We start from the raw sequence: 71,824 nt of genomic DNA, 5'->3' as shown, positions 1-71,824 counted from the left end.
AAAGTGTTCATACCCCTTTAATGTTTTCATACTTTGTTAAACACAAACTTCCTCTCTTTCTTTGGGTTTTGCAAATTAGTTCATAACAATGAACTACCATGCATGGTACCAAGCACCATACAAAGTAGTTCATAAGAGAGAAAATGCCTTTTTTTAAACTTTTTTTTAACATAAAGTGTTGCATATAATTTGTTATCGACTGTCACGTTCAGGAACTGATGGACGCAGGGACTGAACAGTAAATACAAAAACTGGTGTTTAATAGGAAGCACTGTTTCTTGGTCAGGCAGGCCAGGGTCAGAACCAGGGAATCCAAATCAGGGTCGGGCAATTCCAGATCTCGGAGTCAGACAGACAGGGGGTCAGAGCCAGCGGGTCCAAATCCAGGTCAAAACAGGTTCCAGATCTCAGGGTCAGACAGACAGGGGGTCGAAACCAGAAGGTCCAAAGCCAGTGGTGGGGGTCAGGATCGGGGACAGGAGAGGCAACGCTGAGGGTTTCACAATAATCTGACGCCGTGCAGGGGGAAGATCCGTCCTTATATAGCAGCAGCAGCTGGGGATCAGGGTGATGATCATCAGGTGTGAGTGGTCACAGCTAGCAGCAGCTGTGACATCGACCCATCTATGTGAATACTTAACATAATAAACCAAAGTTCATAGCTTCAGTTTGGGTATGTCTCTATCAGCTTTGCATTTTTGCCAGTTCATTATATATGAATAATAGCTTCATATATAATCAGTTTATAAGTCTTGCCACATATTTTCCTACTGAAAATATGTGGCAAGACACATATGGCCAAGTCAGGGCTTTGACTTGGCTATTCTAACACATGAATATATAATTTAAACTATCCTCACATCATGCCATTGCCACTACCATGTAATAATGGTGTGTTGACAGTGTTGTGTAGTGTTGATTTTCTGCCACAGAGCGTATTTTGCACTCTTAGCAAAAAGTACAGTTTTGGTCTTGGTTGAGTTGTATGTGTATTACTTACATAGTTGTGAGGCATTCCCTCATTTGTTTCCAGTGGCCAGGGAAAAGAAGAAACAAGAGGCGCGCCAACATACCTCAGTCTACACCTCATTGGACCGCTGAGGGAGAGAGAAGTGTCAGGATGGCCTCACCTCTGTCGTACATTCCCAGATCCCAGTCCCTGTCTCCGCTGAGAGATGGGTACATCCCCAGTTTGGCCCGACTCAGTATGGGCTCTGCGCCTTGCAACCCCACTGACTGGGAGTCCACCAGCTCTCAGCCTGTAAGCACACATAACAGCTATAGCTGACTGTTGAGAAAAGCAAAATCATGAATTAACCATCATTTTCAGGCAGAAGGGGGCAGAGAAGAGCTGTGTAGGGCATCTCCATGCAGCATATCATTCTCCTTCACTCACAAGCATTTTTCTCTTGTTGCCTGTTCAGTCTAGATATACTATGGACATTCTTCTTTCGATAGGCACTTCCTGAGCCTATCGAAGGCACAGATAGTAGAATACTTTCTGGATTTGTCCCATCACAACAGATTAACATTATACTAATCTGTTTCAGACATTGGAATGAAAGGCAAAGCATACATTAGAAAGCGGTTTAAATAAAAAAAATCCTCAACACACTTAACGAAGATTGTTAGTGATGTATAATACCAGCAGTTTTCTTACTGATCCAATGCTGAGTAAAACTTAAGCTGGTGTTGGCAATATTGATCTGACACAATACTTTGTTCAAAAACACCTAATGTGCCTGGTAGATTTAAAAATAGTGGTGTAATTACAATCTTGGCTTCATTAAGAACACAAAATATCACTTGTGTCATCACTTGTATTCAGTTTTAACTCAAGTACATTGAGGTAGCAGCCTCACTTGCTATAGCCAGGTCATTCTAACAGCAGTCATACAAAATATGTTAAAATGGTGTTGAAAACTAAGAAAAATGTTTGTAAAGTAATAACTACAGAAATAAATCCTTGTTTAATTATTATGAATTACTATAAAATTAAAGCTGAAATAGCTCCATGTGTGACTTTTACAATTTGCCATTTTGTATATCTGAGTGAGTGATTCATAGACATGATAATATATGTATTGACAATATAATCTGTAATAATATATTATGTTATGCTGCATTTAGGTGTTATGTCCCTACTCATTACACACTTACCAGATGGAAGAAACAGTAGTTCCTATCAACCCTGTCTCATTTAGGCAAAATCTTAATAATTTAGCTTTCTAATGTGACATAATCTCAAATGACTGAAGTATGAAAACATCCATGTTAGGAGTCAGTGTGTCTGTGGTTGTTTTACTCTGTGTTACCTGCTGATCTGTCCAAAGTGTACTGCACATTATCCCAAAATGTCCACGTTGATATTTTGGGTGGATTCTTTGCTGGTCTTGTTTGAAAGTCTTCACCACTCTTTGCTTTCAGATGCACTCACAACCACCACTAGGAACATTAGACAATGTTCCTAGATTTATACTAGTGGCTCACTCCTCAGGACAAGTCTGTCCCGTCCTTGGCGGACAATTCTTTCAGCAACAATATTTTTAGCATTACCTTCCTGCACTTACCTTTTTTCTGCAAAGAAATAATAGATGCTCATGGTTTTTCCACTACAAAAATACAATATCTTCCCAAGTATTTTTGTCTAGTTTCTAATGCAAATATCTTAGTACACTTGAAATAGGACAAAACTAACTTAAGGTAAACTTTTCAGCAAGAAATATCAACCTGTTTCAAGTCAACAATTTTATTGATGAAAAAGAACAAGTTATACTGGTAGTTTGTTTCACTTATAACATGGGGAAATGTTTTGTTTTAAGTGAAAAAAATCTGCCAGTGTAATTCATACTTTTTAAAAATCCATTATGTACCTAAAACAAGATCCTATTTCTTGTTGAAGAGTCACTTATAAGCTAGTTTTGTCTTATTTCAAGTTTACTATTTCCACTAGAAACTAGACCAAAAGTACTTGGGAAGATTTTGTTTTTGCAGTGTCCAGTGTTCATTGCAAATTAAACAACCTTTGCTGCATACATCATATGCTTTTGTTCATAGTAAGTAAGTAAATATATATTTAACATCAAATGTCAAACCTCTTCATCCATTCTTTGTGTTTTGTTGTGGCACTTGTTTCTTAAGAGACTGGTCGATTTATGAAACATTAGTGCGGGCAATTGATAAGCATCTGAATGCATCAGCTGTTTATGTGGATTACACGTTGTCATTGACTGAGTGTCCTGTCTGTCCCAGATGATGTCCTCTTGGCTAGGGGCTAGTGTGCCTGCCTCACCCAAATGCCCTACAATGTTTACCAGCCGCTCTTCTTCACCTTTGACCAGGTCTTTGTCCACAGGTAGAAACTCTTGTGTAAACCTGTTGTTGCTGATGTTAATCACTTTTTACAACTAGATAACTAACCTCTCCACCTCCAGTTATAGTTATTCTATAACTGAGTTTGGTCAGTTTCTTTTGATAACTGACCTAACTCAGTTATCAAAAAGCCTCTCCTTGTTTGATGCAATCAGTGTTCTGTAACCCAGTTCTCCAGCTAAAGATTATTTTCTGTTTTTTATTTGACTTTTGCAGTGAGCCATTCCTCTGCTTCCAGAAGATTTATGTCCAGGAGCTTGGTGAGAACTAACATTTTCTCTTGTCAGTGCTGGTGAACATGAATTATGGGAGTGTTGTATAATAAAAACTTACAATGTGACTCTGATGAGGGATCAGCACACAGTCATGAGAACATTACGCTTCTATTTCTTGCACTCTTGCCCTTCCAGTTTATGGTGTGTTTTATAGTTTTTTTTATGACTGGACCTGTTCATCTCGTTTTTGTTTTGTTCATCCTCTATATGGGAGATATCGTCCAGATGGAACCATGACTTATTCAAATGAACCAAGATGTTAAAATATGTTTAACTGACGAGTTAAACTAATGTGCCAATACTGCAGCACATTATTATTATCTTTTTTATAACGTGCAACCTTTCGGATTTAGGTAATGTAGTCAAAAAAATTTATTCCTATATCCATGCATGAACTTACTTGGACAACCCCCCCAAACAAAAACAAAATAAAATGCACATCATACCAAACTAATGCTATGTAGTTCCTGTGTTTCTGTAACTAGCTCCAACAGAACTTTGACCATAGATCCACTGTTTCTTGCTTTTTTATTGCCACCCATTCTTCAGAGAGATTTGGTGCTTGCAGGGCTATGGAATCATGGTCATTATGCTCCAAAAGTTGAAATATGTCTTGCTGGAGCTGCTTATGTTTCTTCACACTTAGCAGCTCTGTGAGTGCAGCTCTGTGATGTTCGCTGGTCCACTGGAGTAGATGATTGTCATAATCTTGGGTTGTTTAGTTAGGTTTTGGTTTTGTTTCTGTGTTTCTTAGGTTATCTTTTATTTAGACCAAGCTATGTTTTTGTTTTACTTTGGTTCAGTTCTTCCTTAGTTATTTTAGTTTCATCATTGTTCTGTGTTATTTGTTATTTTCGATTAGATTAGTCTTGTTTCGGTTCAGCCCTTCTTGGTGTTTCTAGTTATGTTTTTTCTAGTTACTCTCGTTTAATTATTCCTTGTGTCTATTATTCCTAAATGTTAGATTTATTTTCTAGTCTCCTGTGTACCTTCCCTCGCTTCTTGTGTCTCACTCTCTTTCTCTCTGTCTCTCCTCAGTCATTTCTTCTCTCACCCTACTGCAATCAGTTTGCCAGTCTGCTTGGTCCTTTGTTTCAGCATTCAGCCTCCGAGTACTTAAGCTCCTTGCTGGGTCCTTCCATTGTTACCCCGTTCTGCTCCCCCTTGTGTCTCATTGTGGTTTCCGGTTTGTGTTCCATTAGATTGCATTTTGCATTGGACTCTGACTTTCTGTGGGATTTTTGCAAGTTGTTGTTCATCATATTTTCATTAAATACTTTTTCTTTATCAATTCCACTTCTCTGCCATTCTGTATTTGGGTCCTGAACCAGCCACCACCAGTCATGACAGAGATGCTGTTTGAGGATTGTCCAAGGCCTTTGTTCATACAGTGATGTAAATCTATCTGCAATTTCTTGTAAAACGGGGAGGAACCGCACAGAATCTGCAAATGGAAACAAATCTGGCTGGGGTCAACCAGGGAAGAACCCATTAAAGCCACGCCTGCAGAATTAGGGGCTGTAGTAGTGCTGGCCTCTTAGTAGCAGCTTAAATTATCTTTTTAAGTAATTGTGGAACTCGGAAGATCTGGAAAGAAGTTGCTATTTAGTTTTTTAGGTGGTGGAAAATTAGACTGAGCTTTTGCTTAATACATCTCCAGCAGAACAGACACCTGTTCTGTAATTACATGAGGGAGAAAGGAAAAGATGCTGCCTAAACAGCTGATGACCTCATGACAGTATCCACACTTCAGTGCCTTTGTGAGCCATCTTTCTTGCTGACAAAATATCCTGAATCTGCTGGGAAAGCAGAGGTTTTATTGATTTCCACTGCCATGGAATTAAACTTGGACTTGTTGCAGACTGGTTAAGTGTCCTCATTTTGACAGCTATCTTTATTGATACTTTATTTTTCAGTTAAAATGATTTTTTTTCATGCTGTAATTTTTTGTTCTTGCTTCAGCAGGTCAGAGGAACATCTGAGTTTGATTCCAGGTATTTAGGAGCACATGAGTCCTTTGACCCTGTGCCCTTACCACTGCATCTGTCCTACAGAGAACTGCCCCACCACAGCAGGTTTGTCTTTCAGTTACAATTACAGCTCAAAAATTTGAATATTGGGAAAAAGCTTAGTATTTTTTGTCACTTGTTTTAAAAAGTAAAACTTGTATTATGTAGACTCATACAGTGTAATATTTCAAGCCTTGTGTTTGCCATTTTTATAGCTTAAAAATGATAACCCAAAATTCATTGTCACACAAAACTAGAATATTACATGAAATCAACAAATAAATGAACATGTACATGAGATTGATTGACAGTGCTAAGACACTCCTCCTGGCTCTGATTGGTTGGAAGAGGAGAATCTCTGCAGATGACAATAGAACCACTGGATCCTGGGGAGCAGCATTTTTTATTTTTCACAATTTGTCTCATATTATGCTGCCAGGACATAGCGGCAGTTTTAACAAATATTTAAAAGAAATTCTAACAGTTACAGCAGCATCAATGGACAATTGGAAGATTAGTGATTAGTATAGAGTTTCAGTTTTGCTTTTCAAAATATTCGGATTTTCTGAGCTGTGTGTATAGTCTGGTTCTTAAAGTGTAACGAACTCCCTGTGAAATCACCCCAAGCAAATTTTGAAAAATGTCAGCAAAGTGAGCAGAGCCAAGTGGCAAGTTGCAAATCTAGTGACTTTTTTCTGTGTTGTGAAAGACTTTTGTAGTGACATCTCTCTGCTGTTTCCCAACGAGCAGTGAGAGCCGTGGTGAGCACCTCTTGCTTCATAAGCACTGCAGTGAGCGTGATAATCGTCCATCTGCAGTATGCCATCGCCAATAGTCAGAGAAGAGGAGATCAATTTCACTTTGTCAGGGACGCAATTACATATTATGCAGGTGGATGCGAAAACATAAATCGGCGTCCCCCCCCCCGTGAAAGGTAAAACTCGCTACATTTACATTTTACATGTGCACGAGGTGAAGGAGCGTAAGGGCGCGGTGAAGTGGAGGCATCATCGGGGCGCCGCCCTCTCCAGACCGGGTTTTGACGCCCCCTCTGGTGCAGCGCCCCTATGCGCTGCATGCGCTTCATACCCACTTTTTGCGCCACTGCACTTTGTGTCCACAATGCAAATAAATCACACATTTATAAAGCTGAATATTGTCAATGCTTGTAGCAGACACATCTGGGTTGCTATTTCAACTCCTGACTCACCTCCATGTGGGGCTGAGTGACGAAAAGCTGTACAATTTAAAAAAAAAAAAAGAACTTACACAAAAATGTCAAATTTACACATAAAAATACAAATTGAACCCTAAATACCTATGCAAAAAAAGTTTTGGGAGTTACTTACACTTTAAACTATGTGGGATTATATAACCACCGTTGAATTTATTGCCTGTCTGCATTCAGTTCTCACAGCTCATGGGAAGAACTCCATGAGCGCGTTCAAGGTCTTCTAACAACACCAAAAGCTGTACAGCGACTTGCCTATGTAAGTAGTGATATATGATCTCAGTTGTTATTTGAAGTCAAGAAGCAGTCAGTTCAGTCTTAAAGATCTGCTTGTGTTCTGTTGGCTTCTTCTTTTGTATTATATCTAAAAATCAAATCTTTTATATTAAAGGATTGGAATAGCTGTAGGAACCCATTCAGTATCACAGAGGGATGATATGAGAGATTAAGAAAAATGTTTCTCATTTGCCAGGGGGCCACAGTGTCTGAGGCAGATGAAGTTTTAGCGCGGAGGTTCGTTTCTGCAGGTCCACAGACCTGAGTCTGAGTCTGGAGAGCTCAGATGATGCTGATCTATCACTGTGAGTTTTGTTACCTATGCTTCAAAATAAATATCAGAACATTAATGACGTGGTTCTAGTTAGGCAATGTTTGTATAATAAAACAAATTGTAATCACAAATTGTCTTTAAAAATATGGGCGTTAGGACTAGATTTTATTCTCTCTCAACATTATTTTGCCCTGGTAAGGTGGCCTTCAACAGCACAGAATAAAGAAAATACAAATAGGCAAGGTCTTTTTTGGTCTGATACTGATGAAGCACATGCAAGTCTTGCACATGAGCTTCTGCTGACAATTCATCTTGAGCTTTTTGCAGGCATCAAAGGTGGTTGGCAGGATTGTCTCCATATGTCTTGTTTTTTCAGATTCAGTTAAACACAAAGTTGGAGTGACGTTTTTATTACCCACTCTCTTTGCGGTTGACGTCATCTGGATGGAGATCCTCTAACAGTTCTGGAACTCATCTGCAGTGGCTCAGGTGGATCCATCTGGCTCTTTCAAGGATTCAAAGATTTACTGCCATACCAACTTTGCTTGTTTGTGGTACAAAATTTGGACTCAGGTCCTAGATTAAGAAATCTAATAAATAAAGTGATATATTTTATATATATATATATATATATATATATATATATATATATGTGTGTGTGTGTGTGTGTGTGTGTGTGTGTGTGTGTGTGTGTGTGTGTGTGTGTGTGTGTGTGTGTGTGTGTGTGTGTGTGTGCAAATAATTTAAAACATGAGGCGAAGCTGAATTAATTGCAGATTCCTCCTCCTACATCATGGAGGAGGAAGCTGGGTGGTGGGAAGGCTGCTCCCCACAGTCCTTTGTGCAAGCCTTTTAACCACCTTCTGCAGAACCATCCTCTTGGCAGCAGTGCAGATGCTGTGCCATGTGGTGGTGCAGGTGCAGAGAAAGGTCTCCACCACACAGCGATAGAAGCTCCTCAGGACTGAGATTCCAAGTTCAGCTTTCTGCAGCTTCCTTAGGAAGTACAGACACTGGTGGGCCTTCCTAACAAGACATGAGATGTTGGAACTCCAGATGAGACTACTGGATATATGCACACCCTTATGTGGAGCTCCTGTAGCTGGAGACCACCTGAACAGACGCTCCCCTAATGTACAGGGGCTGCAGAGGATCTTCTTCCCATTGATACAGAAGTTATTTTCTTGCATCACGAAGAGTTGAACATAGGATGTAGAGATGTGAATCTACAGTTTGTCCATTTTCACTTCTTTCGCTGAGAATTTTTTTTTTGACATCTCAGCTTCAGCTCTCATGAAACAAAAATTTAGACCAGTTTCCAGATTCAAACAGCCAGATCTCCTACTTCTCAGTATTTTGGAGCTGTCCAACATCTAATAAGGCTGAAAATTGAATGCAAAGCTGCGAATTCACAGGCTGTCATTTTTTTTTTTCTGTGTGGCCTCTCACATGCTGCTCTAATGAAACATAAGATTTAGAACTGGTTCCAGTTAAAAACAACCAGATCTGCTGCTTCACAACATTTTGGAGCTATCCAACATCTAATATGACTGAAAATTGAATGTAGAGCTGCGAATTCACAGATAGTCCATTTTTGACTTCTTTCGCTGAGATAAAGCGTTTTTGGTTGCTGGCTTGCTGATCACTTGAAACTTAAGCATGTCTGTTATTACGCAATAGTCAGCCCCGCCCTTATCTCAGCTCTTACTGACTACTGACCAGTTCTCTGTCTAACAGGTCCGGAAAATCCCTGAAACCCGGGTCTTACCCTAGAATAGGTTTATAGGAGATATTCTATTCAAACTGGCGGCGGAAAAGTCTCGTCTAGCTCTAACTACCTACAAATCCAGAAGTTATGACCCTTTTCAGTTGAAACAGTCAGCTGAGTAGCCCTCACAGCTGCATAGCTTCAACAACCACTCCTGTTAACGGTAGCACTTTTCCTAAGAATAACGGCACTTGTTAACAGCTAGATTAGATTTACTGACTTAGATTAAAGTCCCAGGGTCATTATTTTTACACTCACCAAAGGAAAGTAGAAAGCCACCACATCTCTAGAATCATGTATGCTAATTTTACTATAATCAGGAGAAACTACAATGATCAAACGACTCAATTAATCTCAATGTCCACAAGTTCTATTGGTATTTTTAGTATGTAATTTATTAAGCAAGCTTTAGCAGGGGTAAATGACAAGCAGATTTACTTTCAGAGATTACAAACTTGTAATAATACAATAAATTCAAATTGAAATCAAATCATGACCTATTTTCATTTCTATCCCTATCCTGTGTCACTAGTTTAACTAAGCGAGGCTTCTGGGGGGGGGGGGGGGGCAGTTCAACTCACACCCGGTGGCAATTGATCTCGGCAACTGAATCCTTCGGATGTCCTTGGTCAGAGTCTCTGTCCTGGCGGAGCAAAGTCCTCTTTTCAGAATAGAAGCAAAGCAGAACTGTCCGTTGTCCTTCAAACGCACAGAATCTTCATCAATCGGTGACCTTTGTCTTTTCCCCCAAGTCTGCTGCAGTAGAATAGGGATCGTTGGGTTGAGGCAGAGGAGTTGGTCGAATCAGGAACCAGGGCTGGGGGCAGATAGATCTTGTCCCTTCTTGGCGGCGTGAAGTCTCAACATCCCCTTGGTCCCAGGGTGTGGTCCTCTACTGATCTTCCGTCTGCATCCTCTTGTTGTCTCTTCTTCAGCGCCGCGGACAAAGAACAGTTTCCTCCCTTGTCTGCTGGTTTTTAAACCTTCTCAGCCCATGGTTGTGTATGGGAGAGGTCTACGTGACTTCTGACTCGTCCGCATGAGTGTGTGGAAAGTCCCAACCTTTCCCAAACCATCTCCTCCCTGACTCATTGCAGCAACTCTCTTCGGTACTTCCCTTTTCTACTGGCCATCTGGCCATTTCTTGTAACTTTCTTGAGTTGTTGCAGCACCCCCGCCTAGCCCAGTGTACTGATTGCGACACAGTCTGCTTTCTTTCTCACGAACTCAAATCTTTAGTCATTTCATTCATGTAATTTATCAAAAAACATAATCAACCTGTCATTTTATCAACTTATACTCTCAGTTTGATTCTTCATCACTTATCTAGTCTGTAACTCAAGCCGTTACCATTTCTAATCATCAATAATCAACATACAACAATCAAGTTGTTATTGTTACTACAAATCAAGAATACAAAACATTCTTATAAATTACAGACATTACAAATCAAAAATACAGAAAATATATTTCAATCATTCCAACTGTATGTATTTTGTATTTCTCTTCTTTAATCATCATTAAATCAACATGCAAGATTGTTATTTCCCAGGCTTTTACTCCATTTTCTGCGTGTACCTGGACAGATCTCACCACCTCATGCCAGTTTTCACGACAAGCATTAGACCTTATTCCAGGTTAATACAGCCAGATCTACTGCTGCTCAGCATTTCGGAGCTGTCCAACAACTAAGAAGGCTGAAAATTGAATGTAATGCTGCAAATTCACAAATAGTCCATTATTGACTTCTTTCGCTGAGATAAAGCGTTTTTGGCTTCTGGCTTGCTGATCAAGCCAGAAGCTTGATCAGCTTCTGGAAACTGGAATTAGACCTAATTCCAGTTTAATACAGCCAGATCTACTGCTGCTCAGCATTTCGGAGCTGTCCAACAACTAAGAAGGCTGAAAATTGAATGTAGTGCTGCAAATTCACAAATAGTCCATTTTTGACTTCTTTCGCTGAGATAAAGCGTTTTTGGCTTCTGGCTTGCTGATCACTTGGAACTTAAGCATTAGACCTAATTCCAGTTTAATACAGCCAGATCTACTGCTGCTCAGCATTTCGGAGCTGTCCAACAACTAAGAAGGCTGAAAATTGAATGTAGTGCTGCAAATTCACAAATAGTCCATTTTTGACTTCTTTCGCTGAGATAAAGCGTTTTTGGCTTCTGGCTTGCTGATCACTTGGAACTTAAGCATTAGACCTAATTCCAGTTTAATACAGCCAGATCTACTGCTGCTCAGCATTTCGGAGCTGTCCAACAACTAAGAAGGCTGAAAATTGAATGTAGTGCTGCAAATTCACAAATAGTCCATTTTTGACTTCTTTCGCTGAGATAAAGCGTTTTTGGCTTCTGGCTTGCTGATCACTTGGAACTTAAGCATTAGACCTAATTCCAGTTTAATACAGCCAGATCTACTGCTGCTCAGCATTTCGGAGCTGTCCAACAACTAAGAAGGCTGAAAATTGAATGTAGTGCTGCAAATTCACAAATAGTCCATTTTTGACTTCTTTCGCTGAGATAAAGCGTTTTTGGCTTCTGGCTTGCTGATCACTTGGAACTTAAGCATTAGACCTAATTCCAGTTTAATACAGCCAGATCTACTGCTGCTCAGCATTTCGGAGCTGTCCAACAACTAAGAAGGCTGAAAATTGAATGTAGTGCTGCAAATTCACAAATAGTCCATTTTTGACTTCTTTCGCTGAGATAAAGCGTTTTTGGCTTCTGGCTTGCTGATCACTTGGAACTTAAGCATTAGACCTAATTCCAGTTTAATACAGCCAGATCTACTGCTGCTCAGCATTTCGGAGCTGTCCAACAACTAAGAAGGCTGAAAATTGAATGTAGTGCTGCAAATTCACAAATAGTCCATTTTTGACTTCTTTCGCTGAGATAAAGCGTTTTTGGCTTCTGGCTTGCTGATCAAGCCAGAAGCTTGATCAGCTTCTGGAAACTGGAATTAGAGCTAATTCCAGTTTAGCCAGATCTACTGCTGCTCAGCATTTCGGAGCTGTCCAACAACTAAGAAGGCTGAAAATTGAATGTAGTGCTGCAAATTCACAAATAGTCCATTTTTGACTTCTTTCGCTGAGATAAAGCGTTTTTGGCTTCTGGCTTGCTGATCACTTGGAACTTAAGCATTAGACCTAATTCCAGTTTAATACAGCCAGATCTACTGCTGCTCAGCATTTCGGAGCTGTCCAACAACTAAGAAGGCTGAAAATTGAATGTAGTGCTGCAAATTCACAAATAGTCCATTTTTGACTTCTTTCGCTGAGATAAAGCGTTTTTGGCTTCTGGCTTGCTGATCAAGCCAGAAGCTTGATCAGCTTCTGGAAACTGGAATTAGACCTAATTCCAGTTTAGCCAGATCTACTGCTGCTCAGCATTTTGGAGCTGTCCAACAACTAAGAAGGCTGAAAATTGAATGTAGTTCTGCAAATTCACAAATAGTCCATTTTTGACTTCTTTCGCTGAGATAAAGCGTTTTTGGCTTCTGGCTTGCTGATCACTTGGAACTTAAGCATTAGACCTAATTCCAGTTTAATACAGCCAGATCTACTGCTGCTCAGCATTTCGGAGCTGTCCAACAACTAAGAAGGCTGAAAATTGAATGTAGTGCTGCAAATTCACAAATAGTCCATATTTGACTTCTTTCGCTGAGATAAAGCGTTTTTGGCTTCTGGCTTGCTGATCACTTGGAACTTAAGCATTAGACCTAATTCCAGTTTAATACAGCCAGATCTACTGCTGCTCAGCATTTCGGAGCTGTCCAACAACTAAGAAGGCTGAAAATTGAATGTAGTGCTGCAAATTCACAAATAGTCCATTTTTGACTTCTTTCGCTGAGATAAAGCGTTTTTGGCTTCTGGCTTGCTGATCAAGCCAGAAGCTTGATCAGCTTCTGGAAACTGGAATTAGAGCTAATTCCAGTTTAGCCAGATCTACTGCTGCTCAGCATTTCGGAGCTGTCCAACAACTAAGAAGGCTGAAAATTGAATGTAGTGCTGCAAATTCACAAATAGTCCATTTTTGACTTCTTTCGCTGAGATAAAGCGTTTTTGGCTTCTGGCTTGCTGATCACTTGGAACTTAAGCATTAGACCTAATTCCAGTTTAATACAGCCAGATCTACTGCTGCTCAGCATTTCGGAGCTGTCCAACAACTAAGAAGGCTGAAAATTGAATGTAGTGCTGCAAATTCACAAATAGTCCATATTTGACTTCTTTCGCTGAGATAAAGCGTTTTTGGCTTCTGGCTTGCTGATCACTTGGAACTTAAGCATTAGACCTAATTCCAGTTTAATACAGCCAGATCTACTGCTGCTCAGCATTTCGGAGCTGTCCAACAACTAAGAAGGCTGAAAATTGAATGTAGTGCTGCAAATTCACAAATAGTCCATTTTTGACTTCTTTCGCTGAGATAAAGCGTTTTTGGCTTCTGGCTTGCTGATCACTTGGAACTTAAGCATTAGACCTAATTCCAGTTTAATACAGCCAGATCTACTGCTGCTCAGCATTTCGGAGCTGTCCAACAACTAAGAAGGCTGAAAATTGAATGTAGTGCTGCAAATTCACAAATAGTCCATTTTTGACTTCTTTCGCTGAGATAAAGCGTTTTTGGCTTCTGGCTTGCTGATCACTTGGAACTTAAGCATTAGACCTAATTCCAGTTTAATACAGCCAGATCTACTGCTGCTCAGCATTTCGGAGCTGTCCAACAACTAAGAAGGCTGAAAATTGAATGTAGTGCTGCTAATTCACAAATAGTCCATTTTTGACTTCTTTCGCTGAGATAAAGCGTGTTTGGCTTCTGGCTTGCTGATCACTTGGAACTTAAGCATTAGACCTAATTCCAGTTTAATACAGCCAGATCTACTGCTGCTCAGCATTTCGGAGCTGTCCAACAACTAAGAAGGCTGAAAATTGAATGTAGTGCTGCAAATTCACAAATAGTCCATTTTTGACTTCTTTCGCTGAGATAAAGCGTTTTTGGCTTCTGGCTTGCTGATCAAGCCATAAGCTTGATCAGCTTCTGGAAACTGGAATTAGAGCTAATTCCAGTTTAGCCAGATCTACTGCTGCTCAGCATTTCGGAGCTGTCCAACAACTAAGAAGGCTGAAAATTGAATGTAGTGCTGCAAATTCACAAATAGTCCATTTTTGACTTCTTTCGCTGAGATAAAGCGTTTTTGGCTTCTGGCTTGCTGATCACTTGGAACTTAAGCATTAGACCTAATTCCAGTTTAATACAGCCAGATCTACTGCTGCTCAGCATTTCGGAGCTGTCCAACAACTAAGAAGGCTGAAAATTGAATGTAGTGCTGCAAATTCACAAATAGTCCATTTTTGACTTCTTTCGCTGAGATAAAGCGTTTTTGGCTTCTGGCTTGCTGATCACTTGGAACTTAAGCATTAGACCTAATTCCAGTTTAATACAGCCAGATCTACTGCTGCTCAGCATTTCGGAGCTGTCCAACAACTAAGAAGGCTGAAAATTGAATGTAGTGCTGCTAATTCACAAATAGTCCATTTTTGACTTCTTTCGCTGAGATAAAGCGTTTTTGGCTTCTGGCTTGCTGATCACTTGGAACTTAAGCATTAGACCTAATTCCAGTTTAATACAGCCAGATCTACTGCTGCTCAGCATTTCGGAGCTGTCCAACAACTAAGAAGGCTGAAAATTGAATGTAGTGCTGCTAATTCACAAATAGTCCATTTTTGACTTCTTTCGCTGAGATAAAGCGTTTTTGGCTTCTGGCTTGCTGATCACTTGGAACTTAAGCATTAGACCTAATTCCAGTTTAATACAGCCAGATCTACTGCTGCTCAGCATTTCGGAGCTGTCCAACAACTAAGAAGGCTGAAAATTGAATGTAGTGCTGCAAATTCACAAATAGTCCATTTTTGACTTCTTTCGCTGAGATAAAGCGTTTTTGGCTTCTTAGTCCATGGGCCAGACCATTTTTTTGTCCATTTCAGGGTGGCAAAGTCTATCAATACTTTTTGAAAAGATACATGTCTCTAGTTAATATTTTGGTATGATAGCCCTTCCAAAATGGTAGCTGAGTCATCGTTATCATCTCATGAAGTAAATAAACCCTTTGGAAAAATTCTGTTTTTTGAGACTGCTGTATCTCTGGTTTAGGGTCATGGTATGGGCATTTGTCAAAGGTCTATAATGCAATATTTGGTATCATCTTAAAGGGGACACTCTTGGCTTTCATTTAAGCCATGTTTTGAGTTTCTCTGACCAACACAGAGGTCATTAGAGGTCGTTAAACCAAAATTATTACACATTTTTCCACATCTTTTGACCAAACTAGATACACTTCTTTCATCCCAGCGGTATCCAGGGACATCAGGGACACAAGAGTTAATGACTAAAATACTCAACAGACTCTAAGGAATCAGAAAATGTATGATATGCCTACACTGTCTGTCTATGGGAGGCGAATATGAGCTGTAATTTGAAGTTACAGATTTGGGCTATAACCTTAACTGGTGTATATGTTGAGGGTTTAGTGGGGGTTTGTTTAGCGTGTCACTCATGTCTAGTTTGTTAGTTATAAAAAAGTTAATCAATAATAATAGAAATGTACACTTACATAGACTTTAGGATGCTGTATTGGCCTATTTATCAGATTTTGTGAGTTTTTCCATCCTGGGCTACACAATAGTAGCCCAGGATGGCCACATAGAGACATAGTAGAATGAGAGAGGATACCACCCTCATTAAATGACAAATTCTGAGGTAAAATAAAAAAAATGATTATTTTTAGATGCTTAGGCTACTATTGACAGCATTATTCAGATTATTGTATTACATTTCTGCCAACAGATGATAACCTTAGGCCAGTGGTTCTTAACATTTTTTGAGGTACCAAACCCATCAGATTCATATGCGCATTCACCGAACCCTTCTTTTGTGACAAATAAAATGATTTTTTCCAAATTCACTCCAAGATCACCAAGTCTTCTTGAAAGGTAGAGTCTCTGACAACAGTTCTTCAAAATATAGTCAGTGTTTTCACCAAAGTTGAGCCGACTGTCCAGGAACGACCCAAGGAATTTAAAATGTGCCACAGTTTCAACAGGTTGGCCATCGAGAGAAACTGGAACCACTTTAAGGTCTCGTTTAGATCATTTAATTAGCTCTACATTCTTAAGAGAATGAAAAATTAATAATAAATAAAGACTTTGCGGTATTCTGATTTAGTAATGTAATTATATTAGTTGTGTTACCACCCCCACACCACTAGAGGCAGTACCAACCCCAAAAAGATGTACTAAGGAGCAGATTTGGAAGTACACCGAAAGCTAAGAAAGCTTCAGGTGACCAGCAGCATTGAACAGCCTTTGTTTGTCTGCTATTCATTTACTACCACATTTCTTTTAACCCAGCTGTACCTGAGAGGAAGTTAACAACTGTAATACTCAACAGACTAAGGCAGTGGTCTCAAACTGCATTCCTCAAGGGCCAGAGTCCTGCAACTTTTAGATGTGTCCCTTGTTATACACACCTAAATTCATTGGCTGAACTACCTTACCAGCATGCAGTCTTATATTTCAAAGCAGTCTTGGTGCAACATTAGAGCTTGCACATTTCTGAGCTCTTCAGCCTGTTTGCACATCAGGTAGCTTGCATGCTACCCAACTGTTCCTGATGCTGGGGGTCCTCACATACATAGCAAGATAGTAGGCTATTAGACTATTAGATGTGAGGACATAAACCTGTACCAACTAGATGGCTAAATAGATAGGCAGACCATAGTCAGACAGAAAGACAAAGAACTTTATTGTCATCATATGCTGACATTAAAATTGATTGCCTTGAGTAATAGAATTGCCAATAAAAAAGTGAAAAATTGCTCAAAGTATAAAAGTTTATAGTCAAATAAAAATAAATATTTAAAAGGAAAAATATGTAAATGTATAACTTTAAGTCAATTAATTTGTATGTCCAGTCAGTTCAGTTTTTAATATATAAAAACTCCCTTAGGATCTTCAGCATGACTGTCTCCTGCTCTCTACATAAAGCTGCAGTATGTAACGTTTATTAAAAAAAAATATATTTTTTACTTAACTGAAATTATCACTATGTCCTGAGAATATAAGATGGATAATCTGTGTAAAGAATTAGCTCCTCTGCCTTCTCCCTCTGGACCTGCTGTCATCTGAACAAATATTCTGCTCTGTCAGACACAACCAATCAGAGCGGGAAGAGGGTCTTAGCGCTGTCAGTCATCCTCATATAGGTGCTGCTCTACCCTGGTTTTCCTGGAACATTAAATTGCTTCTCCACCATTAGCATATTTAGAAGCATAAACATGAGGTTGATTGACAGTGCTAAGACCCTCCTCCTGACTGGGTGTTTTTGACTGGTTGTTCTTATAGCGCTGTCAATCAACCTAATGCTCATGCTTCTAAATATGCAAATGGTGGAGAAGCAACTTAATGTCCCAGGAAAACTGGAGTAGAGCGGTGCCTTTGTCTGCTGCTGTACAGTTGGAATACCTTCACTGTACAGCAGTAAGTCAGTGACAGAATCTGGTCATCAGCTTCTTGGACAGACGACACCGCCTGAGGGTTCTCAGAAAAAATGAAGCTCTTCTGGGCTTTTTTTAAAGAGGTATTTGGTTTTAAAGGTCCAGTTGAAATCCTTTGAGATGTAGACTCCCAGAAATTTGAAACTACTGACCCTTTCTACTTGCTCACCATCTATGCTCAGCCCTGGATGGATTGTCCTCTTTGTCCTGAAGTTGAGGATTATTTCCTTTGTCTTCTTGGTATTCAAGGTAAGGGAATTCTCGCTTCACCATTGGTTTACCATGTTATTAGCCTTTGAACATCTTCTGTATGTCATCCGCATTTTTGAACAAGACGATATTATTCTGGGTGGCATTGCAGTCGTGGGTAAATTGGAAGTAAAGGATGGGGCTGAGGACACAGCCTTGGGGCATACCTGTGCTGAGTGTGACCGCGGAGAAGGTAAGGGAGTTGATTTGGACATGCTGGGGTCTGTTGGTTTAAAAATCCCTGATCCACCAGAACAGTCCTGCTCCTAGTATCAGGGACTCTAGCCTCTCCACCAACTTGTCAGGAGTTGGAGTTAAAAGCTGAGCTGTAATCCACATCCAGCATCCTTACGTAGGTATAAAGTAATATCAGTATGCTTATTATAATAAGTCTTGCCATCACCTTTTAGTTTTTGAACAACTTTCATTCCACCAATGATCCATCAAGACTATTATTCAACATCAACTGATTCTTCCAACTCTCTTGCAAGAGGAAACTTGCTAGAGTTATTATGAACATGAGAAAAGGCCATTGATCTAGCGGATGACCAAAGACTTTTTAAATCTGAAGGTCTCTTCTTTGTTAAACTATTATGATACACTCAAAAATATTTCAATCTGTTTTCTTTCCTTTTGTTAGATAGCAAAAACAGTGGTGTAAAAGAGTGAGCCCAGTATTTTTGAAGCTTAGGAATATTTTTATTGTGTCAACGAATGTGGTTTTTGGTAAGTATTTTTCTAAATGACCTGTTCTGAACTTTATATAAGCTTCCTCTCCAGCATGATGAGCTTACAGCAAATCACTGACTATGTTTAGTGATACAATGAATCTGGTGAAAAGACTGACTGTGTCTGACTGAGGCTGACTTAGAGCGTTTACCCAGCTTTTCTCTATAAGTTCTACAAAGGAATATCTGTCCATCTCTATCCCAGGCTTCTGTAGGCCATAATGTCTCTCACTTTCTGTGGGCTCGTTGTCTGTCATGTTCCTAAAGGTGCTGTTCTACCAGCCTGCCTCTAACTGGTTTGGCCTCAGTCCACCTCGGCCAGATTCATTTTCCTTTAGCAGATCCAGCGCGGCTCTGGCTGGCTGTTCTCAGATTTCCATATCTACTTCAAGTGTAGTACTAGCCTGACCAATCAGGGTAGGGACCAAAGCGATTTCATATATCACAAAATAATCAGCTGATCGAAGCCTTTATCATTATCTTTGGGCCAGCAATGAATTTCTATAAAACAAAATGAAATATCTTTGAGTCCATCTGAACCATAATCTTGAGGTTCTCCATGGCTGAGTGTCACTTCAAACCTCTGCGGAGAATTGACCAATTGCTGCGCTAAAGGCCCTCCCACAATAGTGAGGAATAGAGAGGGTAATGGAAAAACTCACTACCAGGGGTAAAACCGAACTACGCACTAACTGGTTAGTGCGTGGCTTGCCAGTAGAAAAGCACTTTAAGTTACCTTAGATACTGAAGTCTGTTTTCTGAGGTGAGATAGTATCTGGTAGCGGCTCTGGCTTTTAAAATGAAACCTTTGGTTCCTGCAGGTGTCTTAGTATCCTTATTCACACACACACACTGGATTATTTCCAAATGGATTGAAGATACTCAGATGGTGAACATTCTAATTTACTGTTAATAGCTATGTGTCATCTGAAAAAATAAATACAAAAAGTCAATAATATTTCCAGGTCTGTAACTGTAAACCAGCACTAAACTTTGCTCCAGATAAGTAGAAATTGAAAGTACAGAGTAAGACTATTCAGCTAAATTGTGTAGCTATCAGAGGGTAGGAACAGCATCTAAAGGCAGTTCAATGCTGCAGTATGTACATTTTAGGGGAAAAAATACGTATGTTATATATTTGTTGAAACTGTCACCATATTGTCACAGTATGCTGAGACAAATAATCTGTGAAGAAAAATCAAGCCTGTCTGCCTTCTCGCAGTGCTAAATTGAAACAACCAAGCAGAGCCAGGAGGAGGGTCTCAGGACAACATAGTAATAGTTTTAATAAATACATAGATTTTTAAATAAAAGTTACATGCTGAATCTAAATGGTTACATCTTACTGATTTTATTTTTTAACAAACTCATTTGTGGGCCTGATTGAAATCAACATCCTCAGCAAGCATAATGTAGATGGTACCGATATGCCTAAGGTTATCATCTGTTGGCAGAAATGTAATATAATAATCTGAATTATGCTGTCAATAGTTGGCTAATCATCTAAAAATAATCATTTTTTTTATTTTACCTCAGAATTTGTCATTTAATGAGGGTGGTCTCCTCTCTCATTCTGCTATGTCTCTATGTGGCCATCCTGGGCTACTATTGTGTAGCCCAGGATGGAAAAACTCACAAAATCTGATAAATAGGCCAATACAGCATCCTAAAGTCTATGTAAGTGCACATTTCTACTATTATTAACTTTTTTATAACTAACAAACTAGACATGAGTGACACGCTAAACAACCCCCATTAAACCCCCAACATATACACCAGTTAAGGTTATAGCCCAAATCTGTAACTTCAAATTACAGCTCATATTCGCCTCCCATAGACAGACAGTGTAGGCATATCATACATTTTCTAATTCCTTAGAGTCTGTTGAGTATTTTAGTCATTAACTCTTGTGTCCCTGATGTCCCTGGAAACCGCTGGGATGAAAGAAGTGTATCTAGTTTGGTCAAAAGATGTGGAAAAATGTGTAATAATTTTGGTTTAACGACCTCTAATGACCTCTGTGTTGGTCAGAGAAACTCAAAACATGGCTTAAATGAAAGCCAAGAGTGTCCCCTTTAAGATGATACCAAATATTGCATTATAGACCTTTGACAAATGCCCATACCATGACCCTAAACCAGAGATACAGCAGTCTCAAAAAACAGAATTTTTCCAAAGGGGTTGTTTACTTCATGAGATGATAACGATGACTCAGCTACCATTTTGGAAGGGCTATCATACCAAAATATTAACTAGAGACATGTATCTTTTCAAAAAGTATTGATAGACTTTGCCACCCTGAAATGGACAAAAATGTCAAATTTTGGCCTCTGGCCCATGGACTATCTGGCTTGCTGATCACTTGGAACTTAAGCATTAGACCTAATTCCAGTTTAATACAGCCAGATCTACTGCTGCTCAGCATTTCGGAGCTGTCCAACAACTAAGAAGGCAGAAAATTGAATGTAGTGCTGCTAATTCACAAATAGTCCATTTTTGACTTCTTTCGCTGAGATAAAGCGTTTTTGGCTTCTGGCTTGCTGATCACTTGGAACTTAAGCATTAGACCTAATTCCAGTTTAATACAGCCAGATCTACTGCTGCTCAGCATTTCGGAGCTGTCCAACAACTAAGAAGGCTGAAAATTGAATGTAGTGCTGCAAATTCACAAATAGTCCATTTTTGACTTCTTTCGCTGAGATAAAGCGTTTTTGGCTTCTGGCTTGCTGATCACTTGGAACTTAAGCATTAGACCTAATTCCAGTTTAATACAGCCAGATCTACTGCTGCTCAGCATTTCGGAGCTGTCCAACAACTAAGAAGGCTGAAAATTGAATATAGTGCTGCTAATTCACAAATAGTCCATTTTTGACTTCTTTCGCTGAGATAAAGCGTTTTTGGCTTCTGGCTTGCTGATCACTTGGAACTTAAGCATTAGACCTAATTCCAGTTTAATACAGCCAGATCTACTGCTGCTCAGCATTTCGGAGCTGTCCAACAACTAAGAAGGCTGAAAATTGAATGTAGTGCTGCAAATTCACAAATAGTCCATTTTTGACTTCTTTCGCTGAGATAAAGCGTTTTTGGCTTCTGGCTTGCTGATCACTTGGAACTTAAGCATTAGACCTAATTCCAGTTTAATACAGCCAGATCTACTGCTGCTCAGCATTTCGGAGCTGTCCAACAACTAAGAAGGCTGAAAATTGAATGTAGTGCTGCAAATTCACAAATAGTCCATTTTTGACTTCTTTCGCTGAGATAAAGCGTTTTTGGCTTCTGGCTTGCTGATCACTTGGAACTTAAGCATTAGACCTAATTCCAGTTTAATACAGCCAGATCTACTGCTGCTCAGCATTTCGGAGCTGTCCAACAACTAAGAAGGCTGACAATTGAATGTAGTGCTGCAAATTCACAAATAGTCCATTTTTGACTTCTTTCGCTGAGATAAAGCGTTTTTGGCTTCTGGCTTGCTGATCAAGCCAGAAGCTTGATCAGCTTCTGGAAACTGGAATTAGACCTAATTCCAGTTCAGCCAGATCTACTGCTGCTCAGCATTTCGGAGCTGTCCAACAACTAAGAAGGCTGAAAATTCAACACATTCTCACTCCCAACTCGTCACATATTGACGCTTGGGCAGGTACCCTCGGCGTCACATATTGACGCCAAGGGTACCCCCTTGGCGTCAATATGTGACGCGAAGGGTTCTCTCATTGAATGCTGTACCGTTCCCTAAGCGTCCGATACTGACGACTTAGGAACGAGTAAGATGACGTGTCTATTCTATTTTTTTTAAAACCTTTATTTACAATTTATGTGCTAGTTTGAACAGGATATTAAGAATATTTACTACAAATTCGGTACTTAAAAATAACTCCGTAAAATATAAAACCGGAGGAGTTTTGTTGTGCTTGTTGTTAGCTTGATTTAAAAGCCTTAAAAAAAATAAAAAAATAAAAAAATAAAAAAACTATTTTTGAGTATGATATCAATGATTTACACCAAATAAATTTAAGAAAAATTAAGATGTGTTTTCGTTTGTGATTGCATGCAAACTGTTCTGTAAACCTTTTAATATGTTCGATTGAAATAAAAATAAGGACGGATCCCACAAAAACCCAAGAAGAAGAATAAGCTGACGTCATCATATGCGACTCTTACACTCCGGTGAGTAGAAATCTGCATCTGTCAAAATGTTTTTGTACTCTAAAACCAAAAATAACTCCAAAGTGTTACGTTATAAAATTACTGATGGTTTTTTTAGGACTTAATGGCAGTAGGACTGTGATGCGAATGGTTGAAGACACGTTTGTAACATTTTTTTTGCCGGAAAATATACGGTGGACGCTAGCTAAATTAGCCTGTTGGAGGCTAATTGTTCCTGTACACTGTACCTGTGCTTAATACGTTTAATTAGCCGTGATAAAGTCACATAATAATGTTTATAGTCATGCTTGTTGTTGCCACTTTGTAATATTGGAGGGTTGCTCAAAACATCAGTGCCGGTAGGCTACCGCGGTAAAGCTAGCCGGCTCTGACTCCAGCCGGCCCAGCACACAATATACAAGTGCGCGGTCGCTCAAGACATTATGGTACACCCATTTACGTGCTGCTTTCACAATAAAAGCGCACATCCGGTCCATGTTTGAGCTACTCAAATCCGGCCGCAGCATTTGCAAAGAGAAAATAATATATGCTGAGAGACTAATACAAAACTAATACAATATATATATATATATAGAGTCATTTTTATCTTTTTCCCCTAAGTTGCCGTGCCCATTGCTGAGAAACTCTCTGTTTCCAAAGACTCCTACCACTTCTGGATGACAGAGGGACACCTCTAGAACAGAACCAGAAAGTTGCAACTAGATCTGATGTGTAATTTCAAAATAAAAGACCATTAAAGTAGTAGTTTAGATCTATTCCACCTAAGTTGCCGTGCCCATTGCTGAGAAACTCTCTGTTTCCAAAGACTGCTACCACTTCTGGATGACAGAGGGACACCTCTAGAACAGAACCAGAAAGTGGCAACCAGATCTGATGTGTAATTTCAAAATAAAAGCCTATCAAAAAAGTCATTTTTTATCTTTTCCATCTAAGTTGCCGTGCCCATTGCTGAGAAACTCTCTGTTTCCAAAGACTGCTACCACTTCTGGATGACAGAGGGACACCTCTAGAACAAAACCAGAAAGTTGCAACAAGATCTGATGTATATTTTCAAAATAAAAGCCTATCAAAAAAGTCATTTCTATCTTTTTCCCCTAAGTTGCCGTGCCCATTGCTGAAAAACTCTCTGTTTCCAAAGACTGCTACCACTTCTGGGTGACAGAGGGACAACCCTAGAAGAGAACCAGAAAGTTGCAACTAGATCTGATGTATAATTTCAAAATAAAAGCCTATCAAAAAAGTCATTTTTTATCTTTTTCCCACCAATTTGCCTTGCACATTGCTGAAAAACTTTGTGTTTCCAGTGACTTCTCTCACTTCTGGGTGACAGATGGACACCTCTACAAGACAACCAGAAAATATCAAACACATATGATCTATAATTTCAAAATTAAATCCCTTTAAAATAATACGTTTTTATTTTTATATACACAAATAAGTAGAAAATGTAAAGAGCTGCCTCACTCAATCATCTTTTTTATATACAGATTTTTCTATAATCTCCTATACATGTACTACTTATATACAAACCAGATTTCAAAACAGGTGTGACACTAAACAATTTGTGAATAAAAACTGAATGCAATGATGTGGAGGTGGCAACATATAATATTTTATTTGTAATAGAACATAGATGGCAGATCAAAAGTTTAATCTGAGTAAATGTAACATTTTACAGGAGATATATGTTGAGTCAAAATTTCACAATGTCTATAAATCCCAAAAAAGTTGGAACACGGCCATTTTGACCACTCTGTGGCATCTCCCCTTCTTCTTAAAACACTCAGACGTAAGACGTTGACTTTTTTGATAGGCTTTTATTTTGAAATTACACATCAGATCTAGTTGCAACTTTCTGGTTCTGTTCTAGAGGTGTCCCTCTGTCACCCAGAAGTGGTAGCAGTGTTTGGAAACAGAGAGCTTCTCAGCAATGTGCACGGCAACTTAGGGGGAAAAGATAAAAAATGACTTTTTTGATAGGCTTTTATTTTGAAATTACACATCAGATCTGGTTGCCACTTTCTGGTTCTGTTCTAGAGGTGACCCTCTGTCATCCAGAAGTGGTAGGAGTCTTTGGTAACAGAGAGTTTCTCAGCAACGTGCACGGCAACTTAGGTGGAAAAGATAAAAAATGACTTTTTTGATAGGCTTTTATTTTGAAATTATACATCAGATATTGTTGCAACTTTCTGGTTCTGTCCTAGAGGTGTCCCTCTGCCATCCAGAAGTGGTAGCAGTCTTTGGAAACAGAGAGTTTCTAAGCAATGGGCATGGCAACTTAGGTGGAATAGATCTAAACTACTACTTTAATGGTCTTTTATTTTGAAATTACACATCAGATCTAGTTGCAACTTTCTGGTTCTGTTCTAGAGTTGTCCCTCTGTCACCCAGAAGTGGTAGCAGTCTTTGGAAACAGAGAGTTTCTCAGCAATGTGCACGGCAACTTAGGTGGAAAAGATAAAAAATAACTTTTTTGATAGGCTTTTATTTTGAAATTACACATCAGATCTGGTTGCCACTTTCTGGTTCTGTTCTAGAGTTGTCCCTCTGTCATCCAGAAGTGGTAGCAGTCTTTGGAAACAGAGAGTTTCTCAGCAATGGGCACGGAAACTTAGGTGGAATAGATCTAAACTACTACTTTAATGGTCTTTTATTTTGAAATTACACATCAGATCTAGTTGCAACTTTCTGGTTCTGTTCTAGAGGTGTCCCTCTGTCACCCAGAAGTGGTAGCAGTGTTTGGAAACAGAGAGCTTCTCAGCAATCTGCACGGCAACTTAGGGGGAAAAGATAAAAAAATGACTTTTTTGATAGGCTTTTATTTTGAAATTACACATCAGATCTGGTTGCAACTTTCTGGTTCTGTTCTAGAGCTGTCCCTCTGTCACCCAGAAGTGGTAGCAGTCTTTGGAAACAGAGAGTTTCTCAGCAATGGGCACGGCAACTTAGGGGAAAAAGATAAAAATGACTCTATATATATATATATATATATAGTATTAGTTTTGTATTAGTCTCTCAGCATATATTATTTTCTCTTTGCAAATGATGCGGCTGGATTTGAGTAGCTCAAACATGGACCGGATGTGCGCTTTTATTGTGAAAGCAGCACGTAAATGGGTGTACCATAATGTCTTGAGCGACCGCGCACTTGTATATTGTGTGCTGGGCCGGCTGGAGTCAGAGCCGGCTAGCTTTACCGCGGTCCTAGGCTGTGATGATCTTTAAAGTTTTGAACCCTGTCTGAATACACTGATTGCAGCTAGGTCATTTACTTGAATTAAAAATGAACTTGCGTCAGTACAGGCACATTTCTTTTCTCCTGTCTGTTATTTATTGCTGTTGCAAGCCAGATGAAGAGAAGTAAAGAGCTGAGAACCTGATCTTGAACAGACAGAGACCATAGCTGAGGAGCATCCAATGATGATACCAGAGAACCAGGAAGAGACTGTGATAGTGCTTGATTTGGTTCCTGTTTCTCATCCTGTTGTCCCATCCTCTCAGTCTTTTCAGAAGAAGAAAAGACCCAGAAGCATCTCTCCAACTGCCTCTCCTCCCGCTCCGTCATCTCTCCTTCCCCCACCCCCGCCCGTAGATCAGCCACATCTGCATTCATGTCACCTGCTGACCATGCCGTCTCCTTAAGTCAGGGTGGCGTAAGTTCTGTTTTCTTTACATTCATCCATTTTCTTACACCCTTGTCCCTATTGTGGTCGGGAGTGTTGCTAGGGTACACCCAGGACAGGTTGCCAGTCTGTCGCAGGGCAACACAGAAACAGACAGAACACACAACCATGCACACACACACACTCACACCTAGGGAGAATTTAGAGAAACCAATTAACCTGACAGTCATGTTTCTGGACTGTGGGAGGAAGCCGGAGAACCCGGAAAGAACCCACCATGCAGAGGGAGAACATGCAAACTCCATGCAGAAAGACCTCAGGCCGAGAATCGAACCCAGAAGAAAACTGAACTCGCGACTTAAGGAGTCCAGCCCTAAAATGTCAAAATTCTCACAGAAACAGAAAAACTATATAGACTGTTTATAAGCAAAGACAACTTGTTTTGGGCCTAGTTTCCATTTATGTGGCCAGTGTAAAGTGGTTAAAGTTAATGTTAAACTAATTTGAGAAAATGTGTAAATCCATGTAAAGAAGAGTAAAGTTTAGAAGGATTATAAAATATGACAGTCACCACACTAGTTTTCAGTTTTCAAGTGTACACGCTTTGACTTCATTTCTTCTTTTGTTTTTAAAATTGTTTTTTTCCTTTTCTTGTTATTTAGGTTGGTGGAAATGTAGTACCCAAAATCAATCCCTGGGCGTAGAACTAATGCGGTAAGTCTAAAAGTTTAACTAATCCACCCTGTGACAGTACATCCCCACCCCAGTCAAACATGCCAAGATACACTGAGAGACATTGCCACGTGTGGAGATGAGTAGATGGGGGGAGGGGTGATAAGGGAGGCAGTGGTCTGCAAAAAATAAGCACAGTTGTTTACTTATAAACTTTGTGGCTTTAATTACTGACCTACCAGACTCCTTTTCTGTCTTTATATTTGTCTTTATTTTTTTATGAGGACAAAAACGGGCATTACAACAGGAATCAGTAACACTTATAGCACATAAGTCACAACATCTTTGGGTGAAACAAATTCATACAAAAAGTCAGCATTTGCACAGAAACATAGAAATATAGAGATAGAACTCCAAATACCGAAATTAGGCCGCTTATCAGCAAAGGAATGCTGATTTTGATGTTTGGACTTTTTAAAGGTGATTCAACACTTATTATTTAACACTGTGCCTTTTATAATTAATATAAGCCACACATTTAATCTGAAACTGTCACTTTTTTTCTGTTTTGATTTTTAGACTTTTCTAAGAAACTGAAGCACTATGAGAGATTTTCATTGTTTGTGTAGTGGTAAAAATGACTGCAGTCAGTTTATCATTTAACACTTAATAAGTCAAGATAATATTGTATATTTAGGACAAAACAGGATGTAAGTACTAGCTGGCATTTGGGTGGATGTCGGCATAGAAAATATTTTGGCTACATCACCCCCTCTTAAAGTCAGGTATACATCTTAGAAAGAGAGATTTGTGAACCTTATAGCACAAAAAATCCACATCCTTATTTTGTTGTTGTTCTTTTCTAGCGGAAAAATCTGGGATGATACCTGGGAACCTGCAAGTAAATCCTCTCATGTTGCTGTCCACCAAGTGCCACTTCCTTCAGACAGCGAACAAGTCCTTCCATGATGTTACTTTTTCTTTTTTGTATTACAAAGTATTAATTTATTTTCTTTGTTTTTACTGCAGTTTGACCATTTTACGAAGTTCTCTGTGTAATATTGTTTTCGGCCATTCACTGAAATGAATGTTATGGTTGTAATATATGTAAGCTTATGTTGGGCTGTTTACTGACACATTTTTGTCAAGTTCTGTTAAAGACTAAGTGAGGCTGATTGAGTCACTGCATCAGGCAGGTATTGTGCCTGTATTAAGTCTTGAAATTTAGAACAGAATTGTTTGTAGATTTTGTTCAGTAAATATGACTAAAGTCTTAAAAACTTTAAACATGGTATTGTACACACTTCTTTTTGAGTGTTTATAATGTTGATGTGGATGTACAAAGTAAAGTCTATAAAAATACATAACAAAATAAGCACAACTTGATGTCAATATAACTAATTGGAAGTGTTTTTTTTAACTCAAAAAGCTATTATTTTAATATCTTTTTTGTGTCATGGATTTTGTGAATCAAGACTGTATTTGTAAAATGTTATAATAAAATTGCTTTCAAATGCAGTACTTATTTTTAAACACAGCAACTTTAAGTGAAGTTATTGATGAAGAGCATGATAAAAATACATTGCAATGTCCAGATCAACTGACTGTATTAGAACAATATATTTTAATAAACCTATGTCACAAATGCCATACACAATTTTGAAGAACACACAAAATATACATTTGCATTTATATATATATCTGTAGATATATATCAGGACAGGTATATCTATATATAGATATATCTATTTATATAGATATATCTGTAGATATATATCAGGACAGGTATATCTATATATAGATATATCTATTTATATAGATATATCTATATATAGATATATCTGTAGATATATATCAGGACAGGTATATCTATATATAGATATATCTATTTATATAGATATATCTATATATAGATATATCTAGATATATATCAGGACAGGTATATCTATATATAGATATATCTATGTATAGATATATCTATATAGATATATAAATGCAAATGTATATTTTGTGTGTTTAAAATTGTGTATGGCATTTGTGACAGATAGATAGACTTTTTATAAGCATCCCAGCTCCGCATAGTTGGTTCTAGAAATTCTTGTACGGCTGATCGGCGGGAATCTGAAATGGAACGCAGCCATCGTACGGCAGACTGATTAAGAGAAGAAAGGAACACTATCAGCACGTTGTGGGAGGTGGGGGGTAATAAGGTTTTCAATAAGATGACAACCGTATTTGTCTGTAGCCAAATAAGATCAAGGTCAACGATACACTCAGAAATGTTACTTCAAAATGTAGTGAAACTGTTCGTTTGATTACAGAAAGAGTCATGATGGGATTTATAAAGACTTTTTGCCTGACAAGCTGGTCGTCATTGTAGGCTGGTCAAGTTTGCCCTGTGTGTTGTCTGTAAGGCATGACGCAAGGTTAAACTGTGTAACAGATTCGTTTCCTACACACTTGTAGAATTGTGTGAAGCTATTTGTTATGTGTTTTATTCAGCGTGATCAGTATTTACACATAAAAATGTTTTATGGAGAAGTATTTTGAATAGCATTTTTACCTGTCTAAGGTTAATTATTTAAGTTAAAGTTTGCAGCTTATTTTGTGTATGAAAGGAAACCCAGATTGAAACCCAGAAACATTACAGTTTAGTAAATTAATATTGAATCAGTTTGACTCTACTGTAATTTAAACTACATTAGTATAGTAATCTAAATTATGTTTGATTGACATAGTGCTTTTCTCCTAGAGAAACACTATGTTAAACTGTATAAAAACAATCTAAGGTTAGATTGGGGTTAGGGTTAACCCTAACTCCATCACTAATCTCAAATTGAGTGGTAGAGATGGCTTAATCTTCCAATGCTTTATGAAAGTAATGGTTCAAAGATGCATTTTCTCTAGAATTGAGCTCTGTAGCCCGACTCTAAATCTGTTCTAGTGGAAAAAGAATGATCTGCCTGAGGCCTCAGGCCTCTGTGGTTCATTTCATCATTTCATAAGCTTGCAGAGAAAAGGCATAAAGAGAATGTAAGTTAAGTTGTGTCCATCTAATTATTGTAGTTGAAATAGAGGTCTACCCCTTTTGGTTTGTAAATGCATCCAAATACCAAGTTAATGTTAAGATTATTTCACTAAGTTGGGACGCTCTGTTTTAAAAAAGAAGTTAGGTCCAAATCTGAAGCATTTCAACTAAATGACACCGACAGCAAATTCTACCAAACCTTAGTCGGCTTCCTTTTTCACCTGTCAACTGTTGAACCTAGACACGCATAAATAACACTAGGTCTACAGGTCCTTCTCAAAAAATTTGCATATTGTGATAAAGTTCATAATTTTCCATAATGTAATGATAAAAATTAAACTGTCATATATTTTAGATTCATTGCACACCAACTGAAATATTTCAGGTCTTTTATTGTTTTAATACTGATAATTTTGGCATACAGCTCATGAAAATCCCTGTCTCAAAAAATTTGCATATTTCATCCAACCAATAAAAGAAATGTGTTTTAATACCAAAAAAGTCAACCTTCAAATAATCGTGTTCAGTTATGCACTCAATACTTGGTCAGGAATCCTTTTGCAGCCTTCAATGCAGTGTGGCATGGAGGCAATCAACCTGTGGGACTGCTGAGGTGTTATGGAGCCCAGGATGCTCCGATAGCGGCTTTAAGCTCATCCAGAGTTTTGGGTCTTGCGTCTCTCAACTTTCTCTTCACAATATCCCACAGATTCTCTCTGGGGTTCAGGTCAGGAGAGTTGGCAGTTGACAAGTACTGAAATTTTATTTAACTTATTTCTTTTTAATAAAGACATTGACAGACAAACTGAACCGCATTCAATTGACCATGGATAAGAAACTGTTCCACCAGTACAAACTTTGTGTATTCTTTGGATTAAAAAATAAGTCAGAGCTGCACATATTAATAAAAAAAGAAAAGAAAAGTAGAAGATCCAAAAAGATGTCTTGGTTATGTTAGATAGTGCAGAATCACTGGGACTGCTTAACGTAGCATTGTAGCCATTTAACTGCTCAACATAAGCACAAGTGTTATTATTCCACTTGAAGTAAAAATAGTAAAACTATTAAATTAACTACAATTTCTCTTATTACCTAGAAAATACACTAGATGTGCAGAAACATAAGTGAAAAAGAAACACACTGTGGAAGTAATTACAGCTCTAGTAAGCCCTTTTAGAAAATACAAAGGCACAAACAAATTAACTATTTTAAAAAAAGAATCAACAAGATAAAACACTGCCCATTTGGAAACATGAAAGCACAAGAACAAATTGTAAGGTGTCTCTTTGTGACTTATGAGCAAACTATATATATATGACTATTATCAGTCACTACTGAAGTCGTCGTCAAAGGTAACGCTCTCTGCTCCTGACAAAGTCTGTAGATCGGGGTGTCCAAAGTCAGTCCTAGTGGCCCGGCATCCTGCATGTCTTATTCTCTCCCTGGTGGTAGAAACAACCTTTTCGGCTTGTCAATGTTCTTCTTAGGCCATCTAACGAGCCATCATTTGATGCAGGTGTGTTAAACCAGGGAGAGAACTAAAACATGCAGGATGCCGGCCCTCCAGGACCCACTTTGGGCTCCCCAGCTGTAGATAATACTCTGTTGCCTGCAGCTTCATCTGTTGGTGCTGCAGCTCTCTGAGGATGATGCTCTGGAGACCTCTTGGACCTTCGTCAGTTAGGTCACAGGACAAACCTTTAAAGTTGAACATAAATAAAAATCCAAAATTTAGATGCTTTTACTTTCGGTATGATTATGCGTTACTTAAAAACATACTTTTAAATTTACCTCCCGATAACAGGTGGGAAACTCCTTTAGAGTGTCTTCATAAGATGACAGAGATTTCCAACGATGGTCCATCAACAAAGATCCTCTTTTCCTCTTCCAGTCTCTTTACCATCATGATGTCATCGATTGCCCTTGTTCTTGTGTGAAGACTGAGAGTCTGAAATGCATTTATGAAAAGGACAAATCAACTCATTAAAAGTTTAAATTTGTAAGTTGAGGTCAACACCTGGAGTATCTAGTCATATTATCTGTCAGGTATGATGACAGTATAAAACATATTAGTGGATGTTTACTTACCACTGTGTGATTGTTGCCATGGCAATGTTGTGTCACCGGACAGGATCTCTTCCAAAGACAGAACTTCTGTGTCTGTATCAGTCTTCAAGTGACCAACATCTTCTAAAGCTAAGATGTTTTCTCCTTTCTGATCTAACGATGAGCCTTGGCACAAGCTTTGTCCATCTGTATCTGCACAAACATACACAAACAACATCAACTGTGTCAAAGATGTTTATGCAGTATGTACCAGCAAGGTTATACAATGCCTGGTCAGTGTTCCTTACCTTACATTCATGGGCTTTGCCATGGAAAATTGAGAGAAATGGCTTCATTTTAAGCAGGTGTTGGAGCTTATGAGAGCTTTTTGTTAGTTTTCAAAATATGGCCAGTACTTGCATGATAAACTACCGGGACGGAGAGATGAGGGAGGGGGGACGGAGAGATGAGGGAGTGGGAGGAGGCAGTTGGAGAGATGCTTCTGGGTCTTTTCTTCTTCTGAAAAGACTGAGAGGATGGGACAACAGGATGAGAAACAGGAACCAAATCAAGCACTATCACAGTCTCTTCCTGGTTTTCTGGTATCATCATTGGATGCTCCTCAGCTATGGTCTCTGTCTGTTCAAAGATCAGGTTCTCAGCTCTTTACTTCTCTTCATCTGGCTTGCAACAGCAATAAACAACAGACAGGAGAAAAGAAATGTGCCTGTACTGACGCAAGTTCATTTTTAATTCAAGTAAATGACCTAGCTGCAATCAGTGTATTCAGACAGGGTTCAGAACTTTAAAGATCATCACAGCCTAGGGGCACTGATGTTTTGAGCAACCCTCCAATATTACAAAGTGGCAACAACAAGCATGACTATAAACATTATTATGTGACTTTATCACGGCTAATTAAACGTATTAAGCACAGGTACAGTGTACAGGAACAATTAGCCTCCAACAGGCTAATTTAGCTAGCTTCCACCGTATATTTTCCGGCAAAAAAAATGTTACAAACGTGTCTTCAACCATTCGCATCACAGTCCTACTGCCATTAAGTCCTACAAAAACCATCAGTAATTTAATAACGTAACACTTTGGAGTTATTTTTGGTTTTAGAGTACAAAAACATTTTGACAGATGCAGATTTCTACTCACCGGAGTGTAAGAGTCGCATATGATGACGTCAGCTTATTCTTCTTCTTGGGTTTTTGTGGGATCCGTCCTTATTTTTATTTCAATCGAACATATTAAAAGGTTTACAGAACAGTTTGCATGCAATCACAAACGAAAACACATCTTAATTTTTCTTAAATTTATTTGGTGTAAATCATTGATATCATACTCAAAAATAGTTTTTTTTATTTTTATTATTTTTTTAAGGCTTTTAAATCAAGCTAACAACAAGCACAACAAAACTCCTCCGGTTTTATATTTTACGGAGTTATTTTTAAATACCGAATTTGTAGTAAATATTCTTAATATCCTGTTCAAACTAGCACATAAATTGTAAATAAAGGTTTTAAAAAAAATAGAATAGACACGTCATCTTATTCGTTCCTAAGTCGTCAGTATCGGACGCTTAGGGAACGGTACAGCATTCAATGAGAGAACCCTTCGCATCACATATTGACGCCAAGGGGATACCCTTGGCGTCAATATGTGCCAAGGGTATCCTTGGCACATATTGGCGTCAATATGGCGTCAATATGGCGTCAATATGTGCCAAGGGATACCCTTGGCGTCAATATGTGACGCGAAGGGTTCTCTCATTGAATGCTGTACCGTTCCCTAAGCGTCCGATACTGACGACTTAGGAACGAATAAGATGACGTGTCTATTCTATTTTTTTAAAAACCTTTATTTACAATTTATGTGCTAGTTTGTACAGGATATTAAGAATATTTACTGCAAATACATGTCAGACGTATCGGTCACAATACTTTAATTCGGTATTTAAAAATAACTCCGTAAAATATAAAACCGGAGGAGTTTTGTTGTGCTTGTTCTTAGCTTGATTTAAAAGCCTTAAAAAAAAAAAAAAAAAAAAAAAAAAAAAAAAACTATTTTTGAGTATGATATCAATGATTTACACCAAATAAATTTAAGAAAAATTAAGATGTGTTTTCGTTTGTGATTGCATGCAAACTGTTCTGTAAACCTTTTAATATGTTTGATTGAAATAAAAATAAGGACGGATCCCACAAAAACCCAAGAAGAAGAATAAGCTGACGTCATCATATGCGACACTTACACTCCGGTGAGTAGAAATCTGCATCTGTCAAAATGTTTTTGTACTCTAAAACCAAAAATAACTCCAAAGTGTGACGTTATAAAATTACTGATGGTAGGTTTAGGACTTAATGGCAGTAGGACTGTGATGCGAATGGTTGAAGACACGTTTGTAACATTTTTTTTTGCCGGAAAATATACGGTGGAAGCTAGCTAAATTAGCCTCTTGGAGGCTAATTGTTCCTGTACACTGTACCTGTGCTTAATACGTTTAATTAGCCGCGATAAAGTCACATAATAATGTTTATAGTCATGCTTGTTGTTGCCACTTTGTAATATTGGAGGGTTGCTAAAAACATCAGTGTCCCTAGGCTGTGATGATCTTTAATGTTCTGATCCCTGTCTGAATACACTGATTGCAGCTATAGGTCATTTACTTGAATTAAAAATGATCTTGCGTCAGTACAGGCAAATTTCTTTCCTCCTGTCTGTTATTTATTGCTGTTGCAAGCCAGATGAAGAGAAGTAAAGAGCTGAGAACCTGATCTTTGAACAGACAGAGAACATAGCTGAGGAGCAGCCTGGGATGCTTACTGAGGAGCATCCAATGATGACACCAGAGAACCAGGAAGAGACTGTGATAGTGCTTGATTTGCTTGATTTGGTTCCTGTTTCTCATCCTGTTGTCCCATCCTCTCAGTCTTTTCAGAAGAAGAAAAGACCCAGAAGCATCTCTCCAGCTGCCTCTCCTCCCACTCCGTCATCTCTCCGTGCCCCCCCCCTGCCCGTAGATCAGCAACATCTGCATTCATGTCACCTGCTGACCATGCTGTCTCCTTAAGTCAGGGTAGACTATAAGAAGAGAAAGCGTAAGTTTTGTTTTCTTTAAATTCATGCATCCAACATGTCAACCTCTTTAGCACGATTCGTACCTGTGAAGATCCCAGTTAGAATTTGATTGTCCATCAGAATGTTTGAGGATCAAACCAGGACAGGCAGTCACTGTGGTCATGCTCAATGGTATGAATAACAATTCTTTGAATGACTCAAAACCATAATATAAAAAAACGATATTATCAAAATTTAAATAACTGTCAACTTTGGCTGTGTGAGTACTTTGACGTACATATCCCAGAAGGGCCGTCTGACTCTATTCTTGAGTGGTTATGTTATTCAACATTTTGGTGGAACTGGTTAAACACACTTGAATCAAATGGCTGAGGTGCCACCTCATTCATTCTGCATTCAGATCATATGAAGTCCTGGTAACATCAACATTAATTGAGTGAGATGTTTTGTCCCAGAGAAACACCTAAAACTTGAAAGACACCTAACCTATTCTTGATGCCTTGTATTTGGACACCTATGTCCTATTTTATGTTTTCTTTTTTTATCTCTCATTTTAAATCACAGTTAAGATCTTGGCTGACAGCTTCCTGAAATGATTTTTGAGCGGGAAGCCATAATATATGAGTTGGATAAAATGTTAAGGAAGGATCCCTTCAAGTGTCAAGCTTGTACCCCAGATGTGCTTTCAGTTTCAGTGGATGGAAATTGCAAGTATTACCATTTAAAGAATGCAGCAAGGTATTGTAAAATGTGTGAAATATAACAATTCTTTGTATATGTTAGTGATGTTCACTACCTTTGGACTATAACACCTCATGAAGTGTATTTTATTGCTTTGTTTTCAGATTGGAGGAACAGGCTATATTTCAGGACCTTTTCATTGCCAAGGATGAAAACATAGGAACATTTGTGGACTGTATCACAAATCAACCAAAAATGTAAGACTGCAGATTGTAAATGTATAATAACAGTAACCTTTTAGCCTGTAATAACAGCTTGCCTGACTGAATTGTATGCATTCTAGATTTTGTGGTGGGCAGCCAGGGAGATCTCTCACAGATCCAGCAGCAAACTGGGTGAGGAGGCTTGGAGCTAGCGGTGTGTAGACATGGAGTGCTGCTTAGTGCTCTTCGAGATAGTATGAGATATTTGCATAAGCTTTGTTCTTTCATCAAAGGCTGGCCAACAGACAATCACTTTTTTCCATGGATGTAACATGTAAGTACTGGCCATATCTTGAAAACTAACAAAAAGCTGTCCTGAGCTCCAACACCTGCTTAAAATGAAGCCATTTCTCTCAATTTTCCATGGCAAAGCCATGTTCAGTAAGGAACACTGACCAGGCATTGTATAACCTTGCTGGTACATACTGCATAAACATCTTTGACACAGTTGATGTTGTTTGTTCAGACACAGATGGACAAAGCTTGTGCCAAGGCTCATCGTTAGATCAGAAAGGAGAAAACATCTTAGCATTGGTTTTAGAAGATGTTGGTCACTTGAAGACTGATACAGACACAGAAGTTATGTCTTTGGAAGAGATCCTGTCCGGTGACACAACATTGCCATGGCAACAATCACACAGGGGTAAGTAAACATACACTAATATGTTTTATACTGTCATCATACCTGACAGATAATGTTACTAGATACTCCAGGTGTTGACCTCAACTTACAAATTTAAACTTTTAATGAGTTGATTTGTCCTTTTCATAAATGCATTTCAGACTCTCAGTCTTCACACAAGAACAAGGGCAATCGATGACATCATGATGGTAAAGAGACTGGAAGAGGAAAAGAGGATCCTTGTTGATGGACCATCGTTGGAAATCTCTGTCATCCTATGAAGACACTCTAAAGGAGTTTCCCACCTGTTATCGGGAGGTAAATTAAAAAGTATGTTTTTAAGTAACGCATAATCATACCGAAAGTAAAAGCATCTAAATTTTGGATTTTTATTTATGTTCAACTTTAAAGGTTTGTCCTGTGACCTAACTGACGAAGGTCCAAGAGGTCTCCAGAGCACCATCCTCAGAGAGCTGCAGCACCAACAGATGAAGCTGCAGGCAACAGAGTATTATCTACAGCTGGGGAGCCCAAAGTGGGTCCTGGAGGCCCGGCATCCTGCATGTTTTAGTTCTCTCCCTGGTTTAACACACCTGCATCAAATGATGGCTCGTTAGAAGGCCTAAGAACATTGACAAGCTGAAAAGGTTGTTTCTACCACCAGGGAGAGAATAAAACATGCAGGATGCCGGGCCACTAGGACCAACTTTGGACACCCCGATCTACAGACTTTGTCAGGAGCAGAGAGCGTTACCTTTGACGACGACTGCAGTAGTGACTGATAATAGTCATATATATATAGTTTGCTCATAAGTCACAAAGAGACACCTTACAATTTGTTCTTGTGCTTTCATGTTTCCAAATGGGCAGTGTTTTATTTTGTTGATTCTTTTTTTTAAATAGTTAATTTGTTTGTGCCTTTGTACTTTCTAAAAGGGCTTACTAGAGCTGTAATTACTTCCACATGCATGTCATTGAGTGTGTTTCTTTTTCACTTATGTTTCTGCACATCTAGTGTATTTTCTAGGTAATAAGAGAAATTGTAGTTAATTTAATAGTTTTGCTATTTTTACTTCAAGTGGAGTAATAACACTTGTGCTTATGTTGAGCAGTTAAATGGCTACAATGCTACGTTAAGCAGTCCCAGTGATTCTGTAGTATCTAACATAACGAAGACATATTTTTGGATCTTCTACTTTTCTTTTCTTTTTTTATTAATATGTGCAGCTCTGACTTATTTCTTAATCCAAAGAATACACAAAGTGTGTACTGGTGGAACAATTTCTTATCCTTGGTCAATTGAATGCTGTTCAGTTTGTCTGTCAGTGTCTTTATTAAAAAGAAATAAGTTAAATAAAATTTCAGTACTTGTCAACTGCCAACTCTCCTGACCTGAACCCCAGAGAGAATCTGTGGGATATTGTGAAGAGAAAGTTGAGAGACGCAAGACCCAAAACTCTGGATGAGTTGCTATCGAAGCATCCTGGGCCTCCATGACACCTCAGCAGAGCCACAGGCTGATTGCCTCCACGCTGCATTGAAGGCTGCAAAAGGATTCCTGACCAAGTACTGAGTGCATAACTGAACACGATTATTTGAAGGTTGACTTCTTTGGTATTAAAACACATTTCTTTTATTGGTCGGATGAAATATGCAAATTTTTTGAGACAGGGATTTTGGGTTTTCATGAGCTGTATGCCAAAATCATCAGTATTAAAACAATAAAAGAACTGAAATATTTCAGTTGGTGTGCAATGAATCTAAAATATATGACAGTTTAATTTTTATCATTACATTATGGAAAATTATGAACTTTTTCACAATATGCTAATTTTTTGAGAAGGACCTGTAGACCTAGTGTTATTCATGCATGTCTAGGTTCAGCAGTTGACAGGTGAAAAAGGAAGCCGACTAAGGTTTGGTAGAACTTGCTGTCGGTGTCATTTAGTTGAAATGCTTCAGATTTGGACCTAACTTCTTTTTTAAAACAGAGCGTCCCAACTTAGTGAAATAATCTTAACATTAACTTGGTATTTGGATGCATTTACAAACCAAAAGGGGTAGACCTCTATTTCAACTACAATAATTAGATGGACACAACTTAACTTACATTCTCTTTATGCCTTTTCTCTGCAAGCTTATGAAATGATGAAATGAACCACAGAGGCAGATCATTCTTTTTCCACTAGAACAGATTTAGAGTCGGGCTACAGAGCTCAATTCTAGAGAAAATGCATCTTTGAACCATTACTTTGATAAAGCATTTGAAGATTAAGCCATCTCTACCACTCAATTTGAGATTAGTGATGGAGTTAGGGTTAACCCTAACCCCAATCTAACCCTAGATTGTTTTTATACAGTTTAACATAGTGTTTCTCTAGGAGAAAAGCACTATGTCAATCAAACATAATTTAGATTACTATACTAATGTAGTTTAAATTACAGTAGACTCAAACTGATTCAATATTAATTTACTAAACTGTAATGTTTCTGGGTTTCAATCTGGGTTTCCTTCATACACAAAATAAGCTGCAAACTTTAACTTAAATAATTAACCTTAGACAGGTAAACATGCTATTCAAAATACTTTTCCATAAAACTTTTTTTATGTGTAAATAATGATCACACTGAATAAAACACATAATAGCTTCACACAGTTCTACAAGTGTGTAGGAAACGAATCTGTTACACCTTGCGTCATGCCTTAAAGACAACACACAGGGCAAACTTGACCAGCCTACAATGACGGCCAGCTTGTCAGGGAAAAAGTCTTTATAAATCCCATCATGACTCTTTCTGTATCAAACGAACAGTTTCACTACATTTTGAAGTAACATTTCTGAGTGTATCGTTGACCTTGATCTTATTTGGCTACAGACAAATACGGCTGTCATCTTATTGAAAACCTTATTACCCCCCACCTCCCACAACGTGCTGATAGTGTTCCTTTCTTCTCTTAATCAGTCTGCCGTACGATGGCTGCGTTCCATTTCAGATTCCCGCCGATCAGCCGTACAATAATTTCTAGAACTAACTATGCAGAGCTGGGATGCTTATAAAAAGTCTATCTATCTATCTGTCACAAATGCCATACACAATTTTAAACACACAAAATATACATTTGCATTTATATATCTAGATAGATATATCTAGATATAGATATATTTATATAGATATATCTATATCTAGATCTATCTATATATAGATATACCTGTCCTGATATATATCTACAGATATATCTATATATAGATATACCTGTCCTGATATATATCTACAGATATATCTATGTATAGATATATCTATATAAATAGATATATCTATATATAGATATACCTGTCCTGATATATATCTACAGATATATATATATATAAATGCAAATTTATATTTTGTGTGTTCTTCAAAATTGTGTATGGCATTTGTGACATAGGTTTATTAAAATGTGTTGTTCTAATACAGTCAGTTGATCTGGACATTACAATGTATTTTTATCATGCTCTTCATCAATAACTTCACTTAAAGTTGCTGTGTTTAAAAATAAGTACTGCATTTGAAAGCAATTTTATTATAACATTTTGCAAATACAGTCTTGATTGACAAAATCCATGACACAAAAAAGATAATATTAAAATAATAGCTTTTTGAGTTAAAAAAAACACTTCTAATTAGTTATATTAAAATCAAGTTGTGCTTATTTTCTTATGTATTTTTATAGACTTTACTTTGTACATCAACATTAAAAACACTCAAAAAGAAGTGTGTACAATACCATGTTTAAAGTTTTTAAGACTTTAGGTCATATTTACTGAACAAAATCTACAAACAATTCTGTTCTAAATTTCAAGACTTAATACAGGCACAATACCTGCCTGATGCAGTGACTCAATCAGCCTCACTTAGTCTTTAACAGAACTTGACAAAAATGTGTAAGTAAACAGCCCAACATAAGCTTACATATATTACAACCATAACATTCATTTCAGTGAATGGCGGAAAACAATATTACACAGAGAACTTTGTAAAATGGTCAAACTGCAGTAAAAAAAAAGAAAAGAAATTAATACTTTGTAATGCAAAAAAGAAAAGGCAACATCATGGAAGGACTTGTTCGCTGTCTGAAGGAAATGGCACTTGGTGGACAGCAACATGAGGATTTACTTGCAGGTTCCCAGGTGTCATCCCAGATTTTTCCGCTAGAAAAGAACAACAATAAAATCAGGATGTGGATTTTTTGTGGTGTAAGGTTCACAAATCTTTCTTTCTAAGATGTATACCTGACTTTAAGAGGAGGTAATGTAGCCAAAATATTTTCTATGCCTACATCCACCCAAATGCCAGCTAGTACTTACATCCTGTTTTGTCCTAAATATACAATATTATCTTGACTTATTAAGTGTTAAATGATAAACTGACTGCAGTCATTTCTACCACTACACAAACAATGAAAATCTCTCATAGTGCTTCAGTTTCTTAGAAAAGTCTAAAAATTAAAACAGAAAAAAAGTGACAGTTTCAGATTAAATGTGTGGCTTATATTAATTATAAAAGGCACAGTGTTAAATAATAAGTGATGAATCACCTTTAAAAAGTCCAAACATCAAAATCAGCATTCCTTTGCTAATAAACGGCCTAATTTCGATATTTGGAGTTCTATAATTCTGTTTCTGTGCAAATGCTGACTTTTTGTATGAATTTGTTTCACCCAAAGATGTTGTGACTTATGTGGTATAAGTATTACTGATTCCTGTTGTAATGCCCGTTTTTGTCCTCATAAAAAAATAAAGACAAATATAAAGACAGAAAAGGAGTCTGGTAGGTCAGTAATTAAAGCCACAAAGTTTATAAGTAAACAACTGTGGTTATTTTTTGCAGACCACTGCCTCCCTTATCACCCCTCCCCCCCCCATCTACTCCACACGTGGCAATGTCTCTCAGTGTATCTTGGCATGTTTGACTGGGGTGGGGATGTACTGTCACAGGGTGGATCAGTTAAACTTTTAGACTTACCGCATTAGTTCTACGCCCAGGGATTGATTTTGGGTACTACATTTCCACCAACCTAAATAACAAGAAAAGGAAAAAAACAATTTTAAAAACAAAAGAAGAAATGAAGTCAAAGCGTGTACACTTGAAAACTGAAAACTAGTGTGGTGACTGTCATATTTTATAATCCTTCTAAACTTTACTCTTCTTTACATGGATTTACACATTTTCTCAAATTAGTTTAACATTAACTTTAACCACTTTACACTGGCCACATAAATGGAAACAAAGCCCAAAACAAGTTGTCTTTGCTTACAAAGGGTCTCTATAGGTTTTCTGTTTCTGTGAGAATTTTGACATTTTAGGGCTGGACTCCTTAAGTCACGAGTTCAGTTTTGTTCTGGGTTCGATTCTCGGCCTGAGGTCTTTCTGCATGTTCTCCCTCTGCATGGTGGGTTCTTTCCGGGTTCTCCGGCTTCCTCCCACAGTCCAGAAACATGACTGTCAGGTTAATTGGTTTCTCTAAATTCTCCCTAGGTGTGAGTGTGTGTGTGTGTGTGTGTGTGTGTGTGTGTGTGTGTGTGTGTGTGTGTGTGTGTGTGTGTGTGTGTGTGTGCGTGTGCATGGTTGTGTGTTCTGTCTGTTTCTGTGTTGCCCTGCAACAGACTGGCAACCTGTCCTGGGTGTACCTTAGCAACACTCCCGACCACAATAGGGACAAGGGTGTAAGAAAATGGATGAATGTAAAGAAAACAAAACTTACGCTTTCTCTTCTTATAGTCTACCCTGACTTAAGGAGACAGCATGGTCAGCAGGTGACATGAATGCAGATGTTGCTGATCTACGGGCAGGGGGGGGGGCACGGAGAGATGACGGAGTAGGAGGAGAGGCAGCTGGAGAGATGCTTCTGGGTCTTTTCTTCTTCTGAAAAGACTGAGAGGATGGGACAACAGGATGAGAAACAGGAACCAAATCAAGCAAATCAAGCACTATCACAGTCTCTTCCTGGTTCTCTGGTGTCATCATTGGATGCTCCTCAGTAAGCATCCCAGGCTGCTCCTCAGCTATGTTCTCTGTCTGTTCAAAGATCAGGTTCTCAGCTCTTTACTTATCTTCATCTGGCTTGCAACAGCAATAAATAACAGACAGGAGGAAAGAAATTTGCCTGTACTGACGCAAGATCATTTTTAATTCAAGTAAATGACCTATAGCTGCAATCAGTGTATTCAGACAGGGATCAGAACATTAAAGATCATCACAGCCTAGGGACACTGATGTTTTTAGCAACCCTCCAATATTACAAAGTGGCAACAACAAGCATGACTATAAACATTATTATGTGACTTTATCGCGGCTAATTAAACGTATTAAGCACAGGTACAGTGTACAGGAACAATTAGCCTCCAAGAGGCTAATTTAGCTAGCTTCCACCGTATATTTTCCGGCAAAAAAAAAATGTTACAAACGTGTCTTCAACCATTCGCATCACAGTCCTACTGCCATTAAGTCCTAAAACTACCATCAGTAATTTTATAACGTCACACTTTGGAGTTATTTTTGGTTTTAGAGTACAAAAACATTTTGACAGATGCAGATTTCTACTCACCGGAGTGTAAGTGTCGCATATGATGACGTCAGCTTATTCTTCTTGGGTTTTTGTGGGATCCGTCCTTATTTTTATTTCAATCAAACATATTAAAAGGTTTACAGAACAGTTTGCATGCAATCACAAACGAAAACACATCTTAATTTTTCTTAAATTTATTTGGTGTAAATCATTGATATCATACTCAAAAATAGTTTTTTTTTTTTTTTTTTTTTTTTAAGGCTTTTAAATCAAGCTAAGAACAAGCACAACAAAACTCCTCCGGTTTTATATTTTACGGAGTTATTTTTAAATACCGAATTAAAGTATTGTGACCGATACGTCTGACATGTATTTGCAGTAAATATTCTTAATATCCTGTACAAACTAGCACATAAATTGTAAATAAAGGTTTTTAAAAAAATAGAATAGACACGTCATCTTATTCGTTCCTAAATCGTCAGTATCGGACGCTTAGGGAACGGTACAGCATTCAATGAGAGAACCCTTCGCGTCACATATTGACGCCAAGGGGGTACCCTCGGCGTCAATATGTGACGCCGAGGGTACCTGCCCAAGCGTCAATATGTGACGAGTTGGGAGTGAGAATGTGTTGGATCATTTGTAACTTAAGCAGATCAACTAATTTCAGCTTATTACAGCTAGATCTAGTGCTGCTCAGCATTTCGGAGCTGTCCAACAACTAACAAGGCTGAAAATTGAATGTAAAGCTGCAAATTCACAGATAGTCCATTTTTGACTTCTTTCGCTGAGATAAAGCGTTTTTGGCTTCTGGCTTTCTGATCATTTGTAACTTAAGCAGATCAACTAATTTCAGGTTATTACAGCCAGATCTAGTGCTGCTCAGCATTTCGGAGCTGTCCAACAACTAACAAGGCTGAAAATTGAATGTAAAGCAGCAAATTCACAGATAGTCCATTTTTGACTTCTTTCGCTGAGATAAAGCGTTTTTGGCTTCTGGCTTTCTGATCATTTGTAACTTAAGCAGATCAACTAATTTCAGCTTATTACAGCTAGATCTAGTGCTGCTCAGCATTTCGGAGCTGTCCAACAACTAACAAGGCTGAAAATTGAATGTAAAGCTGCAAATTCACAGATAGTCCATTTTTGACTTCTTTCGTTGAGATAAAGCGTTTTTGGCTTCTGGCTTTCTGATCATTTGTAACTTAAGCAGATCAACTAATTTCAGGTTATTACAACCAGATCTAGTGCTGCTCAGCATTTCGGAGCTGTCCAACAACTAACAAGGCTGAAAATTGAATGTAAAGCAGCAAATTCACAGATAGTCCATTTTTGACTTCTTTCGCTGAGATAAAGCGTTTTTGGCTTCTGGCTTTCTGATCATTTGTAACTTAAGCAGATCAACTAATTTCAGCTTATTACAGCTAGATCTAGTGCTGCTCAGCATTTCGGAGCTGTCCAACAACTAACAAGGCTGAAAATTGAATGTAAAGCTGCAAATTCACAGATAGTCCATTTTTGACTTCTTTCGCTGAGATAAAGCGTTTTTGGCTTCTGGCTTTCTGATCATTTGTAACTTAAGCAGATCAACTAATTTCAGCTTATTACAGCTAGATCTAGTGCTGCTCAGCATTTCGGAGCTGTCCAACAACTAACAAGGCTGAAAATTGAATGTAAAGCTGCAAATTCACAGATAGTCCATTTTTGACTTCTTTCGCTGAGATAAAGCGTTTTTGGCTTCTGGCTTTCTGATCATTTGTAACTTAAGCAGATCAACTAATTTCAGGTTATTACAGCCAGATCTAGTGCTGCTCAGCATTTCGGAGCTGTCCAACAACTAACAAGGCTGAAAATTGAATGTAAAGCAGCAAATTCACAGATAGTCCATTTTTGACTTCTTTCGCTGAGATAAAGCGTTTTTGGCTTCTGGCTTTCTGATCATTTGTAACTTAAGCAGATCAACTAATTTCAGCTTATTACAGCTAGATCTAGTGCTGCTCAGCATTTCGGAGCTGTCCAACAACTAACAAGGCTGAAAATTGAATGTAAAGCTGCAAATTCACAGATAGTCCATTTTTGACTTCTTTCGCTGAGATAAAGCGTTTTTGGCTTCTGGCTTTCTGATCATTTGTAACTTAAGCAGATCAACTAATTTCAGCTTATTACAGCTAGATCTAGTGCTGCTCAGCATTTCGGAGCTGTCCAACAACTAACAAGGCTGAAAATTGAATGTAAAGCTGCAAATTCACAGATAGTCCATTTTTGACTTCTTTCGCTGAGATAAAGCGTTTTTGGCTTCTGGCTTTCTGATCATTTGTAACTTAAGCAGATCAACTAATTTCAGCTTATTACAGCTAGATCTAGTGCTGCTCAGCATTTCGGAGCTGTCCAACAACTAACAAGGCTGAAAATTGAATGTAAAGCTGCAAATTCACAGATAGTCCATTTTTGACTTCTTTCGTTGAGATAAAGCGTTTTTGGCTTCTTGCTTTCTGATCATTTGTAACTTAAGCAGATCAACTAATTTCAGGTTATTACAGCCAGATCTAGTGCTGCTCAGCATTTCGGAGCTGTCCAACAACAACAAGGCTGAAAATTGAATGTAAAGCAGCAAATTCACAGATAGTCCATTTTTGACTTCTTTCGCTGAGATAAAGCGTTTTTGGCTTCTGGCTTTCTGATCATTTGTAACTTATGCAGATCAACTAATTTCAGCTTATTACAGCTAGATCTAGTGCTGCTCAGCATTTCGGAGCTGTCCAACAACTAACAAGGCTGAAAATTGAATGTAAAGCTGCAAATTCACAGATAGTCCATTTTTGACTTCTTTCGCTGAGATAAAGCGTTTTTGGCTTCTGGCTTTCTGATCATTTGTAACTTAAGCAGATCAACTAATTTCAGCTTATTACAGCTAGATCTAGTGCTGCTCAGCATTTCGGAGCTGTCCAACAACTAACAAGGCTGAAAATTGAATGTAAAGCTGCAAATTCACAGATAGTCCATTTTTGACTTCTTTCGTTGAGATAAAGCGTTTTTGGCTTCTGGCTTTCTGATCATTTGTAACTTAAGCAGATCAACTAATTTCAGGTTATTACAGCCAGATCTAGTGCTGCTCAGCATTTCGGAGCTGTCCAACAACTAACAAGGCTGAAAATTGAATGTAAAGCAGCAAATTCACAGATAGTCCATTTTTGACTTCTTTCGCTGAGATAAAGCGTTTTTGGCTTCTGGCTTTCTGATCATTTGTAACTTAAGCAGATCAACTAATTTCAGCTTATTACAGCTAGATCTAGTGCTGCTCAGCATTTCGGAGCTGTCCAACAACTAACAAGGCTGAAAATTGAATGTAAAGCTGCAAATTCACAGATAGTCCATTTTTGACTTCTTTCGCTGAGATAAAGCGTTTTTGGCTTCTGGCTTTCTGATCATTTGTAACTTAAGCAGATCAACTAATTTCAGCTTATTACAGCCAGATCTAGTGCTGCTCAGCATTTCGGAGCTGTCCAACAACTAACAAGGCTGAAAATTGAATGTAAAGCAGCAAATTCACAGATAGTCCATTTTTGACTTCTTTCGCTGAGATAAAGCGTTTTTGGCTTCTGGCTTTCTGATCATTTGTAACTTAAGCAGATCAACTAATTTCAGCTTATTACAGCTAGATCTAGTGCTGCTCAGCATTTCGGAGCTGTCCAACAACTAACAAGGCTGAAAATTGAATGTAAAGCTGCAAATTCACAGATAGTCCATTTTTGACTTCTTTCGTTGAGATAAAGCGTTTTTGGCTTCTGGCTTTCTGATCATTTGTAACTTAAGCAGATCAACTAATTTCAGGTTATTACAACCAGATCTAGTGCTGCTCAGCATTTCGGAGCTGTCCAACAACTAACAAGGCTGAAAATTGAATGTAAAGCAGCAAATTCACAGATAGTCCATTTTTGACTTCTTTCGCTGAGATAAAGCGTTTTTGGCTTCTGGCTTTCTGATCATTTGTAACTTAAGCAGATCAACTAATTTCAGCTTATTACAGCTAGATCTAGTGCTGCTCAGCATTTCGGAGCTGTCCAACAACTAACAAGGCTGAAAATTGAATGTAAAGCTGCAAATTCACAGATAGTCCATTTTTGACTTCTTTCGCTGAGATAAAGCGTTTTTGGCTTCTGGCTTTCTGATCATTTGTAACTTAAGCAGATCAACTAATTTCAGCTTATTACAGCTAGATCTAGTGCTGCTCAGCATTTCGGAGCTGTCCAACAACTAACAAGGCTGAAAATTGAATGTAAAGCTGCAAATTCACAGATAGTCCATTTTTGACTTCTTTCGCTGAGATAAAGCGTTTTTGGCTTCTGGCTTTCTGATCATTTGTAACTTAAGCAGATCAACTAATTTCAGGTTATTACAGCCAGATCTAGTGCTGCTCAGCATTTCGGAGCTGTCCAACAACTAACAAGGCTGAAAATTGAATGTAAAGCAGCAAATTCACAGATAGTCCATTTTTGACTTCTTTCGCTGAGATAAAGCGTTTTTGGCTTCTGGCTTTCTGATCATTTGTAACTTAAGCAGATCAACTAATTTCAGCTTATTACAGCTAGATCTAGTGCTGCTCAGCATTTCGGAGCTGTCCAACAACTAACAAGGCTGAAAATTGAATGTAAAGCTGCAAATTCACAGATAGTCCATTTTTGACTTCTTTCGCTGAGATAAAGCGTTTTTGGCTTCTGGCTTTCTGATCATTTGTAACTTAAGCAGATCAACTAATTTCAGCTTATTACAGCTAGATCTAGTGCTGCTCAGCATTTCGGAGCTGTCCAACAACTAACAAGGCTGAAAATTGAATGTAAAGCTGCAAATTCACAGATAGTCCATTTTTGACTTCTTTCGCTGAGATAAAGCGTTTTTGGCTTCTGGCTTTCTGATCATTTGTAACTTAAGCAGATCAACTAATTTCAGCTTATTACAGCTAGATCTAGTGCTGCTCAGCATTTCGGAGCTGTCCAACAACTAACAAGGCTGAAAATTGAATGTAAAGCTGCAAATTCACAGATAGTCCATTTTTGACTTCTTTCGTTGAGATAAAGCGTTTTTGGCTTCTTGCTTTCTGATCATTTGTAACTTAAGCAGATCAACTAATTTCAGGTTATTACAGCCAGATCTAGTGCTGCTCAGCATTTCGGAGCTGTCCAACAACAACAAGGCTGAAAATTGAATGTAAAGCAGCAAATTCACAGATAGTCCATTTTTGACTTCTTTCGCTGAGATAAAGCGTTTTTGGCTTCTGGCTTTCTGATCATTTGTAACTTATGCAGATCAACTAATTTCAGCTTATTACAGCTAGATCTAGTGCTGCTCAGCATTTCGGAGCTGTCCAACAACTAACAAGGCTGAAAATTGAATGTAAAGCTGCAAATTCACAGATAGTCCATTTTTGACTTCTTTCGCTGAGATAAAGCGTTTTTGGCTTCTGGCTTTCTGATCATTTGTAACTTAAGCAGATCAACTAATTTCAGCTTATTACAGCTAGATCTAGTGCTGCTCAGCATTTCGGAGCTGTCCAACAACTAACAAGGCTGAAAATTGAATGTAAAGCTGCAAATTCACAGATAGTCCATTTTTGACTTCTTTCGTTGAGATAAAGCGTTTTTGGCTTCTGGCTTTCTGATCATTTGTAACTTAAGCAGATCAACTAATTTCAGGTTATTACAGCCAGATCTAGTGCTGCTCAGCATTTCGGAGCTGTCCAACAACTAACAAGGCTGAAAATTGAATGTAAAGCAGCAAATTCACAGATAGTCCATTTTTGACTTCTTTCGCTGAGATAAAGCGTTTTTGGCTTCTGGCTTTCTGATCATTTGTAACTTAAGCAGATCAACTAATTTCAGCTTATTACAGCTAGATCTAGTGCTGCTCAGCATTTCGGAGCTGTCCAACAACTAACAAGGCTGAAAATTGAATGTAAAGCTGCAAATTCACAGATAGTCCATTTTTGACTTCTTTCGTTGAGATAAAGCGTTTTTGGCTTCTGGCTTTCTGATCATTTGTAACTTAAGCAGATCAACTAATTTCAGCTTATTACAGCTAGATCTAGTGCTGCTCAGCATTTCGGAGCTGTCCAACAACTAACAAGGCTGAAAATTGAATGTAAAGCTGCAAATTCACAGATAGTCCATTTTTGACTTCTTTCGCTGAGATAAAGCGTTTTTGGCTTCTGGCTTTCTGATCATTTGTAACTGAAGCAGATCAACTAATTTCAGCTTATTACAGCTAGATCTAGTGCTGCTCAGCATTTCGGAGCTGTCCAACAACTAACAAGGCTGAAAATTGAATGTAAAGCTGCAAATTCACAGATAGTCCATTTTTGACTTCTTTCGTTGAGATAAAGCGTTTTTGGCTTCTGGCTTTCTGATCATTTGTAACTTAAGCAGATCAACTAATTTCAGGTTATTACAGCCAGATCTAGTGCTGCTCAGCATTTCGGAGCTGTCCAACAACTAACAAGGCTGAAAATTGAATGTAAAGCTGCAAATTCACAGATAGTCCATTTTTGACTTCTTTCGCTGAGATAAAGCGTTTTTGGCTTCTGGCTTTCTGATCATTTGTAACTTAAGCAGATCAACTAATTTCAGCTTATTACAGCTAGATCTAGTGCTGCTCAGCATTTCGGAGCTGTCCAACAACTAACAAGGCTGAAAATTGAATGTAAAGCTGCAAATTCACAGATAGTCCATTTTTGACTTCTTTCGCTGAGATAAAGCGTTTTTGGCTTCTGGCTTTCTGATCATTTGTAACTTAAGCAGATCAACTAATTTCAGGTTATTACAGCCAGATCTAGTGCTGCTCAGCATTTCGGAGCTGTCCAACAACAACAAGGCTGAAAATTGAATGTAAAGCAGCAAATTCACAGATAGTCCATTTTTGACTTCTTTCGCTGAGATAAAGCGTTTTTGGCTTCTGGCTTTCTGATCATTTGTAACTTATGCAGATCAACTAATTTCAGCTTATTACAGCTAGATCTAGTGCTGCTCAGCATTTCGGAGCTGTCCAACAACTAACAAGGCTGAAAATTGAATGTAAAGCTGCAAATTCACAGATAGTCCATTTTTGACTTCTTTCGCTGAGATAAAGCGTTTTTGGCTTCTGGCTTTCTGATCATTTGTAACTTAAGCAGATCAACTAATTTCAGCTTATTACAGCTAGATCTAGTGCTGCTCAGCATTTCGGAGCTGTCCAACAACTAACAAGGCTGAAAATTGAATGTAAAGCTGCAAATTCACAGATAGTCCATTTTTGACTTCTTTCGTTGAGATAAAGCGTTTTTGGCTTCTGGCTGTCTGATCATTTGTAACTTAAGCAGATCAACTAATTTCAGCTTATTACAGCCAGATCTAGTGCTGCTCAGCATTTCGGAGCTGTCCAACAACTAACAAGGCTGAAAATTGAATGTAAAGCTGCAAATTCACAGATAGTCCATTTTTGACTTCTTTCGCTGAGATAAAGCGTTTTTGGCTTCTGGCTTTCTGATCATTTGTAACTTAAGCAGATCAACTAATTTCAGCTTATTACAGCTAGATCTAGTGCTGCTCAGCATTTCGGAGCTGTCCAACAACTAACAAGGCTGAAAATTGAATGTAAAGCTGCAAATTCACAGATAGTCCATTTTTGACTTCTTTCGCTGAGATAAAGCGTTTTTGGCTTCTGGCTTTCTGATCATTTGTAACTTAAGCAGATCAACTAATTTCAGGTTATTACAGCCAGATCTAGTGCTGCTCAGCATTTCGGAGCTGTCCAACAACAACAAGGCTGAAAATTGAATGTAAAGCAGCAAATTCACAGATAGTCCATTTTTGACTTCTTTCGCTGAGATAAAGCGTTTTTGGCTTCTGGCTTTCTGATCATTTGTAACTTATGCAGATCAACTAATTTCAGCTTATTACAGCTAGATCTAGTGCTGCTCAGCATTTCGGAGCTGTCCAACAACTAACAAGGCTGAAAATTGAATGTAAAGCTGCAAATTCACAGATAGTCCATTTTTGACTTCTTTCGCTGAGATAAAGCGTTTTTGGCTTCTGGCTTTCTGATCATTTGTAACTTAAGCAGATCAACTAATTTCAGCTTATTACAGCTAGATCTAGTGCTGCTCAGCATTTCGGAGCTGTCCAACAACTAACAAGGCTGAAAATTGAATGTAAAGCAGCAAATTCACAGATAGTCCATTTTTGACTTCTTTCATTGAGATAAAGCGTTTTTGGCTTCTGGCTTTCTGATCATTTGTAACTTAAGCAGATCAACTAATTTCAGGTTATTACAGCCAGATCTAGTGCTGCTCAGCATTTCGGAGCTGTCCAACAACAACAAGGCTGAAAATTGAATGTAAAGCAGCAAATTCACAGATAGTCCATTTTTGACTTCTTTCGCTGAGATAAAGCGTTTTTGGCTTCTGGCTTTCTGATCATTTGTAACTTAAGCAGATCAACTAATTTCAGCTTATTACAGCTAGATCTAGTGCTGCTCAGCATTTCGGAGCTGTCCAACAACTAACAAGGCTGAAAATTGAATGTAAAGCTGCAAATTCACAGATAGTCCATTTTTGACTTCTTTCGCTGAGATAAAGCGTTTTTGGCTTCTGGCTTTCTGATCATTTGTAACTTAAGCAGATCAACTAATTTCAGCTTATTACAGCTAGATCTAGTGCTGCTCAGCATTTCGGAGCTGTCCAACAACTAACAAGGCTGAAAATTGAATGTAAAGCTGCAAATTCACAGATAGTCCATTTTTGACTTCTTTCGTTGAGATAAAGCGTTTTTGGCTTCTGGCTTTCTGATCATTTGTAACTTAAGCAGATCAACTAATTTCAGCTTATTACAGCTAGATCTAGTGCTGCTCAGCATTTCGGAGCTGTCCAACAACTAACAAGGCTGAAAATTGAATGTAAAGCTGCAAATTCACAGATAGTCCATTTTTGACTTCTTTCGCTGAGATAAAGCGTTTTTGGCTTCTGGCTTTCTGATCATTTGTAACTTAAGCAGATCAACTAATTTCAGCTTATTACAGCTAGATCTAGTGCTGCTCAGCATTTCGGAGCTGTCCAACAACTAACAAGGCTGAAAATTGAATGTAAAGCTGCAAATTCACAGATAGTCCATTTTTGACTTCTTTCGCTGAGATAAAGCGTTTTTGGCTTCTGGCTTTCTGATCATTTGTAACTTAAGCAGATCAACTAATTTCAGCTTATTACAGCTAGATCTAGTGCTGCTCAGCATTTCGGAGCTGTCCAACAACTAACAAGGCTGAAAATTGAATGTAAAGCTGCAAATTCACAGATAGTCCATTTTTGACTTCTTTCGCTGAGATAAAGCGTTTTTGGCTTCTGGCTTTCTGATCATTTGTAACTTAAGCAGATCAACTAATTTCAGCTTATTACAGCTAGATCTAGTGCTGCTCAGCATTTCGGAGCTGTCCAACAACTAACAAGGCTGAAAATTGAATGTAAAGCTGCAAATTCACAGATAGTCCATTTTTGACTTCTTTCGCTGAGATAAAGCGTTTTTGGCTTCTGGCTTTCTGATCATTTGTAACTTAAGCAGATCAACTAATTTCAGCTTATTACAGCTAGATCTAGTGCTGCTCAGCATTTCGGAGCTGTCCAACAACTAACAAGGCTGAAAATTGAATGTAAAGCTGCAAATTCACAGATAGTCCATTTTTGACTTCTTTCGTTGAGATAAAGCGTTTTTGGCTTCTGGCTTTCTGATCATTTGTAACTTAAGCAGATCAACTAATTTCAGCTTATTACAGCTAGATCTAGTGCTGCTCAGCATTTCGGAGCTGTCCAACAACTAACAAGGCTGAAAATTGAATGTAAAGCTGCAAATTCACAGATAGTCCATTTTTGACTTCTTTCGCTGAGATAAAGCGTTTTTGGCTTCTGGCTTTCTGATCATTTGCACTCTAAAAAGAAAAAAGTTGAACCAACTTAATTGAATTGCTTCTGTAGGTAACAAGCAATTCAATTAAGTTTATCCAACTAAATTTATTAAAGTTTAACCAATTCAATATATTATAATCACCCAACTCAATTTGTTAAGTCAGTCTTACTCAAATCATTTAGTTTACTTCAAAAATGGTAAATAAACTTAAATAGCACTTTTGACCACTGAAAGCACATATTAACACATTTATTTAATGCTCAGATTGGTTGGCAACTTGAGATTAAGTACCCAGGGGACACATTAACATACGGCAGGAGGAAGCTGGAGTTAAACCGTCAACCTTCCGATTACAAGGCGACTACTCTATCCACAGAGCCACAGTCGCTTACTGGGAATGTGTCCCTGTAAGCGTAAGAGTCATTGTGTCAGACATGGGACACAAACTGAATTATTTCAAGTAAAGTCAAAGTGAAAAAGGTTATTTAAGGAAAAGATTTGTGTATTTAGATGACACTGTAAAAAGATTATTTAAATTTAGTTTGGAACTTCTTAAAAGTTTGAGTTGACTTTCTGTAGAATTAAATCAAAGAGATTTTAAATGTTTATTAGAACAAAATAAATGATTTGAGTAAGAATGACTTAAATTTGTCATGTTAAACCCCCTTATGAATTAAGTTATAAAAACTTAGCAAATTGAGTTGGAAGAACTTAGTGAATTGAGTTGGATGATCATAATAAATTGAGTTGGTCAGACTTAGGATACAAAACTGGCGTTGAACTCAATTGTTTTAAGTAAAGTCAAAGTGAAAAGTTCCTTCAGGTTAAAGATTTGTAAGTTTTGAGTTAAATGAACACAAAAAAGTAAGTTGTCATAGCAAAAGCAAAAGAATTAAGTTAAATTAATGTAAATAAGTCCATAAGATGAACTACAGCCAAAAACACTTTTTAGAGTGTGTAACTTAAGCAGATCAACTAATTTCAGCTTATTACAGCTAGATCTAGTGCTGCTCAGCATTTCGGAGCTGTCCAACAACTAACAAGGCTGAAAATTGAATGTAAAGCTGCAAATTCACAGATAGTCCACACTCTAAAAAGAAAAAAGTTGATCCAACTTAATTGAATTACTTCTGTAGGTAACAAGTAATTCAATTAAGTTGGATCAACATAATTTTTTTAGTTTGTTTAACTTGATAAATTTAGGTCAGTCTAACTCAATTTATTTACTTTATTTCATATACAAATTTTTAATCCATCTTACTTAAATTTATAGAAAGTCAACTCAAAAATTTAAGTTGTTCTAACTTAAAAAATGAAACTACCCCAAAGTCGTTTATGCATATTTTGTACTTATAATAATGCTTAAATATAAATCACTTTTAAAGTATGTTTTAGCTTTTACAATAGCAGTAAAATTCCTTTACACTACCCAAAAATTCAACTTGGTTATAACAAATCTACACTGCACAAATAGAAAATGTTAAATTTTATTGTGAAATCACAAACTTACAGATTTTTCACAACACATTTTCCACTGAACATACTACACATATCTTTTGCTTGTCTGCTTAATTGGGTTAGCTTTTTAGTAAACTGAACATGGGGTACCCCAAGTCGAGTTCTGGAGAGCTACCATCCTCCAACTTTCAGATGAATCCAATCTCCAAATAAAATTAAGTGCTCATTACTATGCCTCTGCTCAGCTGAGTGTCTGCTGGTGTGTAAATTCAGCAAGGTGGTATTGAAATAGTCCATCTGACAGTTGCACATTGATGGCTCTCCAGGACAAACCTTGGACATCCCTGTGTGAGCTTGTAGAATCCAGATGTATTCCTCTGAAAAAAATGTTTTTCAGATTTACCACAAGTCCTCCTAAAATAAAGGAAATCAACATTCTCAATCCCTAAACTGTTTTTACATAAAATGTAACGTGTGACTGTTTTTTAGCATCTTCAAGAACAAACTGAAAACAAGCAATAACATCTACATGCTTTCAAACAAGGTTGTGGGGTCATGGCTTGCAGCATTTAAACCATCTCCGATACTTAAGTTAACTGACATCAGAACAGAATAGTAAACATTAAGCACTGCTTAATCCAAATTGAAAAAAAAATATGAAAAAACACTGTGAAAGTGTCTGTGAACAATACTACAGCAGCCTACTAATGCTGTGGCTTTAATATGCACAATGTCCCAAAAGAAATTCAAAAAGTTCAGTCCCTTGAGGTTAAGCTTCCAAAACACAGCCCCCTCATGTTCAAACAAAGACAGAAAATAATCTGTCCTTTTGCACAACATACAATTGTCTTTACTGAGAGGTCTGAAGTCTTCCAAACAAATTCTGAACTTTAGGAGACATTTTGTGTTGGTCAAGTTGCATGAAGATTTTTTGAAACACTTCAAATGTGAAGCGCAGAGGCTTCGGATAAGCCAGGTTGAGGGCATATATCAAACCCAGAAGCAGAGCACATGCTGAGGCAACTGAAGTCAGGTCATGCAACACCTCCACTCCCTCAATGACAATGCCAATGTCTTCTGGGGATTCTTTCAATCCCTCTCCCTCCTTCCGAATCACAAACACTGCCAGGGTGAGTTGTTTGAGTTCCATCTGGGCATCATCTCCACAGCTGCCCTGTAGTAAGATAAACCATATGTTAAACTTGAAGACTGTAACTAATCTGTCAATTGAAAAATAAAAGCCTTATAAATGCAAGCATTAAGTATAAGTGTACAGCTTGTGAACTGAAGAGAATCGTTTATGGCATCTGAAATATCCTTGATAAATTTTACAAGTTCAAAGTTGCATTAAAAATTGAATAACTCAAAGGGTGATTTTTAAGGTTTTAGAAAAGATAATACAATGATGTAACTTTATATGTGTTTTGTCATATTGCAGGCTTTAGCTTAAACAAATTCATAGATTATACATCAAAGCAGAATAGTAATCCAAGCCAATGGTCATCTTAGGTTGGAAATCAACACAAAATGCATATTTCTGTTGCTTATCAGATATTTTGGAGCTGGTATGAAAATAGCATGACTAAAACATTCTTATTAACTTGTTTGTTATATTGGTGAACAGGAAATGAAGTTGATAGTGAAGTTAGATAATGGTCTTTGCTGAATAGCAAAGCACACCACTATTGGATTTAAGCAGGACATAACCATGTTAAATTTACAATTCTGACACCAAATCTGCCTGATGTATTAAAACAGATGTTTAAATATAGAAAAGCCAGGCCAGAAATAATTTAAAAAGGTACAAGCAACTGACATTGAATCTTTTAATTTTCCTGAATGGGTTAAGATGCGGCTTCAAACCTTTAAAAGAAACTTACACAGTATTCCTTAATAAGGTCTTCTGGATCCTCTCCAAGAAAGGTGATGAGCCCTTTCAGAACACATTCCCTTCGAATCCCAATGTCCTCCACCTGGAGAAAATTTATTGTTATCAATATTCCATATCTCTGACAAGATTTCTGATGTAACAGTAATATATTCGGGCTGCTCACAACAGCAAAGGACTAACAAATACCATAATGTGAAGCCCACATGTCAACCGGGCTTTAATAGTGCTCTTCAAAATTACGCAAATTCCACCTCTGCCACATTTATGCTTCAAGTCTCAATTTGTGAAACTAGACTATATTGTTGAGGTTAAGGCTTTTTCTTAGCACAATCTACTAGGACTAATGAATATCATTTGTTGTTTGTATTTTATCTTGCAGCATAAAATTGATACAAGTCTAACATTTAAAAAATTTTAATTTTAAAATAAGCTCAAAAAAATGTACCAAATAGCACTAGTTTCTGGCAAGTTGGACAGAAAGGTGTATTTTATGAAATTCATGAATGAACCACAATACAGACTAACTAAATCCACTAAAAATACATAAGACAGTTAAACTTGCTTTTCTTTGAGTGATATCACCTTTGCACAAAGTGTATCAAGTATTAATAATTAAAACAAAAAGTCTGAAAGTAACTAGACTTTAACCTCTTTGTTTTAAATTAAAAATGGTAAATGTCCCCCAGTGTTCCTATCAGTGATATCCATACCTCATCATAGGTTCTCATGATTCCAGCTATTTTTGCACGTGTTGCTCCTCCCTTGGCTTTGATGACTTTAATCAGCTGACTTGAGAGCCTGTCCAACTGGGCAAAGAAAGTCTGCTCAAGGGGAAGAGCCATGAGTCTCAGGAACTCCGCATTAATCTGAGAAACAAAATAAAACTTATTTTGTATGTTACAAAATGACTTAAAGTAAATACTGACCAATCATTCCAAAATCTAAGTAAAAATCCTCAATCTGCATTACTACCTCTTTCTGTTGGAACAGGGCAGGCCATCTGTCCTTGAAATCCTCTATGCCAGGTTCTTCATTCACCACCTCCTGACGCCTGTAGGCAAAGGTATGAGCCATTTTGTCCGCAATGACCTTGTCATTGTTCCTCCTTTTGATTGCTGTCAAGAGTTCAATTCTCTCTTTTTCCATACTTTCTTGTGTTTCTCCCACTGGAAAGGAAGGATAGAAATTGGCTTCAGCTCGTCTTGGCTTCTTTATTTTTGCAGCGGGAAACACTGAAGTACTGGCTTTGGATTTAAGCGCGTTAACAGACAATTCTGGACATCCCTGAAACTTGAGTAGAGTCCTGTAGTTTCCCATTTTGTACTTCAGCCTTTGTTTCCAACCATAGCAACCATTGAATGAACCAGGCTCTTTTAAACATGGATGTTTTTTAATCAAGGCCTCTGCAACTACACAGAACTGTGCGTCCTCTGGATAGGCTCTGTATCTGTAGATCTCTTCTACTAATCTATTTAGGATGTCAGTCTTCATTCGTGGGGTGACTGTCAATATTTTGTTGTTTGCCTGATACTCAGAATTCCCCTTCTGTAGCTGACGTTCAGTGTCATACGAAAACATGGGAATGGGAAAGATGGCTGGCCATTGTTGGGTTCGCGATGAGAAGGATTCAGGGGAGGAGAGGAGTATAGTGTCATTTGAAGCTAAAGAACTGCTGTCATCTGAGTGAACTGCAGAAGAAGATGGAGCTGTTTCAATGACATCAACAAAAGGTTGAACTGCTTCTTCTTGAATCACCTTGACTGTTCCCAAGTCCTCAAGGTCAGAAGTTGAGCTGAGGTTGAAGAAGTCATTACCAAAGTCTTTGTCCATATATTGCAGTCTGATGTTGGTCTTTAAACCAAAGGTATCCTTCACCTTGCTGAGAAGATCATCCAGAGAATCTGGTATGCCATTTGGAAGAGTCAGTTTTTCAGTGTTGCTCTCTCCTAGAATCACCTTCAGTCTTGCAGGTTTTGAACTTGCCATGGCAATCTGAAAAAAGGGCATAAAGACAGTTAAGTGATGAAGGCCGCTATTTAAATTCTTCACAATATATGACATATATTAGTTGAATGTTAGGACATTTGCTTATAGAAGGGAAGACAAAATAAAAGGTAGTTTCAGCCATAAAGAAAAAATAAAATCTAACATGCATTACATTTTTTGTACAATCTTATATTACCATAAAACGTGGACATATCTTTTCACTGTCACAAGACGCATTCCTCGAATTTTGTAGTCTACCAGCGGGTACACATCCGTTAGGTCTTGTAGCTCAACGAGTTTCAGTTCTTTGTCTAACGATGTTTTGAGATTGTAAGATCTGTAATGCTCAAGATACCACCCCTCAAGTTTTCTGACCAGAAAGAATAGCTGGTTTGCCAGGATCACCATTTGGATGATTTCAATGAACTCTGGTAATCCTCCCAATGAGCCATGGATCAAGATCATCCCGCATCTATACTTCAGTCCATTAAATGTTGCACTTTTAGTCATGCATACTGTGGCCAGATTTGAAAACTTCTGTTTGAGAGCATTTACGATTCCCTTATCAAGAACATCAGTTGTTACTGTGAAAACATTTGTAACTTCCAAATGAGGTTTTGTAAAACCACATAAATGCAAATGATGTGCCATCTGATACTGGTGTCTGTCTGCAAGAGTACAGAGGACATTTTTAAAGCACTTGATATTTCTTGCAACTCTTTTAAAAAAACTATGCTTAGCTTCAAAGCGCATGGACCATAAGGCTACTAAAGGACCAAACTGGCGAATCAACTGTGGGTAATGTTCCAAGAAATGGTGTTTTGGTTTAAGGTCACAATTAGGAAAAACCTCCTGGAATTGTGCTCTGTGTTCTGAGATCTTAAAGTCAAGGTAGGCAATAGAGTCCTCTGTGTGCATGGGACAGACAACAAGATCAACAATGTCCCTTAAGTCTGTTAAGATATGCCAAGCTGGCTCCTCATATTGCACTCTGTGTCCAATCAACAAAGGTAAGAATCTGAGCAAACTCCAATTCTCATGTGCATTACCCCCAACACTTTTTTTGGCTTCAAAATGGAGGGAAATTTGTTGAGGTCGATTAGTTCTATCAGTACCCTTAAAGTTGAAAGACGCTATTGCGTCATTCAGTGATGCCAAAGTGAAATACTTTTTCTTAATCAAAACACCCAGACACTTAGCTAGTTCAAAAGGAACAACTCCTTCAAACAGGTCATGTACAATGTCTGGAGGAAGACCTGTGGTAATGTCAAAATACAACAAATGCGATAAAATGGAAGCTGATTTTACACCCCGATAACTTGGCAATTCATGTTCCTCGATACTTTTTAAGCAATCTGCATGAATGCTTTTGGTTCTCAAGGTAAATGCACCAGTTTTAACCTCTGTAGTTTGAATGTCTGTTTTAACTGCAAGACAAAACCTACATATGTATGACCCTGTGAAGTTTTCTACAAAGCCACCAATACTGTGGGCAGCAAGATTATCTGCAACCACGCACTGAACTGTGCCTTTTACAGCTCTCCCCAACTTTGAGACAAAGACCCCTTTTTGTTCCAAAATCACAAGCTCATTAAGTAAAGGTTCTAAAACTTTCTCGTAACCATAGCACTTCAAATCATTTGTTTTGATTAAAGCAGCCAGGTAAATGGAAGACAAGTTGGAATTATACCCCTGTGGTAAATTTCCAAGAATCTAGTATAAACCACAAATTTTATGTTTCCGTTTAGATGTCCCGAGAGGGTTGCATATTTCGAAATCGTCTATATATAATACTAATGAAATGCTCTCCTCCTTACTCAAAAGCTCATTTTCACTGAAAAATGACCCATCGTAGAAAGACCTATATGCATGAACACTCCTTTGTGGTACTTTATTAAGACTATTTAAGTTATCAGTCTGATCCAAGATAACCTCACAATCCAGAACTTGCTGCAAAGACTTTAGGATTGATACATATTGGAATGACTTTCTATTTTTTTTATCAAGAATATATTCTTCAGGTTCTACCACTTTAAAATGTCTTTTATAGAATTTTTTTCATCTCCAAGCACTAGAAAGGGAGCCTTTCTCTCCTATTGCTTTTTTTACAGGGTTTGTTTCACAGAGGGCCTTGGCAAGGTTTTCAACAACTGATGGGTCAAACTGGCAAAGATGATTGTGTAGTATTTGGGTTATAGTTCTACATGTAACAGGCAGGGACAAAGAACCAATTAAATAGTTTAACTCCTGCAATAGATCATCAATAGCTGCATTTGAAACAAGATAAGTGCTTTCTAACTTTAGAAGAACTGATGCAAGTTTAAGTTCAATATCTCTCTCTAAGTTTTCAGAATCATTCCTGTTAAATGTGGGATTTGGATTAGCTTGTACAGTACTGTCCTGATCAAAAATGTCAGTGCCAAAACTAGCACACAATTCTTCACCACAGTCTAATTGTTTTTTTTCAGTAATCCCAGTCTTCAATGTATTGTTAGCATCAGAATGTTTTCTGTATTTATGACTTTTGTAGTTCTCGTAATTATTTGTTTGATAAACACAGTCCTGAAACACACATGTGACTGTTTCCTTATTCTTGAGATGTTGAAATATATGCTGAAAAAAATCTCTCTCCGTGGAAAGTTGATTAGAATCACAAATGGGGCATTTGAATGTGGTTAAGTCATTGTTAACTGTTTGGTGGACTGGATGATGTCTTGATAAATGGTTCAGTAAAGCATTCCAGGTCTTGAATCTACATGCGCAACTTAAATATGTGCATGGATATGAATAGCCCCGTCCATAATGCCTGTGGTTTAGTTTGTAGTGCTTGAGCAATTCAGATCTTCTGGAAAACAAGCTCTCGCAGTCTTTGCATCTCCACATGAAGTGAAACACTAGAAGGATAAGAGAGGAACTGTGTTACATGTATGTTGCCAAATCTGAAGGCAAGGAAGATTAAACAAATATGGATGCAGAGTCAATTTTGAGTACTGTTACAATCTTACCCCCATGCAATACTTGAGATCTGTTTGGTAAAATATAGATTCTGAATGCATTTTTAACCATAATTATTACAGTATGTTTTTAATACCCTAGAAAAACATTCTCTATATTAATAAATGTCATATTGTTAGTATTGCAAATATTTTAGGCAAAATTGCACATCTCTTAAATTGTCCTTCTCAATTGCATATTCCTTAGGATGGGATTAAACTTTAAAGTCTACCAAAGTATTTTTAGGTTGTAATTTTGCCCTGGTTGTACAGTATGTTTCTCTTAATTCTCTGTGTGTGCATATTTAAAAACACACATTGGTATATGTATGTTTGTGTAAACATACATATACCAATGTATGTTTACACAAACATTGCAATGTAATTGTTGCAATGTAATTTTCCCTATGAGGGACAAAAAATGACATTGCCTTTCTATTTTTATGTCTGTCCACTCTTTAGTGTTAGAAATTAAAATAATGTTAGATATTGGTGGGAAAACAAAAAGTTGTTTAACTATAATTAATTCTTAACAGCTTAATCAAAAGTGGGGTTGCAAGGGCAGCTTCCCTCTCCCCAGCCACCTCCCTACCTTTTGGAATCCTAAAGACTTCGCAGCCCAGCTGAGTGACATAGTCCCACTACAATGGCCTCCTCCTGGCAGGCCGTGCCCAGAAAACATCACCAGGGAGGCTTCCAGGAGGCATCTTAATCAGATGCGTGAGCCGCCTCAAATGGCTCCACTGGATGTAGAGGAGCAACAGCTCTAATCTCAGCCTCTCCGAGATGACTGAGCTTCTGACCCCATGTTGAGGGAGAGCTCATCAATCCTTTGGAGGAAATTAATTTCATCTCGTTCTTTGACCACCTATTATTCCTTTTACTTTAAAATGATGTTATTTATCGAACCTATTTTTGAATTAGTTTAGAGTATATGTTTTTCATATTATTAATACAATACAGCATATTAACTAATAACTTAACTTTTTTTTTTCTAAATTAGAAGCTTAGTGAAGCAAATATGGCTTACCTTCTATGGTCTGATGATGCTTGGTTCCAGGCCTGGAGAGTGGGAAAGAGAAATTAACTCAAAGTTCCTACAAACATGAATTGCTTATTTTATTTTTTGCTTTTTCTTTTTTAAGAGAAATGACATCTTATGGATTATTAGCGCTGTCAGGATATTATGCGTTTTATATCATGTCGTCAGTAAGCAGCCTGACAATTGGAACAAATGGCTTCCCTGACTGCAGCTCACGGTGACAAGTGACGAGCAGAGCGCAGTTGCGTCACATTAAATTAGTTTTGCGTATAACACTAACACCTCCGTAACTGTACGTTAAGCTTACCCATAAAAAAACAACCTGTCCAGTAGTTCTTGTTATAAAGTCTGGCCACCACTGCAGTGCATTAGCTGCTCCCACACTTTGACCCAGTCTAGCTTCCGACCGGAACACGCCAGCAGTTCTCGGTCCACCAGCACCAGCCCTGAACGTCTCCAGTCTAAATCACATTTCATGTTTTTCACTACATACCCGGCTTCCAGCTATTTAAGTTCTTTAGGGTCAAATAAAAAGTACACACTCAAAATAAACGTTCACTAACTAACAGAGCAGTTAAGTTCAAACATGCCGAATAGCGCGGCAAATTACAACTAGCAAATGTGTTCAAAGCAAATAACTGATGATACTTCAACGTTAAAAACAGTTAACTGTTTCAAATTAAAGGTAGAAAAAGTCATTAATATTTTTACACCGTTTAAATAATATTTTGCCATGGTGTGTAGAATACTTACTGTTTTATTACAATCCGGTGGACAGTCGATGGTCAGAAGAAATGGCGGCTGCACAAGCGGTCGGTACAAGAAGTGGATCTGTCTCGGGCAAAGCTTACGTAATGACGTCAGACGTAAAACTGCATTCAACTTAATTGGTTCACTTCAACTCAAAGTTAACCGTTTGTTTTCGATGAAATGTGTGTCTTTTAAGTTAATTGAACTCATGAAAGTAAGTTGACATAACTAAAGCCAAACAATTAAGTCAGGTTAATGTAAAAAAGGCCATAACATTAACTACAGCCCAAATACACTTTTTAGAGTGCATTTTTGACTTCTTTCGCTGAGATAAAGCGTTTTTGGCTTCTGGCTTTCTGATCATTTGTAACTTAAGCAGATCAACTAATTTCAGGTTATTACAGCCAGATCTAGTGCTGCTCAGCATTTCGGAGCTGTCCAACAACAACAAGGCTGAAAATTGAATGTAAAGCAGCAAATTCACAGATAGTCCATTTTTGACTTCTTTCGCTGAGATAAAGCGTTTTTGGCTTCTGGCTTTCTGATCATTTGTAACTTATGCAGATCAACTAATTTCAGCTTATTACAGCTAGATCTAGTGCTGCTCAGCATTTCGGAGCTGTCCAACAACTAACAAGGCTGAAAATTGAATGTAAAGCTGCAAATTCACAGATAGTCCATTTTTGACTTCTTTCGCTGAGATAAAGCGTTTTTGGCTTCTGGCTTTCTGATCATTTGTAACTTAAGCAGATCAACTAATTTCAGCTTATTACAGCTAGATCTAGTGCTGCTCAGCATTTCGGAGCTGTCCAACAACTAACAAGGCTGAAAATTGAATGTAAAGCTGCAAATTCACAGATAGTCCATTTTTGACTTCTTTCGTTGAGATAAAGCGTTTTTGGCTTCTGGCTTTCTGATCATTTGTAACTTAAGCAGATCAACTAATTTCAGCTTATTACAGCCAGATCTAGTGCTGCTCAGCATTTCGGAGCTGTCCAACAACTAACAAGGCTGAAAATTGAATGTAAAGCTGCAAATTCACAGATAGTCCATTTTTGACTTCTTTCGCTGAGATAAAGCGTTTTTGGCTTCTGGCTTTCTGATCATTTGTAACTTAAGCAGATCAACTAATTTCAGCTTATTACAGCTAGATCTAGTGCTGCTCAGCATTTCGGAGCTGTCCAACAACTAACAAGGCTGAAAATTGAATGTAAAGCTGCAAATTCACAGATAGTCCATTTTTGACTTCTTTCGCTGAGATAAAGCGTTTTTGGCTTCTGGCTTTCTGATCATTTGTAACTTAAGCAGATCAACTAATTTCAGGTTATTACAGCCAGATCTAGTGCTGCTCAGCATTTCGGAGCTGTCCAACAACAACAAGGCTGAAAATTGAATGTAAAGCAGCAAATTCACAGATAGTCCATTTTTGACTTCTTTCGCTGAGATAAAGCGTTTTTGGCTTCTGGCTTTCTGATCATTTGTAACTTATGCAGATCAACTAATTTCAGCTTATTACAGCTAGATCTAGTGCTGCTCAGCATTTCGGAGCTGTCCAACAACTAACAAGGCTGAAAATTGAATGTAAAGCTGCAAATTCACAGATAGTCCATTTTTGACTTCTTTCGCTGAGATAAAGCGTTTTTGGCTTCTGGCTTTCTGATCATTTGTAACTTAAGCAGATCAACTAATTTCAGCTTATTACAGCTAGATCTAGTGCTGCTCAGCATTTCGGAGCTGTCCAACAACTAACAAGGCTGAAAATTGAATGTAAAGCTGCAAATTCACAGATAGTCCATTTTTGACTTCTTTCGTTGAGATAAAGCGTTTTTGGCTTCTGGCTTTCTGATCATTTGTAACTTAAGCAGATCAACTAATTTCAGGTTATTACAGCCAGATCTAGTGCTGCTCAGCATTTCGGAGCTGTCCAACAACAACAAGGCTGAAAATTGAATGTAAAGCAGCAAATTCACAGATAGTCCATTTTTGACTTCTTTCGCTGAGATAAAGCGTTTTTGGCTTCTGGCTTTCTGATCATTTGTAACTTATGCAGATCAACTAATTTCAGCTTATTACAGCTAGATCTAGTGCTGCTCAGCATTTCGGAGCTGTCCAACAACTAACAAGGCTGAAAATTGAATGTAAAGCTGCAAATTCACAGATAGTCCATTTTTGACTTCTTTCGCTGAGATAAAGCGTTTTTGGCTTCTGGCTTTCTGATCATTTGTAACTTAAGCAGATCAACTAATTTCAGCTTATTACAGCTAGATCTAGTGCTGCTCAGCATTTCGGAGCTGTCCAACAACTAACAAGGCTGAAAATTGAATGTAAAGCTGCAAATTCACAGATAGTCCATTTTTGACTTCTTTCGCTGAGATAAAGCGTTTTTGGCTTCTGGCTTTCTGATCATTTGTAACTTAAGCAGATCAACTAATTTCAGCTTATTACAGCTAGATCTAGTGCTGCTCAGCATTTCGGAGCTGTCCAACAACTAACAAGGCTGAAAATTGAATGTAAAGCTGCAAATTCACAGATAGTCCATTTTTGACTTCTTTCGTTGAGATAAAGCGTTTTTGGCTTCTGGCTTTCTGATCATTTGTAACTTAAGCAGATCAACTAATTTCAGGTTATTACAGCCAGATCTAGTGCTGCTCAGCATTTCGGAGCTGTCCAACAACTAACAAGGCTGAAAATTGAATGTAAAGCAGCAAATTCACAGATAGTCCATTTTTGACTTCTTTCGCTGAGATAAAGCGTTTTTGGCTTCTGGCTTTCTGATCATTTGTAACTTAAGCAGATCAACTAATTTCAGCTTATTACAGCTAGATCTAGTGCTGCTCAGCATTTCGGAGCTGTCCAACAACTAACAAGGCTGAAAATTGAATGTAAAGCTGCAAATTCACAGATAGTCCATTTTTGACTTCTTTCGTTGAGATAAAGCGTTTTTGGCTTCTGGCTTTCTGATCATTTGTAACTTAAGCAGATCAACTAATTTCAGCTTATTACAGCCAGATCTAGTGCTGCTCAGCATTTCGGAGCTGTCCAACAACTAACAAGGCTGAAAATTGAATGTAAAGCTGCAAATTCACAGATAGTCCATTTTTGACTTCTTTCGCTGAGATAAAGCGTTTTTGGCTTCTGGCTTTCTGACCATTTGTAACTTAAGCAGATCAACTAATTTCAGCTTATTACAGCTAGATCTAGTGCTGCTCAGCATTTCGGAGCTGTCCAACAACTAACAAGGCTGAAAATTGAATGTAAAGCTGCAAATTCACAGATAGTCCATTTTTGACTTCTTTCGCTGAGATAAAGCGTTTTTGGCTTCTGGCTTTCTGATCATTTGTAACTTAAGCAGATCAACTAATTTCAGGTTATTACAGCCAGATCTAGTGCTGCTCAGCATTTCGGAGCTGTCCAACAACAACAAGGCTGAAAATTGAATGTAAAGCAGCAAATTCACAGATAGTCCATTTTTGACTTCTTTCGCTGAGATAAAGCGTTTTTGGCTTCTGGCTTTCTGATCATTTGTAACTTATGCAGATCAACTAATTTCAGCTTATTACAGCTAGATCTAGTGCTGCTCAGCATTTCGGAGCTGTCCAACAACTAACAAGGCTGAAAATTGAATGTAAAGCTGCAAATTCACAGATAGTCCATTTTTGACTTCTTTCGCTGAGATAAAGCGTTTTTGGCTTCTGGCTTTCTGATCATTTGTAACTTAAGCAGATCAACTAATTTCAGCTTATTACAGCTAGATCTAGTGCTGCTCAGCATTTCGGAGCTGTCCAACAACTAACAAGGCTGAAAATTGAATGTAAAGCTGCAAATTCACAGATAGTCCATTTTTGACTTCTTTCGTTGAGATAAAGCGTTTTTGGCTTCTGGCTTTCTGATCATTTGTAACTTAAGCAGATCAACTAATTTCAGCTTATTACAGCCAGATCTAGTGCTGCTCAGCATTTCGGAGCTGTCCAACAACTAACAAGGCTGAAAATTGAATGTAAAGCTGCAAATTCACAGATAGTCCATTTTTGACTTCTTTCGCTGAGATAAAGCGTTTTTGGCTTCTGGCTTTCTGATCATTTGTAACTTAAGCAGATCAACTAATTTCAGCTTATTACAGCTAGATCTAGTGCTGCTCAGCATTTCGGAGCTGTCCAACAACTAACAAGGCTGAAAATTGAATGTAAAGCTGCAAATTCACAGATAGTCCATTTTTGACTTCTTTCGCTGAGATAAAGCGTTTTTGGCTTCTGGCTTTCTGATCATTTGTAACTTAAGCAGATCAACTAATTTCAGGTTATTACAGCCAGATCTAGTGCTGCTCAGCATTTCGGAGCTGTCCAACAACAACAAGGCTGAAAATTGAATGTAAAGCAGCAAATTCACAGATAGTCCATTTTTGACTTCTTTCGCTGAGATAAAGCGTTTTTGGCTTCTGGCTTTCTGATCATTTGTAACTTATGCAGATCAACTAATTTCAGCTTATTACAGCTAGATCTAGTGCTGCTCAGCATTTCGGAGCTGTCCAACAACTAACAAGGCTGAAAATTGAATGTAAAGCTGCAAATTCACAGATAGTCCATTTTTGACTTCTTTCGCTGAGATAAAGCGTTTTTGGCTTCTGGCTTTCTGATCATTTGTAACTTAAGCAGATCAACTAATTTCAGCTTATTACAGCTAGATCTAGTGCTGCTCAGCATTTCGGAGCTGTCCAACAACTAACAAGGCTGAAAATTGAATGTAAAGCTGCAAATTCACAGATAGTCCATTTTTGACTTCTTTCGTTGAGATAAAGCGTTTTTGGCATCTGGCTTTCTGATCATTTGTAACTTAAGCAGATCAACTAATTTCAGCTTATTACAGCTAGATCTAGTGCTGCTCAGCATTTCGGAGCTGTCCAACAACTAACAAGGCTGAAAATTGAATGTAAAGCTGCAAATTCACAGATAGTCCATTTTTGACTTCTTTCGCTGAGATAAAGCGTTTTTGGCTTCTGGCTTTCTGATCATTTGTAACTTAAGCAGATCAACTAATTTCAGGTTATTACAGCCAGATCTAGTGCTGCTCAGCATTTCGGAGCTGTCCAACAACAACAAGGCTGAAAATTGAATGTAAAGCAGCAAATTCACAGATAGTCCATTTTTGACTTCTTTCGCTGAGATAAAGCGTTTTTGGCTTCTGGCTTTCTGATCATTTGTAACTTAAGCAGATCAACTAATTTCAGCTTATTACAGCCAGATCTAGTGCTGCTCAGCATTTCGGAGCTGTCCAACAACTAACAAGGCTGAAAATTGAATGTAAAGCTGCAAATTCACAGATAGTCCATTTTTGACTTCTTTCGCTGAGATAAAGCGTTTTTGGCTTCTGGCTTTCTGATCATTTGTAACTTAAGCAGATCAACTAATTTCAGCTTATTACAGCTAGATCTAGTGCTGCTCAGCATTTCGGAGCTGTCCAACAACTAACAAGGCTGAAAATTGAATGTAAAGCTGCAAATTCACAGATAGTCCATTTTTGACTTCTTTCGTTGAGATAAAGCGTTTTTGGCTTCTGGCTTTCTGATCATTTGTAACTTAAGCAGATCAACTAATTTCAGCTTATTACAGCCAGATCTAGTGCTGCTCAGCATTTCGGAGCTGTCCAACAACTAACAAGGCTGAAAATTGAATGTAAAGCTGCAAATTCACAGATAGTCCATTTTTGACTTCTTTCGCTGAGATAAAGCGTTTTTGGCTTCTGGCTTTCTGATCATTTGTAACTTAAGCAGATCAACTAATTTCAGCTTATTACAGCTAGATCTAGTGCTGCTCAGCATTTCGGAGCTGTCCAACAACTAACAAGGCTGAAAATTGAATGTAAAGCTGCAAATTCACAGATAGTCCATTTTTGACTTCTTTCGCTGAGATAAAGCGTTTTTGGCTTCTGGCTTTCTGATCATTTGTAACTTAAGCAGATCAACTAATTTCAGGTTATTACAGCCAGATCTAGTGCTGCTCAGCATTTCGGAGCTGTCCAACAACAACAAGGCTGAAAATTGAATGTAAAGCAGCAAATTCACAGATAGTCCATTTTTGACTTCTTTCGCTGAGATAAAGCGTTTTTGGCTTCTGGCTTTCTGATCATTTGTAACTTATGCAGATCAACTAATTTCAGCTTATTACAGCTAGATCTAGTGCTGCTCAGCATTTCGGAGCTGTCCAACAACTAACAAGGCTGAAAATTGAATGTAAAGCTGCAAATTCACAGATAGTCCATTTTTGACTTCTTTCGCTGAGATAAAGCGTTTTTGGCTTCTGGCTTTCTGATCATTTGTAACTTAAGCAGATCAACTAATTTCAGCTTATTACAGCTAGATCTAGTGCTGCTCAGCTTTTCGGAGCTGTCCAACAACTAACAAGGCTGAAAATTGAATGTAAAGCTGCAAATTCACAGATAGTCCATTTTTGACTTCTTTCGTTGAGATAAAGCGTTTTTGGCTTCTGGCTTTCTGATCATTTGTAACTTAAGCAGATCAACTAATTTCAGCTTATTACAGCCAGATCTAGTGCTGCTCAGCATTTCGGAGCTGTCCAACAACTAACAAGGCTGAAAATTGAATGTAAAGCTGCAAATTCACAGATAGTCCATTTTTGACTTCTTTCGCTGAGATAAAGCGTTTTTGGCTTCTGGCTTTCTGATCATTTGTAACTTAAGCAGATCAACTAATTTCAGCTTATTACAGCTAGATCTAGTGCTGCTCAGCATTTCGGAGCTGTCCAACAACTAACAAGGCTGAAAATTGAATGTAAAGCTGCAAATTCACAGATAGTCCATTTTTGACTTCTTTCGCTGAGATAAAGCGTTTTTGGCTTCTGGCTTTCTGATCATTTGTAACTTAAGCAGATCAACTAATTTCAGGTTATTACAGCCAGATCTAGTGCTGCTCAGCATTTCGGAGCTGTCCAACAACAACAAGGCTGAAAATTGAATGTAAAGCAGCAAATTCACAGATAGTCCATTTTTGACTTCTTTCGCTGAGATAAAGCGTTTTTGGCTTCTGGCTTTCTGATCATTTGTAACTTATGCAGATCAACTAATTTCAGCTTATTACAGCTAGATCTAGTGCTGCTCAGCATTTCGGAGCTGTCCAACAACTAACAAGGCTGAAAATTGAATGTAAAGCTGCAAATTCACAGATAGTCCATTTTTGACTTCTTTCGCTGAGATAAAGCGTTTTTGGCTTCTGGCTTTCTGATCATTTGTAACTTAAGCAGATCAACTAATTTCAGCTTATTACAGCTAGATCTAGTGCTGCTCAGCATTTCGGAGCTGTCCAACAACTAACAAGGCTGAAAATTGAATGTAAAGCTGCAAATTCACAGATAGTCCATTTTTGACTTCTTTCGTTGAGATAAAGCGTTTTTGGCATCTGGCTTTCTGATCATTTGTAACTTAAGCAGATCAACTAATTTCAGCTTATTACAGCTAGATCTAGTGCTGCTCAGCATTTCGGAGCTGTCCAACAACTAACAAGGCTGAAAATTGAATGTAAAGCTGCAAATTCACAGATAGTCCATTTTTGACTTCTTTCGCTGAGATAAAGCGTTTTTGGCTTCTGGCTTTCTGATCATTTGTAACTTAAGCAGATCAACTAATTTCAGCTTATTACAGCTAGATCTAGTGCTGCTCAGCATTTCGGAGCTGTCCAACAACTAACAAGGCTGAAAATTGAATGTAAAGCTGCAAATTCACAGATAGTCCATTTTTGACTTCTTTCGTTGAGATAAAGCGTTTTTGGCTTCTGGCTTTCTGATCATTTGTAACTTAAGCAGATCAACTAATTTCAGGTTATTACAGCCAGATCTAGTGCTGCTCAGCATTTCGGAGCTGTCCAACAACTAACAAGGCTGAAAATTGAATGTAAAGCAGCAAATTCACAGATAGTCCATTTTTGACTTCTTTCGCTGAGATAAAGCGTTTTTGGCTTCTGGCTTTCTGATCATTTGTAACTTAAGCAGATCAACTAATTTCAGCTTATTACAGCTAGATCTAGTGCTGCTCAGCATTTCGGAGCTGTCCAACAACTAACAAGGCTGAAAATTGAATGTAAAGCTGCAAATTCACAGATAGTCCATTTTTGACTTCTTTCGTTGAGATAAAGCGTTTTTGGCTTCTGGCTTTCTGATCATTTGTAACTTAAGCAGATCAACTAATTTCAGCTTATTACAGCTAGATCTAGTGCTGCTCAGCATTTCGGAGCTGTCCAACAACTAACAAGGCTGAAAATTGAATGTAAAGCTGCAAATTCACAGATAGTCCATTTTTGACTTCTTTCGCTGA

General features: G+C 38.0%; 2 protein-coding genes and 5 long non-coding RNA genes across 7 annotated transcripts in view; 4 read left to right on the top strand and 3 right to left on the bottom strand.

Moving 5' to 3' along the window:
- Positions 1-7,672, top strand: part of spata6l (spermatogenesis associated 6-like) — a 10,913-nt gene extending 3,241 nt beyond the window's left edge. The window contains exons 7-10 of the mRNA XM_088015972.1: positions 1,034-1,261; positions 5,610-5,722; positions 7,065-7,146; positions 7,360-7,672. Coding sequence (XP_087872098.1) covers positions 1,034-1,261; positions 5,610-5,722; positions 7,065-7,146; positions 7,360-7,428 — 492 coding nt within the window. The 3' untranslated portion in view covers positions 7,429-7,672. The remainder of the gene's footprint in view (positions 1-1,033; positions 1,262-5,609; positions 5,723-7,064; positions 7,147-7,359) is intronic.
- Positions 7,673-25,953: 18,281 nt separating this feature from the next.
- Positions 25,954-28,732, top strand: LOC106910157 (uncharacterized). The gene is made up of 3 exons (XR_015766224.1): positions 25,954-26,549; positions 27,182-27,233; positions 28,058-28,732. It is a non-coding gene; the product is annotated as an uncharacterized LOC106910157 (long non-coding RNA).
- A 1,859-nt stretch (positions 28,733-30,591) lies between these two features.
- Positions 30,592-33,302, bottom strand: LOC106903748 (uncharacterized). The gene is made up of 4 exons (XR_001414738.2): positions 32,574-33,302; positions 32,308-32,478; positions 32,011-32,167; positions 30,592-31,917 (listed from the first exon to the last, which is right to left on the bottom strand). It is a non-coding gene; the product is annotated as an uncharacterized LOC106903748 (long non-coding RNA).
- Positions 33,303-34,003: 701 nt separating this feature from the next.
- On the top strand, positions 34,004-36,662 carry LOC148153856 (uncharacterized). The gene is made up of 5 exons (XR_015766066.1): positions 34,004-34,531; positions 35,204-35,372; positions 35,917-36,090; positions 36,198-36,290; positions 36,377-36,662. It is a non-coding gene; the product is annotated as an uncharacterized LOC148153856 (long non-coding RNA).
- A 25-nt stretch (positions 36,663-36,687) lies between these two features.
- On the top strand, positions 36,688-38,661 carry LOC148153855 (uncharacterized). Its single transcript, XR_015766065.1, has 3 exons — positions 36,688-36,939; positions 37,080-37,236; positions 37,330-38,661. It is a non-coding gene; the product is annotated as an uncharacterized LOC148153855 (long non-coding RNA).
- Positions 38,662-40,445: 1,784 nt separating this feature from the next.
- On the bottom strand, positions 40,446-44,104 carry LOC106911538 (uncharacterized). Its single transcript, XR_015766204.1, has 4 exons — positions 43,505-44,104; positions 42,662-42,831; positions 41,923-41,974; positions 40,446-41,108 (listed from the first exon to the last, which is right to left on the bottom strand). It is a non-coding gene; the product is annotated as an uncharacterized LOC106911538 (long non-coding RNA).
- An 11,589-nt stretch (positions 44,105-55,693) lies between these two features.
- LOC148153854 (uncharacterized) lies at positions 55,694-58,434 on the bottom strand. The gene is made up of 4 exons (XM_088016007.1): positions 57,707-58,434; positions 57,445-57,600; positions 56,724-56,816; positions 55,694-56,017 (listed from the first exon to the last, which is right to left on the bottom strand). The coding sequence occupies exons 1-4, from the start codon at positions 58,310-58,312 to the stop codon at positions 55,694-55,696; spliced, it is 1,179 nt and encodes a 392-aa protein (XP_087872133.1). The 5' UTR covers positions 58,313-58,434.
- Between the last annotated feature and the right edge of the window lie 13,390 nt (positions 58,435-71,824).

The sequence above is a fragment of the Poecilia mexicana genome, unplaced genomic scaffold (genome assembly GCF_051168715.1).
Source record: "Poecilia mexicana isolate PSO_F unplaced genomic scaffold, ASM5116871v1 scaffold_18, whole genome shotgun sequence".
NCBI lineage: Eukaryota > Metazoa > Chordata > Actinopteri > Cyprinodontiformes > Poeciliidae > Poecilia > Poecilia mexicana.
This window is presented reverse-complemented; position numbering and strand designations above follow the sequence as displayed.

Bases quoted from the DNA above. Each gene is read 5' to 3' on its own strand.
- LOC148153854 (XM_088016007.1), bottom strand. From the start codon at position 58,312: ATGTTTTCGTATGACACTGAACGTCAGCTACAGAAGGGGAATTCTGAG. The intron at 57,601-57,706 runs GTAGTAATGCAG...TTTGTTTCTCAG, and splicing joins CCCTGTTCCAACAGAAAGAG to ATTAATGCGGAGTTCCTGAG. The intron at 56,018-56,723 runs GTAAGTTTCTTT...ATCTTACTACAG, and splicing joins ACCTTATTAAGGAATACTGT to GGCAGCTGTGGAGATGATGC.